The sequence below is a fragment of the Cebidichthys violaceus genome, unplaced genomic scaffold (assembly GCF_023349555.1).
Source record: "Cebidichthys violaceus isolate CVI_PGR_0920_01 unplaced genomic scaffold, fCebVio1.0.p SCAF_21, whole genome shotgun sequence".
In the NCBI taxonomy this organism is placed as follows: Eukaryota; Metazoa; Chordata; class Actinopteri; order Perciformes; family Stichaeidae; genus Cebidichthys; species Cebidichthys violaceus.
Window position 1 is genome coordinate 7,506,416 of NW_027176384.1, and position 72,089 is coordinate 7,578,504.

Sequence of the window (72,089 nt, forward strand, 5' to 3'; positions counted from 1 at the left end):
ATTCCTTGTGAGCCAGGGTGTGAACTGTGAGGCCGGTTTTTTTGGAGAGTCGTTCTAGTCTGCGTTTGCAAGTTTTCATGCGGTGGAGTTCCAAGGTGAACCAGGGAGCAGTGTGGGTGAAAGAGACAGTTCTGGTTTTGAGAGGGGCAAGCTGATCAAGGCAGGAGGATAGTGTGTTATTGTAGAGGTTGACCAGGTCTGAGGGGGAGGGGCTAAGGGAGGGGGTGAGTGTGAAGAATTTGTCAGTGAGACAGGCTGACAGGATTGAGGGGCAGACAGACTTGATATTGCGGAGAGTGATGGTGCGCATGAGTTTGGGTTCTGGGATGGGGATGTCGATCTCCATAATGATGGCTAGGTGGTCGGAGATGGTGAGGTCATAGCTGGAGAGGTGGTTGATGGTGATTCCAGTGGAACAGACCAGGTCCAGGATGTGACCGCGGTTGTGGGTGGGGAAGTCGATGTGTTGGGTGAGGTTGAAGCATTTAAGCATGTCCAGAAATTCTTTGGCTGTTTTACAGTTTGGAGTCGATGTGGATGTTGAAATCACCAAGCAACAGGATGGAAGGCGAGATGGAGCAGAGCTGGGTGAGGAATTCAGATAGGTCGGAGAGGAAGGCAGGATTGGGTTTGGGGGGGGCGGTAGATAATTGCAATGGCCAATTATCTACCAGATAGTTTGAATGTGAGCTGTTCAAATGAGGATGGACTTTCGATGTTAGTCAGGCTGGTTTTGATGTATTGGCAGTGAAGAGCAGCAGTTCCTCCACTGCGGCCATCAGGGCGTGGTTTGTCCAGGTAATGATATCCAGTGGGGGTGGTTAGGTTGAGTGCGTAGTAGTCCAGGTGTTTTTGCCAAGTTTCAGTGAGACAGAGGAAATCAAGGTTGTTGTCAGTGATGAATTCATTGATGATTGGGCTTTTGTTGCTTAGTGACCGGGTGTTGAACGGGGCAAGTTTCATGGAGTGTTTTGTGATTGGTTGTGAGGATTTGGGGAGGGTTCTGAGGTTGGCTGGATTCACGTGCTGTTTGGTATGATGACGTAGTGAGGGAGTGGTTGTACGCCGGGGCTGAGTCCACAGAGACGGGATGGATTTGACAGAAGTGGGGCTGTAGATGGTGAACTTGTGCTGGGAACCGATATGAACATCACTGAGACGGATGTAGCAGAGGTTGTTCTTGTTTATGGCTTTGTGAATGCGGTGTGAACAGGGCAGCCTCTCTGTCACAATAGTCTGGATGGGGAGAGCTGCAGCTGAAGGGGTTGATGACAGGGACGGCCAGTAGGGGGAGCAGTCACGGGAAACTGTGCTATGAGGTGGCAGCGTAGAAGAAGAGGAAGGGGCGTGTGTGTGGAAAGTAAATAGTCAGTCATGCAGACAGGATTGTACAGCATTCTGTAAATTGGCCGCTAGCAGGCGGCTACCCAGCTTGTTAAAATGAATACCATCATTCTTAAAAGAGGAAGAGCGGTCCCAAAACAGATTAAAATTGTCAATGAAGCTCACGTTGTTGGTCCTGCAGGCAGCCTGGAGCCAAGTGTGGAGGCTGAGGATTCTGCTGAACCGCTGTGATCCACGGCCGAGTGTTGGAGTTGGACCACTGATAAAAGCAGACAGTCCACAACTGTTTAAAAAGTGTAAAAGATTTTTAAAATCAATCTTTGTCAACTCAGACTGGTGGAGGGCTGTATCGTTGATTCCCACATGAACGATAATTCGCCGAATGGTAGACGGGAGGGTGTGCAGCAGGCCGGGCAGTTTCAGCAGGATGTCTTGACCCGTTGCTCCGGGGAAACAGTATGTGGCCGCGTTGAAGAAACGGGTATTCTTATGATTATGGAGTCCCCAATTATCAGTGTCGTCGGGGTGAAGAGGTTGAACAGCATCTTAAAGGGCACCAGTTAAAAATGATGTCATTTTATTTTGTTTGTGTTCACAGGATTCCTGTAGATTCAATATATAAATATAATAGTTACAGCTCTGGTTTTGAGAGAATTTATGTTGGAAATAGCCTCAGTTTGAACTCAAGTAGCAGCATGACTGATATGAGGATGTGAAAAACTAAGCATGTTTTATCATGACCGTGAAGGTGCTGAAGAATTCAAAATATACAGCTCATAACTGCCGGGTGCAATTAGCCGTAAAACATTTCAGTGGATAGTTTGGCAGTGTTGAATGTATGGAATGAGAGGAAGAGAGAAGCCAGAGGAGGGACTGTCTCCTTGCCTCTTCTCTGGAGATGTACGGAAGTAGCACTTCCTGACACAAGAAGTGGGATATTTAGGTTATTTACTCGAGAGGTCTGGGGAAGTGCCTGTCTGGAGTTTCTGTGTATACAGTATGTGTGTGTTCGGGGCGGTGGAGGGGTGGTGGTGCACTGGTGGTGGTATATCCTACTTTTAGAAAGTTTGTTTATCGTGGGGTGCCACTGAAAATCCTTGTCAGTGTTCTGCTGGTCTGTTAGAAACAGAGGGTCACACAGCAACAAGGCTCACTGTCTAACGTCCCTGTCCTCAATCCAGATGGACTCAAGATGTTGAGTACAAACACCACACACAATTTCTACTGCATTTACCTTTATCATATGTGTTCCCAGTAGAGGATATCATTAATCAATATGACTCAATATGCAAATTAGGCATTTTCTTATCATATGTGCTCATTTGCATACATTTCCTGAACAGAAATCTGAACATTGGATAAAGCCAGGTTTCATGTAGTTGACATATCAGAGTCAAAGGGTTTTTACAGAGAGAATTTTGGATATCTCTTTCTATCACCCCATAAAGAAAACCATAAAAAAATATATTTCCTCCATGTTTTTAGTAATACAATGTATAAATGAGTCTCTGAATGCTATGTGAACAAACCCCTCTGTAGAAACCTTCAAAATATAGAGAGGAATGTGTACAGTTTGGTTTTCTTGATCAGAGTCTGATCAGAGTCAGAGTTTAGTTAAATTACAGACATTTTGAAGACTCTACAGGTGAATAGGGTCAAAATAGAAAATTACACATATAACCCTGAAACCCAGTTGATTTTTTACATTAAGACAATATATTTTTGTATTACACATTTTCAGAAATGTTCTGTTTGAATATGCAAATGAGGCATTATCTAATGGTAACTTTTGGTGAATTTAGGAGAAATTAGACAAAATAGTGAACTAAAAATCTAAATGTGTATTTTGGATGTTTTCTTTTCACCAGTCTAATAGAAGACGTTATGGAAGTATAATAGCCCAAAATCTCAAAATTGACTGGTGCATGAAAAACTATGTTTTTGTCTTGGGTGTCCACAGTTGAATATTTTGACAAGTTTGTGATAGGTTGCCATGAACATATGTATTTTGATATTCATGGCCCCAAAGGCATCCTAGCGATCCCTGGAGGTTCTGGCAAACTGGCTGATATTTACAAAATAGGGCGCATTATTTTTTGTAGGTTCAGCTATGACTGCTTGATGAAACAAGCCTGACTAAAAGATGCACACTCTTTAGTATTTTAACCAAGTGCTTAAAGATTCTAAAAAGAGTACAATGATGTTACATGCTTTGCCTGCACACTGATGTCCATTGCATTAAAGTTGTATTGTCGTTTCCCGTCGTCCTGCATGAACATCTGCTCTTAAGCCCTAACGTATTTATGTACAACAAAGTTACCACGTCAGATTTCTTATTATGTGTATTTGGACATAAAATGTAATCTGATTCACTTCACTGTGGCATAAATGAGCCATTATCATGATTGCTATGAGCCATTATCCTGCTTGTAAAACCGGGTGGTAAACTTAAGAGAAGGGCGCGGCGTTACTAAGCTGCTCCACATCGCAATTCAAACCCACACATGCACACACACACCTGCTCCTCTTCATGGATCAATCGGGAGGAATTAGCACAAGGCTTTATGATGAGCTCTGGCACTAACAACGGGGGGTGGGGTGGTGGAGTGTGTGTGTGTGTGTGTGTGTGGGGGGGGGGGGGACGTGGCCTGTCAGCACACAGCGAGTCGGCCAGCTTTGATGTGTGGGAGGGAGCCCCCTTTTTTGTCTTGCTGAAATCCCATTAAGGTCAGAGATCCGGGGCTCCAAGGTGGTCACATACTCTGAGAAGAGAAGGAGAGAGATTCTATGGAGCGGAGGAGTGGGTCTGAAGAGATGGAAAGGGTGCAGCGTGGCATTAAAACCTGTGTTTTCCCCAGATTCAGTGAAGACAATGTGAAAGGCCAACATGGCAGCATGCTTTTGTTGTGTGAATACTACTGTATGGTGGCTTACTGTATTTCCCTGTTATACAAACACACACACACACACACACACACACACACACACACACACACACACACAGGAACTGGATAGATGTATACTGAAAAACTTTTTTTCCCCAAATCCATAGGGGAAAAAAATTGGAGGTGGCAATCCAATGGCCTTTGTGAATAAACTAAAGAGGTGGTCGGTCGTCCACCACTTACAGTTTCAACCTACAGTTGCTCACCGTACTGGCTTCGCCTCTAAAGTCCAGGGAAGGTAGGGACAGAATTGCCTCTTGTACTAACCAGATAGATATAAGTACCCATAGCTCTGTGCAGCTTACCAAGCAGGCAACCAATAATGTTGCAGTTCCTGCTAGTCCACCGGAGAGTGAACATTTCCCTATATCCTTTCTGGCTTCAGCGATTTCACCAATTTTTACACTGGGCCTTTCAAACGGAGAGAAACCTTCCAAAAAAGCGGCAAAGTCTCTCTGGAATTTGCAGGTTCTCCCTGGACAATGTCCCAAACACAAAACAAACTTATCATTGCTACCTTCCAATGACATTGGAACCCCACAACCCAATCGACCCTGCTTTCTCGCCATACTTGACTGCTCAGGCATACTGGACGAGCACCTTGAAATCCGCAGAGAACGTCAGCAACCCAGAAGCGATCTCACTCACACTCACCGTGACTTATTCACTTCACCAGAGGGATGCCACCTCTGACTGGAGGATTTGAACTGTCTTACACACTGTTAGCCGACTTTAAAGGTCCACTCTCAGCATGGGTCCCAACAAGGCCAGTTCATGAGTCCTGCAAGCGATGGACATTTTCATTGTCATTCTGTTGCTAGGGCAACAATTTTGGTCCAAGTCTACTCCCCTACTCCATTAACAAAGATTACAAGGCCCACTTTGAATGCTTACATTGTTAAGTTTGAAAAGGTATATACGCTGGAAAGAAGAGGCACGAAAAGGGCTGCTAGAAGCCACCAGAGACAGCGCTTGGGATGGTGAGAGTGCGCAGCTGTACTTTAAACCACAGAAAGAAAGATAGAAGAAGAAGGGAATAAGCAATCTAGGGAGGATTCTTGCAGACAAACACACAAACTATTCCTAGTAAGTAGCTTCAAGGCTGTAACACACTCTTTCTTTCAATACCATGATACGGATTGTCAGAGTGCACCCTGACTCCAGTGGAGATAAACAATCAGTTGTGCCACAGCTGCTTAGGTGTTTTATAGGTAAACCGTAGGGCGTGGTCTGTATCCAAACACCCTGACCACAGGAGGATCCTTTGTAACAAAGTGCAGAGATAGTCTTCTAAGGATAGAGAACTGAAGCTGACACATCATCTGTTATGATGTTGTTCCAGACAACACAGGTTTTTAACCCACTTTTTCAACCAAACACAGGATTCATCCACCCTGTAAAAAATTCAAAGAACAGAAATCAAAAACTCACTCACGTTTCTGTTATGGATGCCATACTTTTTTTATTGTGCTGGATAAAACGCAGTAAATATCTATACAGACTTTGTTTAGCAAGCAAGCAGAATTTGTAGTGAAAGGAAAGACAGTAATACTATGTGGATAGAGAAAGCAACAGCAGTTAGATACGGTAGAAGACATTTGAAATGATACAGAAGGAGCAAGGCAGAGGGAGAGACGGAAAATCTCAGCTACTACGAAACATTGCATCATTAGAAAATCTTTTTTCAAAGGTTACATGTCCAGTCTTACCAAATGGTGACTGAGAGGCAGAGAAAAACAATCTTATAAAATTCATCCCCCACAAAAATAAACTATATATATATAAAAAATTTAAATGTTCTCCATATGCTCTCGGACACCTGAAATTTTAACAGTAAGTTTGAAAATGAGGTAAAAGTAGGCCTTTCTGGAGGTAGCAACTTGTATTCGATTGTACTAGAACATGATATCATGAAGAGAAAACTTCATTAAGACTCCCAGAGCTGAAAGCTTGTCAACAGCTTCTACAATCACTCTGCCCAACAGCGAGGTAGCATCGCCTCCAGAGAACTTCAGCAGGTGGTTTGGATTCTACTGAACTCCACATCTCTGAAGGAAATGACTAACTTTAAAAAGCTCAAAGCCTGGAGCTTGATGAGCTCAGTTGTGTCACTTAGACTCCATTTACACCTGGTACTATCACGTGACGCACGTCTTTTTTCCTTTTCCAGATAGATGCAGATCACATGCTAATAGCAGGTCTACATGGGGTCCGTCTGGCTGATGGATGGTGTGGTGTTAAATGATGAAGCCTGCATTCATTCAGAGCTACTGATCATCCATCATCAACAGCTGCACACAGTTTATGGAGTATTCCTTAGGTAGCTCATTTAACAGCAGCTTGTGATTCTCTCTGTTTGGATTGGTTGAAGATTATTAGAAACAGCATTGCCTGCAAAGTGTCTGCATAAGTGTTGATGGCACTAGAAATATATTTAGTGACTTGTAATTACTGGTGTAGTTTTCCAAATCATACTGCCTTCTGACACTTAAAATACATTTTTTGGTAGTTAGCTATGTCTCATCTCTGTTCATCCAATTAAGTACGGAAGCCCTGAGAGGCAAGTGAGAAAGAAAAAAGTGATCCAAATTCAAATTCCGATCTAAATAATGTGCTATCCTGTGTTTAAGACTAAAGAACAGGTGGGGAAATGTTTCTGCAGATTGCTGTTTGGTGAGAGTTTACCACAACCTGTGCTAAGTGGCCACGGGTCCATTCTGGTGTTGCTGATGAAGGCAGGTTTGACAGGATCAACGTAGCTCCTCCTCTGAGGCTCTACCTCAGGCCCAGTTTAACATACCATGTAAACGTTTCAAAGGTTGCCATGGCGACAGGTGAAAAATGGTATAATCTATCATTAAGTAAAAAGCAATTCCATATACATCTGGTTTAACCATATCACAAGAAAAGAAAATCACATTTGTGTGAAGTACACAAAACAGCTAATCAAGTATATCGATCTACTAATTAAAAACATTAAAATATATTCATGAATACACTATACAAAATCCAAACATATCTGTTTCAAAACCTGAAGAATCCACATGTACTGAGATTGGAAGCTTGATCTGATACATTAAGTAAGGAGCTTCTGCAGTCCTGATATAGATCATATCATACATCAATGTGAAGAGACTGGAGGTAGGTATCTGTCAATCGATTAGTCCATTTTTAACGGTCTGTTTGAGGTACTGTACATTTATAGGTAGTACATAACTCAGGAAAAACAACTCTAACTATTCAAGCCAAAAAAACCCATTTGTAGTTATATCATGTAGTGCCGTAAAGACACTTGATCCTCATTAAACCATTGTGTAAATCAGAACAAAATAAATTCAAGTTAACAGTTTGTCAAACAGAAGTCCCAGTTTGCAGAGGATTCTATGTTCCGTTACAATGTTGAGATACAAATTAACATTAAGGTAAATAAGAAAAACAGTACGTAATATGCTAGCTGCTTTTGTGTTTGAAGTATTATAAACATAGGAGGCTTTTTCCAGGAATCTCTAAAGAAGATAATGTCAGGACAGTCAGTGCCAAGTGATGATGGAGACAAACTCTCAAGACTTCACTCCAATTCTAGGAAGAGATTTTGTACAGAAACAACCAAAGCTGAAACTAAAACTACGAAATAGAAGATGACTTTCAGTGCGAGTGTAACATTTGATGCACGGTCTAATTATGGACAAATGGATTTAGAAACTGCAAAAGTTGGACTTCAGGCTTTAGAGTTGTCTCCAATTAAAGGAAAAATTCAGATCTTTTTTTACCTGTGTCTTATTTCTAAAGTTTTGACCATCATGTCTGAAGGTTATGATGACATTTCAGTCACATTGCTAATATCTGCACAACTCTTCACAAAAGAGGTTGGAAACAAGTAAACACATTCTCAGATTAACCGGTAACTGTAGAAAACACAGACAAATGTTACAGGGTGGATAACTAATGGCCCCGCATCAATCTCACTATCAGTGAGAAAGTCTTACTGCCTTATGTAGGAATAAATCCCAACTGTATCATTTAAGTTTTTACCCATATCAAGCGAATTCTAAACAAACCTTTTTAAATGTTGCAAAAAATGAAATGCAAATTAGGCGCATTTCCATAAATTGGTTAAGTCATCTAACCGTCTACGGAAGAGAGGTCTTCAGGAATTAGTTTTAATTGGCCAAGTTTCAGTTGTGTCAGCTGGAATCAGCTATGTTCCATGCTGTCCGGAGACGAACACAGTATAAATATATATGTAAACAGCAGATCAGTCACGTGAGTTAAATGTTCGCTACGTCAGAATTCATTCGCCAAAGGCGTTTTCCATAATCCTTACAGCACATCAGCTATTTCTCGACGGAGGCAAAAAAACTCGATTTTTTTATGCGATACTTCAACATGCGCATAAAAATGTCTGCTGTGATTTTTGTACAGCTAATTCCAGAATCTACTTAGTGTGTGGTTTAACAACACACTGAGCAGTTTAAAACAATATTTCAGTTTGGTTATCCCTTTTAAAATGTTGTTCGGACAATGTGGTTACAGCTAAGAGCCACAACCTTTTTTAGGTAAATATTGTAATCTAATGTTATCTGTATGGATGAGTTTTAATAAACATTCTTCATGCCTGTGCACTCCTTGTAACCTTGTAAAAGCACTTGTAGACCCGTCATAACCAACAGGACAGATGGTCACAGCTGCAGTAAAGACTTTTCCTTTAATGTTGATGCACATGGCTCCTCATGTCTGACTTTTGCTTCTTTCTGGATTACGCAGTGTTTACTTGACTCAATCAAACAAAACAATCGCAGACAAATTGCTGTTCCCCCATGACAAGACAACAACCAACCGGCATGACCTCACTTTAATGTACAGTATAAAGTTCACCTTCTGAACGCACACTGCCTTGCCTTGCCTGGCATTGGTTTGTGTGTGCTGAGCAACAGCTTCCGTTAGCTGGTTGTGCTGAGTCAGAGGTAGTTTGAAATCATGAGAGGAGGTATTGCCTATCAGTGATTAGAAAGCGTTTGCATACCATCAGGTTTCGTCCGATGTCACGTTGCCACTAAATCCAGGTATCAAGTGATTCATGAGGTAATGTGTGGTTTGATCTTGTGGATTTTGTTCTTGAGGTCTATTCTCTTTGATGGTGTGAGGTCAATGATGGAATCAAGGTTTTAAAGCTATGTTGCGCAAAGAACAAACTGAATGAAACAATGTACACAAGTTTGCTAATGTAAATCTGAGCAAATGGTAGACAGTAGTTTGATGCAACGTTGAGCTGTTTGGTTGGAGCACCAACAAGATGTGGAGAGGTTCTATCGTTTTCTAGAGCAGTAGAAGAGGCAGTCCACCAACAGGGAGAGCAAAGCAGAGCTCTGATGGTCTGGTCTATCAACTCACACTGGCACCATCCTGGGTCAAGTCATCAAAACGAAAGCTTCAAAAGCATACTGGAGGCACTGCTGGACTAGACTTTCTACTCAACTAAATCAAAGAATTGCTTGGTATCTCGATCGCCTCTAGTTTTCAAAGCAAATGTTCTGCTGAATGAAAGAAAAGAAAAAGAAAATATTCAATAAGAATAATTGGTTAGCCTGGGAGTGTAGCAAACACAGGTATTTTGTCAACCTGGAGCAGGATCCAACGTAGAACCCAACCCTACATTGAATATATCATTTGAAGCTGCATTATGTGGATTTTAAAGCTGTCGTGTTTTCAAACTGCCAAAAGGAAGAGACTCCAAATTGATTGATTTAAGTTATAAAGATTATTAGTTAATTAAATGGTCTTTTCATTGACATTTAACAACCATCCTTTGATGTACTGCCCCATGCTCTGATATTGTGGTCTAATGCCTAGTAAGTGTCCAAACTTTGCATTGGGTGCTGCTTCTTCCCTGCGTATTTCTAGAGAGAACGGACACAGGAAGATGGTCTTTTTCATTTAAATGTAAAGATGATGTTTGGGGACTTGAGCAAGTTCTTTTTAAATGGCTTTAAGCCAACATGATGGATAAACCACTGCCCTGAGGAAAGATCACTGTGTCTCCCTGTGATTGGTGACCTAACAGTCTGGGTTGGTTTGTTCCTCTGTCCCAGTCTCTTTTCTGCATCGATGTCTGGAGAGTCATTTACCGTGACATGGTGTGTGAAAAACTGTGTGTATGTGCACCTCAGTACAATAGAGTAGTCTTCAGAATGATGCTCCCTCTGCTAAAGCTCTCACTCATGTGAAGATGATGATGCTCTGAGGACCCTGAATCAAAAACAGCCAAACATTTACTTACTCATTGTGTCTCGTTGAGGAGTGTAGGTGTGTTGTACAGGGCCGATGTTGTGTCTGTCTGTTGCCTGATTTGTTTGTTTTGACAGAATGTGTGGAGCTGAAGTCTGTGCTTGTTTGAATCTGTTCGGCCAATAAGAGCTAACACCAATACAGCTACTAAATGTTTCCTTAAAAATGTTAAAATGTATGAAAGGGAATCTAAAGGCTGAATGTTTTTGCTGGACATGTTTGCCCATTGAGTGACAGAGCAAAGGTGTAAAATTCTCTAACTGAAATTAAACCAAGTAAAATAGCATGTGGGAAAAAGACAAAAATAAGTGGTCAAGGCAGTCTTTTCCCTTTGAAAGACCTGACAGCTGAATGAGGTAGAGATTTCATGGTGTGGCAGCTTAGTCCTCCTCTGGGCTCTCTCCAGCCTCTTCTTCTTCCTCTTCTTCCTGTAGATAAAAACAAGATGGCCTGTGTCATTTAAACTCTTTCAACTCCTGTTGTAGAATGCAAGTTATATATGTATACAATATATATGTATGTCTGTGTCTCTGACACTGTGATGAGCAACACAGGGGCCCCACAAGGGACAGTCCTGTCACACTTCCTTTTCACCCTCTGCACATCGGAATTCAGAAACAACTCCAAGTCTGTAAAGGTCGTCTGTGCAAGCAGCTTATTACGACCCATATTTGCAGTACTTGTTGGAGCATAGTAGTTATGACAAGAGCAAAGAAGGAAGTAAGGTAACGTAGAATAAAGAGCGACAAAGTCTGCATAGGGAGGAGGTCGGACTGAATGGATGGGTAAAACAAACACTGTGTTTCACCCAGGAGCTGCTGTTCATGTCCCGTGTGAAACAAAAAGTCAACACGTTGAGTTAATGGAAGTTATTACGTAAATATCTTGTATATCTATGTGCATAACTAGTAACTACGTCACAAACTTGAGTATGACACAAAGAGTATGAACCCAAACCATGATCTTTTCCTAAACCTAACAGAGTTTTTGTTGCCTAAACAAAACCAATTCATAATGTTAGTTACATGTTTAAAACTATGACTGTGCAAATGTTTCACAACGTTTAAGTTGCCACAAGGAACTTTCATTTTGTGTTAATGTCGACAAAAGTGGTAGTGTTTCAGAGCACCAGAGTCCCTTCAGAAAACGTCTCATTTTACTGCATCAGGGTCTGACAGTCTGCCCCTCTCAGTCCTGGTTCTGTTTCTCCCGTGCCTCCCTTCCCTCCAGTGGGCCCAGCAATACAGCCTGGGTCTCCATCAGCGTGGTGTCGGTGTTGGCTCCCAGCGGGGAACCGAGGAGCAGTGAGGCCAACCTCTGCTCCTGGCCAGAGTAGGAGACTCTGCTGCCATGCAATGAGCTCTCTCTCTTCCTGCCGGAGCTTCCAACTTCAGATCGTAGGCGACACAGAAGACGGATCTGGGTCTGTACTTGTCAGACTGGTCTCTGCTGGAGGCCCCGCTCTAGTCTGAGCTGAAGGAGTTTCTGGTGAACCTGCATGATTTCATCTGCTCTCACCAGAATAACTACATAGAAATAGACAGTCTTCTTGCTGACTGTCTCATTTACTGATGAACTAGACTGTTTCATTACCAGTTAAAAGTTCCTCACTGTAACTTTAAATAGAATGTTCATATATGCAGTTTTTGCATGCAGTCATTGGCTATTAACCACCCATTCTGTCTTTTAGGTATGAGGACTCTTCTGCACATCCAGTTCCCTTTGGATGAGTTATCATATCTTGTTTCATACTAGAGTGGCTCGCACTTCAAGGTGAGGAGGACCACAACCAGAGCTGTTCAGTCACCTGTTAATATGGTTAATGAAGCAGCATGGCCACAAGGTGAATGCTTAATCTCCGACAGGAAACGCTCATGTGCATGATGAGACAGAGCCATCCCCGATGCAGAACCAACATACTGTTTTGACCCTGATTAACAAGTAAGTCAAGGCCACATTTCATTCAGTTAATGCTTACAAAATTCATGGTGGGATTAAATCACAAACTCACTTTGGCCTGTGGTCTGTCCAGATTTGTATTCCCTTCATTTATGGCCTCATGCAACTTTAACTACTTGTCCTAGTTTGACATGCTACATTTTTATTTTAGATAACTCAGAAAATGGTACTATACAGAATACATTGTGAGTGTCACTGCGACAAAACACGTTCCTCCTTCCTCCTCAGTTGAACTGGATTTCATTTTCCACATGGCTTCATTTTATTCAGGGAGGCTAACTGACACAATTTATAACCCTCTTCCTTTCCCAGGCCGTGGCGGTGCAGCTCCAACTCCATTCATTAGTGCTCACACATTTTGGGCTTTAAAGGCCCGCTAAATGCTACCATGTGTGACAAGGGCAAGTGAGCGCAGGAGAGAAAAAAGGTGGTGATGGTGGTAGCGTGGGTGGGGGACAAAAAATAAACTTTAATCCTATGGCTCCTCACCTCCACGCACGCCATTTCACACAATCATTCTACAGGGAAGAGGGTATTTTTGATTAAAGCCTGCTGTTTACCAAAGCTGGTGATGGTGTTTACGATCTTTCCAAGGCTTTTTATAAGGTTGATCACTACCTCCTCCTTGATAAACTCTATTCTATTGGTTTTAACTCAAAATGCTCTCCTTTGGTTTAGTTCTTACTTTTATAATAGGCATCAATGTGTAGTCTTTCAGATTTCTCAGTCTGAGTATTTAATTGTTGAAAAGGGTGTTCCACAAGACTCTTCCTTGGGTCCACTCCTTTTCTCTACATTCATTTTGACTTACCGCAAATATATTGTAATTGTCATGTTCATCTTTATGCTGATGACACTGTTATTTACACTTCTAACTCTGATATACTACGAATCCAGTATTCTTTACATTCCGAGTATAACTTTGTACAAAACTGGTATCATAACAACAAATTTGTGCCGAATGAAAAAGGTCCTGCAGCATTGTGTTTGCTATGCAACTAAGTCATTCATGTTCCTCCGATTTGCATATCACTTATGATGATGGGTCACCCCTTCAGAAAGTTGATTCATCCAAATATCTTAGACTTTGGATTGACACAGAACTTTCCTTTAAGCCACACATTGATATAATATTATAAAAAGAACACATGGTTGTCTGAGTTCACTTTATCACTCATTTAATTCTTTTACATTTCACATTAGAAAAATAATATTTTCTTATTGATTATGCTGACATTGTCTATCAGAACACCTCTGACACTTATCTTAAGCCCCTTAATGTTGTGTATAATTCTCTATGCAGGTTTGTTTTGAGGTGTCCATATAAAACTCACCATTTGTTCTTGTCAATCAATTAATTGGCAACAGCTTGAATCTAGAAGGCTATTTCACTGGGTTCAGTTAATCTTCAAATGTGTTTATTTTGATTGTCCTTCCTATTTGAAACCATATAGATTTGTATATCCACTCAGACATTTTTTTCTTTGTCCCTAGAATTTTCAAAGAAAACGGGCGCAGGTTATTTCAATACAAAGCTCCTTTCGATTGAAATAACCTCCCTCTTTCTCTGAGATCAATTATCTCCTTCCAATGCTTGGGGACCTCTTTATTTTCTCAACTTAAATCAACCTCTTTATGCTTTTAATTTGTGCATTCTTTCAGTCTAACTGAAGTCAGTTGCTCTTTATGTTGACGTGATTGGTTAATTCCTCACATGCCATTGATGATTCTGACCATCAACATTTAGGGGGTAGTCATAATACCCAATATAATGTTTTTTGGTGTGAGATCATCATTAGGAACTGGGACACCGTCTCTCCAACCGCATGATGGTTTGCTAACTGCCACTAAACAAACAGAAGAGGAAAAAATAAGTTTTAATTGTTAAAATGCAGTTTGGTGCAGACTTGGCCTATGCTTCAAGTTATAGCCTACCTCACTTCAGATTCTCCAATACCCCACTTCCATCACATACACTATTTGTTAGCCCTAGTTTGGCTGAGCCATCAATGAGGAGAGATATTCAGACTTTTGAACTTGTGTTTTTTAAGCAAAATAACTAGAAAAAACCTGGTTGGCAGCAGTAGCCAAACTTCAATAGGAAATTGTGCTGTGTGCATTTGCAAAACTAGATCTTTCTGTTGGGTCATGTATCCACCCCACCCTGAGCACTGGACTGAAAGGGGTCTGAGGTTTTGTACAGGCTGGTGTTGAGATAAAGCAGCCTATCAAAGTGGAAGAGCTAAATGACATTTTTATGGCTTGCAGCTCCCAGGGCCTCACAGCGCCTCCCAACTACCTCAGCCCTGTTCCCACACAGCCACAAATCAGAGCCGAGTTATGCATTCACACCAAGAAGTGGCCCGCACCAGTGAACAGACGGGAGGCTGGTGGATTCCTGGAGTGTGAGGGAATGCTGGGGGTGGGGGTCCTGTGTCATGTTGCACTCACTTATTACCATTCGGCTTTCATTCTCCCTCTGATGTAGGTGCTCACACCAGTAACACAAAACAGCATCTAATTATCTGCTACATATGAACAGTCCCACATGGAGGGACCACAGTTGACTTTGGAATGTATCTCCAAGACAATAACTCCCATCTCATGTCACCTCTTTTCTTGATAAAGTCACTCCTGTATTTACAGATGTGACTTTTGCCACAATTCTCATCTGGCCCAACCTTTCATGAGTAAAAACACTAGCATTAGTATAAGCTTCAGCTGCAGGCAGAGCTAATGTTGCAGTAGTCCAACTCCAAGGATGTAGACTGTGCGTATAAGCCTGCCATTTCAGATGAAATTCTCCTCCCCTTCCGCTATGTGTTACTGTTTTGCAAGGGCACCATAGCTCCTAGTCTGAGAGCTGCCCAAGGTGATTGTGATTGGTTTTAAGAAATACAAACAACTCAGAGCCTTGTTTTCCCTTCGTGCAGTTATGAGTTCAGCCAGACCTTCTCCCGAAGTGTGCAGATAGGTCTGGTTATGCAAGACTATAAGGATGTTCAAAGTCTTTGAGAAGCTTGACAAGAATCATCATTCCACCACTTAAACTGACGACCAAGCCAGTATACACAAGATACCCAAGATATGAGACCCATAAAAGGCAAAAAAAAGGAGCAACAAAATATGTTTGCCTGTCAAGGACGTCTTCTGGTCGAGTCAGTCGAGTCAGCTGTGACTCGACTGTCAGGACAAAAGTTGGAGGTAGTGTGTTGTTGTGATTAGCTAGGAAGGAGATTGGGATGGATGGATGGAGCACCAAATCTTGCAACTTTTACAAACCCTCCCACAGTGAGTTTTTTCACTATGTGGAATAGACTTCAACAAATGGCCTTGATTAGGGATGTCACGAGAACCAATGCTGTGGTAGCAAGTCGATTACCAAATTTCTGAAAACGTGACAGTTTTTCTGCATTACCGGAGGTACAGGTGTTGCAATTCTTCCGGGCCTGGCGGGGGCACATTTACTCTAGTCTGCCGTTACATGCCAATGGGGATGAAGAAGAATGCCTACCAGCGTGGAAAAACAACAACACGTTGAAGATGGCTACAAGTTCAGCTGCAGTGGCAGCTCCGCCTCAACTCGTTGAAAAGAAAAACAGTAAATTTTGTGTATGGAAGTACTTTGTGTTCAAGGTGGATCATCATGGATGATATTGAACCTTTCAGAATTACAACTCAATTTACCTTGACTTGAAGTATACAATAACACTATCCATACAAAGTAAAAATGTTAGAGTTGTGTGTTGGAATACAAAATAACATGTAGTCTAATTACAATTACACAGTCATTTGTCCTGCAAGTGTGTTGCATTTGTGTGAGTGTATTTGCACAATCCGTGATCTTACCTGAGCAAGCTTTTTCTGGACGACTTGCTGCGGCTGCAAGAGAGCAGAAGGGAGAGGTTAGTGTTGTTCCTCTACCAGATATCACTAACAAGAAGATAGATAGATGGATAGATGGATGGATGGATGGATGGATAGATAGATAATACTTTATTCATCCCGCAAAAGCGAAATTTGTTCGCTACAGCAGCAAAAAATATATTAAGCAATCAAAGTGAAAAAAAGTCAAAATATTAAGTATAAAAAATGCACAGTATATACAATAAAATAACAGAGTAGAACATATTAAGTAAAATAAAAATGCACAGTATATACAATGAAATACAATAGTATTAATTTAACTAACTAGATAAGCTAAACAGTAGTGCAAAGACAGTGTAGTGATGTTGTAGTCAAGTGAATGATGATTTGGCCAGAGGTGATTTATTATAAAGTCTTATTGCAGTGGGCAAGAGTGTTCTCCTGTATCTGTCCTTGTGACAGCGGAGCTGGATGAGTCTGTCCCTGCAGTAGGTGGTGGAGAGGGTGGTCTGGGTTATCCAATATGGATAATAATTTCTTCAGAGTCCTCCTCTCCACCACCTTTTCCAGATTGTCTTGTTTGCAGCCAATGATGGAGCCGGTCTTCTTAATCAGTTTATTAAGTCTGTTGGTGTCACCGACTCCAATGCTGCTCCCCCAGCAGACTACGGAGAAGTACAGTGCACTGGCCACAACAGACTGATAGAACATCTCCAACATCTTTCTGCACACATTGAAGGATCGGAGTTTCCTCAAGAAAAAGAGTCGACTCATCCCCTTCTTGTACACAGCGTTGATGTTGGCCTTCCAGTTCAGTCTGTTGTCGATGGAGAAACCCAGGAACTTGTACTCCTCCACCATGTCCACATCCTCTCCCAGAACTCTCAGCGGCTGTGGAGCCGTCGTCCTCCTCCTGAAGTCGATCACCATCTCTCTGGTCTTGGCCACGTTCAGAAGCAGGTGATTTCTACCGACCCACTCCACAAAGTCATCCACTACTGCCCTGTACTCCCCCTCCTGTCCGTCCGTTATACACCCGACCACTACAGAGAACTTCTGCAGATGGCATGACCCTGAGTTGTACTGGAAGTCAGTGGTGTACAAGGTGAACAGGAAGGGAGACAGAATAGTTCCCTGTGGGGCTCCAGTATCACTGACCACCATATCAGACAGCACACTGCCCAGTCGGACAAATTGTGGTCTGCCTGTGAGGTAGTCAGTGATCCAGGAGATGGTGGACGCGTTAACCCCCACCACCCGCAGCTTCTCAGTCATCAGCAGTGGTTGGATGGTGTTGAATGCACTGGAGAAATCAAAGAAAGTGATTCTCACAGAACCACCGGTTCCATCCAGGTGCGACTGAGCTTGTTGCAGCAGGTAGATGATGGCATCATCCACTCCCACATGAGGCTGGTATGCAAACTGCAGAGGGTCCAGTGAGGATCTCACCTGCGGTCGGAGGTGGGCCAAGACCAGCCAGAACAACAGTTCTCAGCTGTCATTCAATAAAAAATGTCATATGGTGGATCGGCAGAAACATAAGCCTGACCAAAATTCAACTGGAAGTAAAAGTGAGAAAACAGAACCAAACAAGGGTCCAAAACAATGTGCAGTGACTACATCTGCAGTGATTGGTTATTTGAGAGTCGAGTGAGATTGATGATTAACAGCGGCACAGTTATGTACAATGAATTCATCTCTGCACAGACCTACGTAGGACCTAGTCTTTCAGAACTAAGTGACCCAACCCGACCCGAGACACAAAGCTATATTTTTGCATATTTCCTTCATCACTGATTGTTAGCTCATCAAGCAAATGCAACAGAATGGCTGTGCCGAGTATTGTGTATCTACTTGCAACATATGACACATGCCACAGAGAGAGAGAGAAAGAGAGAGAGAGAGAGAGAGAGAGAGAGACACCTGTCTGCACTCCACTGCTTGAGAGAGTTCAAACCCTGCTTAGTTTCCCTGACCAATCAGGTACTTCAAATTGAAGCGGGCAGGACTGTTGGATTGTCAGACGCAGCCCCCAAATCTGTCCTCGTACCCAGACTGATTTGAACCTGCCTTTCGCCTGATCAGTAACAGGGTCATTAAAAAGTTTAATGATTGCAGGCAAAGAGCCAAACGGAAGCAGCAGCACACCACAGGGACATTTTGAGAGTCATGCTGGATGATGTATACAGTGGTTGCAGCTGCCTCTGACACTTCAAAATTATGACACTTTGGATAACCATCCTTATTTGGATGACAAAGCCACAAGTGAAACTTAAAACTGAGGTATTATCCACCAAAGTGTGTGTAAGATTTTGAATGGGACGTGTTTGTGCTTGCCCATGAAAAAAATAACGGAACCACTGTGGCATGCACTTCAAGACACGGCCTCGAATACAGCTCTCCTCCCACTTTGGCATAGCGGTGAGTCACCAAAAATCCAATGGAAACAGGTGAACACCCAGGACATACCAACACTGAGGTAGTTCGCAGCCACCCCTGATATCTCTGAGGCTTCTCCACCACATCTGTGTGCTTTTGTGTGTTAAAGGGACAGTTTGCCCCCAAATCAAAACTAAATATTTTTTCATTTTACCTATTTATCATTCGAGATAGTTTTGGTGTGAGCTGCTGACTGTTGGAGATATCGGCCGTAGAGATGTCTGCCTTCTCTCCAATATCATGGAACTGGATAACACTCTGCTTGTTGTGCTCAAAGCGCCAACAAAAATACATTTGAAAAACTCAGCAGCAATGTCTCTTTCCAGAAACCATGACCCAGTTAATCAAGATGATCCACAGACCTTGTTGTGAGCTTGAAGGAACTATTTTCTTTCTACCAAACTACACCCGCCAATCGTATCAACGTGCAGAAGGAGGTGAGCGTCTACTCACGGACAATTTGAAAATATTAAAGGCTCAGTGGTGCTAGATGAGCCACTGGTATCAATTAGCTATGAGACTCTCGTCCATGAGTAAATGCAAGTTTTCTTTTGTGCGGCGATAAGGTTGGCGGGTGTAGTTTGGAATCTTGAGTAACCGGGTCATGATTTCTGGAAAGAGACATTGCTGGTGAGTTGTTTTTTTTGTCGCTTTGAGCAGCAAAAGTCAAGTGCCATCTAGTTCCATCATATTGGAGAGAAGGTAGACATCTCTAAGAACTATATCTTCAACACTCTGCAACTCACACCAAAACTATATTGATAAACAGAACAATAGGTAACAGGTCAAACATGTATTTTTTATTTTGGGGTGAACTGTACCTTTGAGTTTCAGGGGTGATAGATTATTTTTTATATAAAGGTCTGTAAATGTAACGATGAATGGCTATACATTAAAATTTGTGTAAGCCCTTTAAATATGCGGAGCAACAAGTATATACAGCCTGGGTTTGTATTTGACTGAGGTTTCATGTTGGCCTTGAACAGCACACACACACACTGTGGGGTGAAGGAGGTCCTGATCGAGCTCACAACCACACAGGAAGTTGGTCTGGACTAGGTCTGAACAGCTGAGCACTTCATCAGCTCTGAGAACGTAAAAAGAAAATGCTGTTGCTTGTAAGCCCGGCCAGCTGCTGGTCCTAAGAAGAGAGCACCATGTCCCTAACCCCCCCCCCCCCCCCCACACACACACACACACACACACACACACACACACACAGACTCACAGACACACACACACACACACACACACACACACACACACACACACAATATCAGTCCAAACAGCTGGTGTTTTCTGTGCCAGCTCTGGCTGGAATGTCAGCAGGCTCAAACACAGTAATGGAGTCCATGTCAACACCGGATAGGTCCTGCATGAGGAATGCAAGCAGCAGTGGAGGAAGAATTTGGAGACTAGTGCACACAGAGAGGATGATGCAGACCCTCTGAACACCACCAGGCTTCAGAGTCGTTCCCCCCTCTGTTATTTGGCAGGTGGTTGCTTGACCTCTTCCCCTGAATTATATTTCTGATACTTCATAACAAAAGATTTTTCCAAAAGTTCTATTATTTTCCTGGCAGCAATGGATGACCATCTAATGTTAAGTCATTGTGAAATAAATAAGTAAAAGCGCTCGTACAAGAACCAAGACAATTGAGGAACCGTGGACATTGGGGACCCTTTCTTATATTTAGCCTGATGCATCTTCCCATGATGGAAAAAGTCTTGGAGTTTATTGGGTTATCCTTGATGTTTTTGTAGTTGTGTGTAATTTGATGTAACTTACAATAGCGCTTCATAAGTTTCACTGACCATGAAGACAAAGGATGAAGAGTCCTCTATGTTTACAGCCTGACAAATCAACTATCTTCTGGTAAACCAGCCCCTCTCCCTCTATAGCACAAAAGAGAAATGGCAGCATTGTCTTTCACAGGCTCTGGCAGCTCTTTGATGTTGCCTGGGCCGAACACTATGAATCACTAGTAGGCCCAGCCGTTCTGCCCTACGAAGGAGACAGCATACCTTTGAATGGTCGGAGCTGGACTGAAAATAGGACCCCATCTCAGCTGACACCCCATCTCTCCGTTGCTCAAAGAATGCGGCCCTCAAGGCTCTCAGCTATACAGCCACCCTGCAGCCTCCTTCCAGAAGTCTTTCTCTGATCATAGAGAGGAAAGCCTTCGCTCAGCAAAAAGCTCCACCTATCAGGAGAGGTGTGCCACTCACCTTGCTCTCTCTCCAGCACCAAAGTAGCTGTCCTCATGTCTTTCCAGTTGTCAAAAACTCTTACTGGTTCTCCAACTGGCCATAGTCAGATCATCACTTCCATTGAGTTCAAATAAAAGATAGATTTAAAAGATAGATTTGCACGAGTATGGAGCTAAATCCAGGTCAAAAGTTTTGATCATTTGAAAAAATAATTTGAACCTGAAAGTTCAAGTTATGGTCTTGAACATTGAAAAATACAGCAATGTAAATCAATCATAATTCTCGTGGTGCCCACGTTACCTGAAGGCAACATTTTTGAGGAAGGTCCTCAGCCTTCTGAGTGATGCTGTCACTCATGATGACACGCCCCTCTCAGTTGAAGCCACGCCTCCACGCTAGATCAGGGTCAAAAGTCTGAACTGAAAAAAACTATCTGAAAGTGAAAAAAAGATTTGAAACCGAAAAAAAAAAAAATTGAATCTGAAAATATAAAATCTGAAACTGAAAAATACAAGACCTCAAATATCAAAATATATATGAAAGTGAAAAATGAAAAAAATAAATGTATTAAAAAAAAACGATGAGACAGTTTGTCCTGAGGGTGGCGCTACAGGAAACACCATGGGGTCATTGAATGTGTTCAGCAAACCTAATGACAGTTTCTCTGTTAGACTGTGACTTCTGTGTGCAGAGCTGACAGAGTGTCCTAAAGAAATCATGCTCTGAGAGCACGGAGGTGCTTAATTAAAAGTTATTTTTATATCAACATCTTTAAGTCAAATTTGGCCTCATGTTGAGGCTAGAGAGAAGGTCAAAGGTCAGCAGAGACATTCATGAGCTCTTAAGACATTCACTGCAAATCTAAATCAATGGAAATCTGTTAATTAGATGTTGTGATACCTTGTAGAATCAAAACAATTGGTCCAGAGGTTTATTGGCAGATCATGAAGGCCAAAGGGTAAATGAAGCATAAATATTTACTCCAAGTTTCAAGGAAATCTGACAGTGGTTGTAGCCCAGATAAAGTCAGCAGATAAAAATATTAGCATTGTACGTTTCTGGAAACCACGAATATATTGAATGTGGATGTTTTTGCAGTCGGTCAAAGCAAGTGACGTGCAGAGCGACGTTTACATATCACGCGATTGTTACCGAAACAAACACATGTGAAACCAAAAGTAAAAGATCTCTTTTCTAACCCTAACCTAGTAGTTTTGTTGCATAGCGTGAAACTGATATATACATATTTTAGGTTAAATAACATTAAACGTATCCCATGTTTGCAGAAACGTACAATGCCATACATTTTTTTCTGGCAACTGGGTTAGTAGTTGATATCGTGCTCTGAGTTTTTATGTTAAAGTGAGTGAGCAAGGCCCAAACTTTTTGATTTTAATTAATAACCTATACCTCATTTTACCCTTGAATTAATTACATTTTTAATCTCAGCATAACTTGACCCTTCCCTTCTCTCTTTATCTGGCACACAGCTTCCTTTTGAACCAGTAGCCATATTGTCAAAGTTTTAACAGTGCAACAAGCTGATATCCCAGTGTCAAAGATGTCAGAAATGTTGGTTTTCAGCCAAAAGCCAAAGTTTATCCACACATCTCAGTTCAAAATAATCAAAACAAAACTTAATTGAATCAAAGCAATCCATTTAGCTTGTCCCTAAGATGTCAATTTTCACAGACCATCCTGTCTGCACCAATCAACGAAATGTGTCAACATGTAGTATATGTAATAGTAATTATTGTGTGCCTGAACGCATCCCATGTATACACAGATGTAGGACATAATTTACATTACACCACAAACAACACTTTCAAATTAATTACAGCTTTGGATTCTATTTTTCAAATGTTTGTTATTGAGCCTTCTCCTTCTATGTTTGAACATGTATCTGATATCTCTTTATCTGTGTACCTGAGTGTCCTGTATGTGTGTATATTAAGTGTATTGTGCTCCTGCTCTGCTGTCCTTGCAGTCTGAGTGTTAATTATCCCATAAGAAAGGTGCTTCTGCTGTTTGCTCTGGTTAACCGTTACAGGGCCTGCTAACCTTTGGACCTCCTTTGAAGCCAAACGGATAATTTGACCAACCTTCCCTCCACAAACACAAGTCTGCATGGATCAAAAGCTGTCACGAGATATACTTCGAGTGAAATGCTGTGTAGAGCACTTATGTAGATCAACATTTGACTTAACTGGCAGGTTTGCAACACACTTGGGAATTCTGACTGCTGAAGCAAACTGTGTGTCCGGGAAACTTTTTGGGATAAAAGTCAAAATATTATGGAGGCTATGCCACAAGAATAATTCATAATATTAATTTGAATTGAATTACTTTAAAGTAGTGGTTAGTTATGATCCAGTACTTAAAGTAGCATCAGACAAAGTTTTGCTTTAACTTATCTTTATGAACAAAATGTTGATTGCACAATGTAATTGTTATAGAATAATGGCACCATCTGTGTTTGGACTGGTTTCACTATGCAATTCTGTCTGCCACCAGCTACAATGCATGAATTTTTACTAATTTTTTCTGCCTTAATCAAACCACTGAGATCAGGGTTTCCACTGAAATTGGGATTCTTACGGTTGTTTCTTGCTTTGGATAGTAGCCATTGCTGCTCGTGGTAGCCATGTTGCTAATGCTAGCAACCAGAAAACAAGGAGAACCAGGAGCTACAATGGAGGGAGGACCAGCCAGAAACAAACATGTGCGTTTGTTGTTTCTGGCTGCTAGCATTAGCCATGTAAGCTGACACTAAAACTAGCAGTCAGAAACAAACGTCTATGATTCATTGTCCGTGAGATAATCTGAACAAAGAACACACTTTCTTGCAGTGGCCTCTCTAAAATGAGCAGCGGTTTAACTTAACCTACTATAGCGTATTCTATTAAATCCAACCAATCTTTGCAACAGCGGTGCAAACCGTAATACCATTTGGAAACACTAGGGGGGTTGTCTGTTGCCATTAATTAAATAATGCCACACATTAATAAACCAAGCCATCAAGTGATTCATCAAATATACATTTCAATGATGCTATTTAGATCTTAATATTGTTAAGGGGACCAATTATTACATGTACTGATGAACATTATCATTATTTATATAACTGTCCATCTATCAGTTCTATGATCTGACAATATGGTCCAGACTGAAATATCTCAACAATGATTGGATTTATTGCTATCACATTATGTGAAGACGTCAACCGGCTGGATTCTGGTCACCAGACGACGTTTCGTTAAGACCCTGCTGAGTGAAGCTGATGAGGAAGTGTCTTAAAACTTATTGTATTGTATTCTCTCTAGTGTCCATCAGCTCTTCCTCTAAAGATTATAGTATCGTATTGGAAAAGGTTAAGCGGGGGTTCTTTCAGTTGACTCAATCGCTGCTTAGCCCCAGAAAGCACACAGGAGACAACAATCCATGACAAAAGAAAAACGCCTTCAATCGACCAGTGCAAATTACACCTAGACACCTCTGCTGCCCAGTAGCTCTAGTCATCATTATCCTATGAATAAAAGCCATTTATTGTGATGCCGTATGAAGTGATGGAGATGACCACCCCCCCACCCAGAATTGCACCTATCAGGATCCAACTAAACCTGTCGATTAGGGGGAATTTGCCGAAAGGCCCTTTGTACAGGAGAAAAAAATATTTGTCGTTGCAAGGAATGTGGAAAATTCCTAGCAGACAAGCAGGCTTTTGTTGGTTGGGTTTTTTGGGGGGTGGTGCTCTGAAAGGAAAGAAAGGTCGCAGACAAATTGGATCGGTTCCATTTAGGAGCCTCTGCTGTTTGAAGTGAAATCCGTTCCCAGAGTGTTTCAAAGGGAAAGAGGGAGTAAAGTAGAAATGCAATACGTCTGCTTGGACTTCACAAATATTTTTTTGCTCCTTGTTCGGTGTATTGCATTTTGCTGCTTACAGAGGAAAAAGACATCTCAATTATGTTTTTTTGTTGTTGTATGTTATGTTTTGCAGTCTTTAGTGTCTTGTAACTATTGGATGCAAATGTGGCATGCATGCGTGGCCACTCTGAAACAGGAAGGACTCTGCATGGCACTCAGCTCTGTATCGTTTTAACAGAGCGTCACAGATGTTATGAATTAACCTGTCGGGCCTGGAACAGCTCACTTCCTGCCTCATAATGGTGGTAGAATAAATACTCTAATGACATAAATGTCTATATCTATTTGAGGAATTTGAAAGAACTGCATTGTGAAAAAGGAAGAGGGGGAAAAAATCTGAGCCATCGCTGCACAAACAGCCAGGACACCGCAGGACACCCGTGTAACTTCCTGTGCAAAACAAACAGTGAATGTGGGCTACGCTAAGTAAGTGCTCTCCTTCTCTGGCTGCACTACAAACATGCATCTTAAGGTTTGCTCCTTTTGTAACAATGTACCTGCAGAAGCTCTGCTAGTCTTTTTAAGATGCTTTTACTGATATTCTACCATTAAGGACTAAAATCAATGAACTTGATTTTCATGAACACTAACTGGGACAAACTGCCAATCAGTGTTTAGGAAAAAAATAAGGTATGACTGAGTCTGACATATGAGTGGGAAACAATAATGATGCCATAACATTCCAGCAGGGGACATCAACAAGCCAATTTATTTATTTTTTGTATATTTTCCAGCAAGAAAACGCAATGTATATTCAAGGTAGAAGCCAGTTTGTACAAAATATAAATGTTTATTTCCATTTCAGGAAACTTGAGGTTACATCATGTGTGCATGCAAATCTTCTCCTATAGCAAAGTGAAACAGGATTTCTGACAGGAAAGCTGTAGAATTGAATCACTTTTTTGTTGAAACGACAAATCATTAGAAGTAAAAGACAACTACGATATGGTATGATGTGATGAATGAGTGTCATCTACTAAACTTCTTTTTACAAACTGTGTAGCAGCTTGTTGCCGTGATATTTCAGCTGAGGACTCAGAGTGAAATGATTAAACCCTTCCAGCAGTAAAAAAAAAAAAGTGGGCGGGAGTTAGGAGAGGGAGGCATAGGTGACCTGTGGAAATCCGCTAAGGTCCCAGAGAACTCCTGATGTTTGTAGAGTCCTCGTCTGAACAAAAGGCCTCTAGTGGCTGGAATTCAGGCGTTCGGCGAGGCAGCAGCCGAGGCTGGAGGAAGGTGGGGGGTTGAGAATGTGGGGAATGAGGCAAAGCTGCTGCCCACCCCCAACTCCTTTTCAGTAGTGTCTCCGTGGTCTGAGGTCTCTCTTACTCTCGCACTCACAAACAGACTCGGGAAGGAGTACATTACAACAGAAGAGATCTAAAAATCACTAAATGCACCTCATGTACACACAAACAAAAAAAAGAGTCACTTCAAATGGAATTAACTGCAACGTTAAAACAAAGACTCTTGTCCTCTTCATACAAGAACAAATGAAGTTCACAATAGTGAAGGAGAAGGTCACCCAGAGAGCGCAGACCTCTTCCGAGGCCATGCTCTACCCTTCACCAAGTTTAGGTCCTGCTGACAAAGACAAAAACAGACCAGACCGAATACATAACTTCCTTGGTGGAGGTAATAAACAACAAAGCGTATTTATTAAAGGTTTTATATTTGCTCTTCTAAGCACTCTATATGTATAGAAATTGCCTGTGGGCAGTTCTATAGCACAAAAGAAGACAATGTGTTTTACATCACCTAGTGTTTGTTTAGAATTGACAGAGGAACAACTGGATGGTTATCATAAACAGCCAAAGCCACAAAGTCATGGATCTTAATCTCCTGCAAATTATATTCAAATGCATTTTGCAAACGCGAAACTGAGGGATCCAGAACTCCACCAGAAAGACTTCTTTTAACTCAACTTAAGCCTTTCCAGACGTGCACCTTGCTACGTAAATGTGATGGTGCTGTATATATCGCTCTCATGGCTGCAAAAGCCTTCAAGTCCTTTTAGTAGAAAAGACACGAGGGCACTCTTAAAAGTTGGGACATTGCAACATTTCTGATCAAGTCTGAACTGAATGCCGGCAGCAAAGATGATGCTCGGGTGACCTTCTCCTTCACCTTCTCCACTTTGTTAACAGCACTGTAATAATTATTTTTTAAAGGCTATTGTTGGTATTTTGAAGGTGATTTAAAAAGAAGATACAGAGTTTGCTGCCCTGATTTTCTCAGGCCACTCCTTCAAAGTCCAGAAGTCCTAACAGCTCTAGAGGTTGGAGTAACAAGAAGAGAAGAATCGGAGGATCTCAGGGATGCAAGGGGGAACATAATGTACTAAAAGGTCACATATATAACAAGGCGTCTAGTGTCTGTATTTGAGACTCCAGACTTTCCACTAACTCCAATGTGAACCCACTCATTAATAGACGATTTTAGGGAATCGTTCATCACTACAAAACACATCCAGGTCTGATAGTGCAACGTTTTTATGTCAATAATCTGATTAATAAATGTAGGCCTATTCTTTGATGTTGTTGTTTATGAATGATCTTTTTGTTTCATTTCCACATTTTCTCATCAATGCATCGATTTCTACTGTGAGATTGACCGTTGAATATGGCTCCTTATATTGAATTGTCAAATAGTCCACTATTTGGGGTCACCGCTAAACTTAACTCATGTAACGTGCTTTAAGAACAGGTCGGGTGCGAATGGAGATGAAATATGAAACTCTGAGCTGAGTTTTGAAGGACCTGTAAACAGGATAGAGATTTCCTTTGCAAATGCCAGAGGGTTAGGGTTAAAATAGTTAATGTGATGAAGACGTGATGAAGGTGTGATGGAGGCGTGAGTAACAGTTTCATGTTTTTGATGGACAGAAACAGTCTCATATTTGACCTGTTTCTCAGATTAAGAAAACAGGATTCATCTAAGCTAAGGCTGGTGTTAAAGATGACATGGTCCAACCATGTAGGGTCACAGAGGGAGACAGCAGTACACTATGAGAATACAACATTTGCACTGTCTGGACCTATGAGCTCTGTCTTATTGCAAGGACATTCTGAGACATCCACTTATAAATGTTGTGAAGGCGGTTTTCTAAGACCGATCAATTACCACCTCAAATCAAATCATAAAGAAAACCGGATTATAAGGACTCCATTTCCCTCACTTTGTCATTATTACAGCAAGTGTCAACACTTCCTTCACTCTTTCTTTCTCTCCATCTCTCTCTCCCTCTCTCTCACACACACACACACACACACACACACACACACACACACACAGGAAAGTTACTGAGAAGTATCTAGAATGGACATGTTTATTCCTCTTAGTCTGTCATTTCTCAATTTTAAAGTTAATTCTCAATTTAGGAATTATTTTCCAAAACATGCTTATGTCCCTTGTCTATGCAGCATAAAGTTTGTTTCCCCATGATGTGTGTGTATGTGTGTGTGTGTGTGTGTGTGTGTGTGTGTGTGTGTGGTGTGTTTTGTTTTCAGCACTTTTCTCATGTATCACACTGGGCTCCTGACGTGATAACGTAGATCTCGAAGCTCCAGCTTGTAAAATTCTGCCTCTGTTTTTTCCACCTCAGAAATGATCATGTTCATACCTGCTTCAGAGATGTTATCTCATTTTCCAAATCATTAAAAAAGTGAGCAAATTTTTTTTTATTTTACTAAATATGAAATATCTACAAGCACACAGTTCTGTGTTTGATCTACTGGAATCTGGCCAGGTAGGCCAATGTAGACAGCTGAGCTTTCTCAGTCAGCTCGGGTAGTATACCAGCAGACCCAGTGAAAACTATATACTATCAGCTTCTGTATTTAAGAGGTAAATATGTCACCACCTACAGGAAGTCATAGTTCATCTGCAGAATATTCAAACAAGGACAAATGTTGGGACTTCACCATGTGGTTGGAACAAAGGGAGTTGGGCCTACATGGTAGTCAACAGCCTGATTTGGGTTAAAATCACACCAAACCCCATGAGACGTTAAATCTCACCTATGCGTGATTTTTGGTTCAAACCACAGGGGGCTCCCTGTGCTACGGCCATGACATCACTAAGACTATAAAAAGCAGCGTTACCTGAGCTCTGAGCCATCCCACGCGATTCTCATGTAAGGGGTTCTGTATGTATTAGTTCTACATTCGCTGGTCGAACAATTGACTGTTTTGGATTCGAAGGAGAAGCGGATAACTTGCCCCGTACTCTGCCATCTTTAATCTGCAGAAGGAAGAAGAACATTCTTCAGATGAAGAGACGGACAACTTCTCTTCCCAGTCAAGTCGACATTTGCTGGTCGTAAGGAAGAATTCCCGCTGCCATACAAAGGATTTATCGCCACGCAGCTTGGAGCTCCAGATCTCGAATTTAATGAAGAAATTCGAAGAACCACATCAACCGCTACAAAGTCATCTCAGAGTAAGAGGCTTGTGTCAGGGCAGAGATAGGTCATAGTGTGTTTGTTACCTTGCTTTCTTCTAAGTTTACTGTAATGTTAACGTGTTATTGTGTATGTTTACAAACCACCAAGTTCCATTAGTGCTGTAAAGAAACTACTGTTGTATTACATGCTGCTGTAATAGTGTTATGTTTAGATCAGTCACCGCGAGTAAGGTTGGGAACAGAAACTACAAGTTATTTTTGTAGTTTTGCGTAGCGTGATCACGTACAAAACCTCCGCCATTTTTGGTAGTCCTATCTCTGTTCCGCCATTTTTATAGTTTTCTTGCTTCTCCCCCTACACACACCCACACACAGACACAGACATACACATACATACACACACACACACACACACATACTCTCTCACTACAAATTGTTTGCTGATTTTAGATAGTAGGCTCGTAATTGCATAGTAGTTGTTGTTAGGTTTAGATTATGTTTAGATCAGGGGTCACCAACCTTTTTGAAACTGAGAGCTACTTCAAGGGTACTGAGTAGTAAGAAGGGCTACTTGTTTGATACAAACTTTCTGAATAACAAAGTTATCGTCTGTTGTCATCGACACCAGCTTTTCGAATGGTACCTTTTTCTCCACGAAGAAACTAGTAAAAAGTCTCATCTATAGCCGAGGGGGTGATCCAACCCTCCAAGGTGCGCGAGCGTCTTTGGGCGCCCACGTTCAAACCTCTAGTCTGGGCCTTTTCAGTCAGATTGCATTGCCTCGCCTCTGCCCCCGCCACCCACGAGTTGTTGCCCCGCGGCCTGTTCCGAGGACTGACGGACCTGACGACGGGGTGCGCTGGCAGCGCGCCTCCGGCGCCAATGGGAAGCGCCCTGCCATTCAGAACCTGAAAACCTAGTGCGGTGCAGCAACCTCGTCCTGGCTGTCCGCCGTGCGCCTCCGGGTACCCAATTTGCTTATGACAAGACATATTGTCATTTTAAAATCTACAATAATGCAAGCGTTTTTGATTAAAAAAGAATAGCAACTAAAAATTTTAGACTGAGCTCCATGGTGACTAGTGCTATTTTTAGATCATGCCTTGCGGGCGTCTCACGTGTTCCCTGCGGGCGACCAGGTGCCCACGGGCACCGTGTTGGCTACCTCTGGTTTAGATATTATTTGACTTGATCAATACTATTGGAATTCAATAAACTCTGTTGTACTTTAAAGAGAAGCTATCTGTGATTACTTTGTGCATGTGTATTGTGATAATAGCTTGATATGTGGCCTGTGCTCGAATTCAAACCTTTCACTCTGAATGTGGAATAGTACTTTGACTATTGACATTTTGAGTGCACACCAATTTTGAGACTTCATTTATAGTTTAGTTATTGGTACCTGATTTTAGAGTGGTGTCCTGTTATTATTAATATGTGTTAATAATCTTTTTGATATTCATAATTTCATTAATGTCAATAATTTAGTTTTCATACTTGCTGATAACCAAACACGCTCCTGCCAGATCCAACACAAAAAATACCTAAAATTAAGTGATGGGCATGAATATCAAGTGGAAGTCTAATGCTGTGTTCACAACAAATGAGAAGCTGTTTGGTATCTACAAGGAGGGTCTTACCAACAACGTTTCTTTCCGTCATCCACAATGGAAGAAATACCCACTTTTGCTGAGTTATCAACTCAAAATACTCATTAAGTTGCAATAAACGGATCAAAAGGATGCCTAAATAACTGCATAATAATGTTGATTTGTAAAAAGTCTGAATTCATGCTTTGTCAGGTCTGTCTGCAAGATGACGAGCAAACTACTTTTAAAATGCTTGTTTTCTGAATGGAGTTTGGATTAATGAGGGCTAGGCTAAGATAACGTTAAGCTGCTCCATCAACACTCAAACTCTCATCTTAATTAGGCAAAAATATGGAGGCTACATTATTGATTATACACATACATTTATACACAATGAGTTTCGTCCGGGTTCTGATTCAACAACTACAAGAGAATCTCAATGTTCACTGGCTTTCGCAACACAGTGTCACACAAATTTCTCACTCAAATATTTGGACTCTTATTCGCTTCGGCTGGCGCTAAATTTTGTGTTTGTTGCTAAAATTCGTTTTGTGTGAACACGTAAGGGCACTGTTACATATGCCCGAATGCAGGCAAGTGACCACCGCCTTCCCGAGGCGGTATTTGTGGTGAATGTGGGAAGTGCCAATCAAAGTCAAACACAACCATGTCTATGCTATTGGTTGAGGCCGCGAACTGATGGTGAATCGTGCCAGAGGCAGGGGTCAAGAATGAGTTTTTTCTTGTTAGTCTTGTTTGTGCCCCACAACCCTGATTCAGCCCCTGACTCACTCTGGAGACCAACTCTCCCGGAGAATCTGTTGCCCAGAGAGCCTGGAGGCCAAGTTCCATATTTTCTCTGTGAGGCTTGCCAACGCTATAAAAAGTGTTTCAATGTCTGACATTGATCACAATAGTGCAATTACCCCTACCTTTACACATGCAGACATTCAAAGGAAAGAAGTGATCACATGCTGCTAATTTCTGAGGACTTTCCAGGCCTTCCTCGTCACTTTTTCAAAGCCGCTGGGCAAACTCCAAATTGTGCTGCTCATCACCTCTGCCAGACTTTCTTACTTCTCTTCTCCCCCGAGCTCTGATTTCATTGCTTGGCACCTGCCTTCAGCGTCTGACCCGAGGCCAAGAGCAGCAAAGTCTTGTGTGAGATGGGAGTAGACCTCTCTCTTTCACACTAGATTAACTCCCCTAAACACACACCCATGCCACAGCACTTGTGTTCCCTTGGCCATTCACTTAGTCATTTCCGCACATTTAATGCAGAGGGCATTAGTCTCACAGTAGACTCCATTTAACACCAATACGAGTGCAGAAAGGGGAGATGGGTATGAGTGTGTCCTGGGTGTTGGTTACGTCGGATGTGACTGCAGAGAATCACAAAGAGGCAGCTGTATGGAAGGCAGCAGGACAGGCAGCGAAATGGTTTGGCTTCCGAACCCTCATTGAGGGGAACTGGCTGACCAGTGGAAAGGGAAGCAATGCATAAATAGAGAACGGTGATGCAGAATAATATGTTCCCCTCTTTCCTGTCCTTTCTATACAAATACAAATGGTGCAATTCCTGCTCTGTATTGTTAAAGCATTACTAGACTAATCATCTTTGTTCCACTTGATTGAAGCCTCATTTGTTCTTGTATTACAAGGATTATCTCCAGACTCCTCAGCACTGTTTTTGACAGCAACGTTGTAAAGGAAGTACACATTCTATTGAATTAGCATTCAAGACAAAAGGATATCATTATGTATAATAAAATATAGTCTGGCAGCAGACTAGTCTGCAGAATTCCTGTTAGAAGCACCCCCTCTAAGTCTGTAGATGACTCTTATTAATGTCTCACAACTTGTGTTACCTGTGCGTCAAAATGGTAAATGGACTAGTCTTCTGACCACTCAAAGCTCATTAACACCCATTAACACCCATTCACCCATTAACACCCATTCACAACATTCATTCATACACTGATGACAGGGGCTAGCTACCATGCAAGGTGCTGCATGCACATCAGGACTATCTAACATTTACAACCATTCACACACCACCGGAAAAGCCTGCGGGAGCAATTTGGGGTTAAGTGTCTTGCCCAAGGACACATCAACATGGCCTAGCGGAGTCGCCAATCCTCTGATTGATAGACGACCCTGCTCTACCACTGAGCCACAGTTGCCCCTAAAATGGCAGGTCTGACACAAAACCTCACCAAGATCTGGCGTTTGGATACTTTGAGGAGGATCAATGAAATTCCAATCACCTATCAAAAAGAGCCACGGGCAGACATTTTTTTATATATATGAATATATATATGTGTGTGTGTGCGTGTGTGTGCTTTGGGTGAACTGATCTTTGCCATTGGCTCAGATTCAAGGTAAGAACTTGTTTGTTTATTGGGAGGAAATTCTTATCCTTCATACACACAAATGCTTATGTCACACTGACCTCCATGACACACCTTTTGAACAAACTCAACAGCGCAACTACACAAGAGCAGCCTGTTCAAAACACACAAGTCGCCAGGTCCTAGTCCCCTACCAAAAAGCCATTACTTCAATGAGATGGCACTATATAAATGCAACTTTTGTTTTTACTATTTTACTTGTTATTACCATGGCAACAATAGGGCCTTTCATATAGGCAGTCAAGTGTTAGGGATGCCAAAGCTTTACATACAATCCAATGGACAGTCGCCATTTGGCAGCAGAAAAGGGGAACTGTGCACAACTGATGAATGCAATCTATTGGAGAGCAGAGCTTCCCCCTTCAAGCTTTTACTAGCAGAGGAAGCTGTTCAGCTTGGCAGAGGTCTGCCTATCCATCCCGGCACCTGCACACAGAAGACAGGACCTGCGGCCATACGGTGGAAGAGCAAGAATGCATACCGATGAGGGACTGACCTTGGATCAGCCGGGTCTGACTAACCCTAGCAGTTCCTGCCAGTTGCATGGTGGTGGTACAGAGGGGTAAGCAGTGCATGACGCTGAATAACGCAAATACAAACCCCAGTCACAGAGGCACTCCACCAGCTGACCTAAAGGTTGTTATCTCTATAAACAGATAGCTGCAAATGAATGCAGAATCTGTTGGCAACAGGACATGATTTTGGCATTGGAAGCGTTCTGATTTCCGTTTGCACTCCATTTGGAGTCTGAGTAGTGTAGTAGATTCGGGCCAATATTCAATCCCTTCAATCTCTGAACCCATCTGCTATCACAGATTTTGAATTCATCACTTAACAGATATCTGTATATGAATGCATCTAGACATCATCTCTCAACTGAACTTTTTCGAATACTCTCAGATTGATCAGTCCATTATATAGACACTCACTTATCCCTCAGCATGCACAGTGGATTCTCCCATCTCATGTTCAGCCAACACTACTGCACTGTCTGAGCCAAAGGATGACATGCTTTCATGTAACTTTTGATTATAGAACTGAAGTGAATATATTTCATATTTTTTATATTTCAGTTAACCAGCAGAGAGTAAATTGAAGCAAATTACACAGTTTATAACTTGTCAACACCTTCTGCTAGTTTTGGTTAGCTATAGCATTTACTATGTGGGATGTAGCTCAATTGAGCATGCTAATGCTAATTGAGGAGTTTTAATTCATCCAGAAAGACACACTATCTACAATACACAACTGACTAGTTTGCGATGTGGCCCGTCTGTAGTTCTGCCAGAAGGGTTGACGTAAAGTAATGGATGCCACTGCATGGGTGGATGCTGGTGTGTGTACCTGGGACATGCAGGCCCCAGTAGGCAGCACAACAAAGAGGAACCTGCAGTAAACCTTAACTGTTTTATCAGTTCAGTCCAAGGGTTCAGAAGCTGCACACAGCTGGGAGCTGATTAGATGGTTAACAGAACACTGTTCTGATATTAATTATTTTCGATATTACGGCAGTTCACTGCAGTGTTTTTCCACATTTTAACATGTTTACCACAAGCAACATTATTTTACCATGAAGTTGTGTTTTCCAGATGACGATTGCTCTCTAGTGATTCGCAGCTCCCTATGAGATCCAACTTGCCGAGACTTAGGCTACATCCACATTACTCCGTTTTCGTTTGGAAACGCATGTGTTTTGCTACGTTTACACTGAGCGTCCACACTACGCCGGCGTTTTCGAGCACCGTAAACGGAGGAGTTTAGAAACGATCCCGAAGCCGGATAACTTTGAAAACTCCGGGTAGCGTATTCGTCTGGAAGGACGGAAACGCATAAGTTTGGAAACGATGACGTAGACACCCGCTATCGACAACCAGGTTAATTTAACGCGGACAACTGATTACAGGCATTGCTGACCTTGTTGTCTTTACTAGCAGCTGTTGTCCAGTTAAAGTCTGCATGTCTGCGGAGGAAACAGCTGTTTTTGTAGCGATCAGTGAGCGGTGTGAGAGAGAGAGAGATCAGTGAGCGGAGAGAGAGGGAGAGAGAGAGATCAGTGAACGGAGAGAGAGAGAGAGAAACCCGCAGCGCTGTAACTAACGTTAAGTCTGAAAAATAAAACGTATTAAACTTTCCACAAACTGTATCTGTTTGAGTTTATAGAGGAAGATTTTAGAGAAGATCTTAAGTATCAAACACATACTTACGATCGTTAAAGACTACTTTACTACTCTGGTTGCTTAGTTACAAAATACAACAATCTACTTCCTGTTTACATTGGCGCATGTCCAGTGTACGTGAAGAGTCACGTGATATTCGTTTTCAGGCGTGTAGTCTGGACGGAGATCATTTCGGAAATGATGGCTGAAACGCTGTGTGGACGGAGATCGTTTTTGTTTGAAAACTCCGTTTCCAAACGAAAACGGAGTAGTATGGATGTAGCCTTATAGTTTGCTTTCAGACTTTAAGCCATCACAGTAAACATCATGTCTGTTGTTAATGCTGCAAACCCCCGAAGCAGGGATTCAGATCAGAAACAGTCCTTTACGTTAAAACAACGCTGCATCCAGTCAGAAAAACAGTAACTAATTGATGCATTTAAAGGATCTGGCCTTCATTCGTTCATTGAGCCTTTACACATGCACTACATTCTGGAACATTTTTGTGTTGCGCCTTTTCACACATGCCATGGCAATGAATAGATGGGGCAAGGGACAGTCCAGCAGATGGCGGTAATGGCGGGCAAGAAACTGTTTTTTAGTTATCCAATCACTTTCAAAACCATTGCCGTGAATTTTTAAAACGTAAACAAAATTCTGTTTCAAAGTTTTGTGATTGGTCCGCTTGCTCCACGTGAATGCGCCGTTAATCAACACAGACGTACCAGCATTTTTCCTGAAATGTTACGAGGTCTTTCAGATTTCCCTGAATATTGATCCCTGCTCCCTCTCACACATGACCCCATTCAGGAAATAAAGGACAGGCTAGATGTATTATTGAGAATGACCAAGCAAAGAAGTGGGACTAATGTCATGTGAAATAGGATGGACTTTAGACAAGAGAAAGACTTGTCTGAGGTAAGGCTCTTCCAGGCACTGACGTAGTGCTTAATGCCAAGTGGGATATATCACAACTTTCAGAAAAATTGCAAAAGGCAAAACAAGCACCCTAATATAAATACACTTTGAATACTTAAAAAATGAGTGATGTTTAAATATTGATGTTACAGTTAGAACCAGACCCACACAACGCTGCATGTGACTCTGCTACACGTGTTGGTACAGGATGCCACTGACAGCTTGTCCAATCAGCCATCCCTCCAAAGCCACACCCCCAATTATTTTATGGTGAACGTAAGCAACGAAACATGGCTATTGTTAGTACTCACAGACTGATTCGTCAATTGCCGTCATGATGTTATGAGAATGTCAACAAAAATCTAAAATATCTTTGAATAAAATTACCAACCCTACCTTTAATTACTCAAAATATAAGGTGACTAAAAATGGCAACCATTATTTAGATAGATACTGAAATGTAAGTCGCTTTGGATAAAAGCGTCTGCTAAATGACCGTAATGTAATGTAATGTATTTCAGTTTCAGCAACCAAAAAGCTGATGGCTGGTGTCCAGCCTGCAACTACTTTTAAAAGTTAGTGTAGTACTGGTAAAGCATGACGGAATTCATATTTGGCCTAGAAGTGTGTTTCACCTTTTTTGTCTGGTCTTAGTAGCCTCAAACATGCCCATGAAATGCTACTGTGAGTCACCCCAAAGACACAAGACTTGACATAAAGCCTGCAGAGTTGTCATGGCAGCTGAGGGATAAAGACTGAGGATTCAGTGTAAATGCATGTGAACCAAGCAGTTCATTTACTTGCTGTAGCTTTTGAAGCCATCGCATAGAGTCTTCTTCATCGGGGAATACACTAGATATGCTTACAGTTGATTCTTAGAATACACCATTCCTTCCAGGAAATGAAAATAAATATAAAATCCACACTTTATGACTCCGTTCTTGTAGGCTCTTACTTCTTATTTTTTTCCCCTTTCACACATAAAAACGCAGGAGAAAGTTCCCTGCATCTCTCCTCGCCCTTCCAGGTGTCACTTCTAACTGCCGACTGCTTTTCCCCGCACTATCAATCAGGCCTGTTACTTTGGAGCTGATAAACACTGAGGCCTTCAAGCTGTCACTGGAATTATTTAAGTATTCCTGCGACCAGCAGTGAAGAGTAAACATTTTCTCGGACTGATAACACTAACATTATGGAGATATGCCTGAACACTAACACACACTCACACACACACACACACACACACACACACACACTAGCAATAACCAGGAGAGAAACCTCTGAATGTATTCAGGCCACATAATGAAAGTTAATATCGAGAGATGACCACAATGTAGTGAAACAGTCCATCTAAATACAAATTAAAACCATGCAATATACCAGCTAACCTACACAAAATGCCTTTGAATGAAAAGAAACAAATATTTTTGGACTTTTACCTCCTGCCACAAATATATTTCATCAACTGGCACAACTCCTCATGTTGTGTGTTGTGTACAATGTGTATTCCACTATCCAGCGTGCCAGACACATGCTCAGACCTCAAGAAAACCACTCACTCACCCATTTCCTGGGTCGCCCCCTGGGTCTTTTCTCCCCGGTTGCCTCAGCTTTCTGTGAAGACATATATTAAAGAGAAATACATTAATCAGTCTTCATCCTGACCATCACTTCACGACATGAACATTTGACGGAAAACACCTGATCAGCCAAGACGTTCACTCTGCCACACGTTTTAAGGTATTAGGGGGCCACACCAGTTAAGCAGGTCACAGCTGAAGCAGTGGCTCTGTAAACTGTGATAGATTAGTTTAGAACAGACAGTTTAACCTGAGGGTTTGTTCTCAACCTGTCTGACTAGATATATTTTGAAAAGAATATGCCTACATTCATTCATCAGAGCACTCACATAAGAGCGTAGCACTATCAGAGATAGAAATATTTTGAATTAAAATCAGCTGGGGGAGTTTGCGTCTTGCGTCTCTGTCCCGTTGAGTGTCCCTTCACTTCCCTATTGTTTCCCTTCTGTCTGTAGGTTGCTGCAATGGAGAGAAAATGGAAGAGCAGCACATATAGAAATAAATCAAGTTAAGTAAATACACACTAAAGCGCCAAATGTGGATTAAACCACCGCTTAAAATAGTCCCGAAAAAACACACTATTTCTTTCTGTTTAACTCATGTTTGCTAAAAACTGCTGTTTTGGGAAATTAATTAAAATGGAACAACATATTTGTGAGCTGAGAGGAGAACATTTTCAATTGTATCCACATCAGCATGCACATGGCCTGAGTTAGAAATGTGCCAAGTATGCGTGTTTACAGAGCATTCTCTTACTGTGAAATGAAAACCTGGAATGTCCCTGTGTGTTCGGCTTGAGGGGAGGGAATTACCTTTTCTTACTAAGATGATGTTTGTGGGAGAGATTATACCCTGCAGACCGTCCAATGCAGTCAAAAAGCCAAGCTCTGCAGTCACCCACAATTACCAAGAGCAGACCTGAGTCAATAATTCATCGGATTTATCCTGGCTCTGGTTAGCAGCGAGTCAGGTGAGATCTTAGTCAAACTGCTGACCTGCGATTAATTTAGCAGACAATGACCAGCAAGTATCGGTGGTGGTGTAGTGGGCATGTGTGTGGCTTTCTGCAGCTATTTGGTTCAGTAAACACCAGCTCCTCTGTCATCCTGACACCGAGCACACGCCACCCAGTTTGGTCACATTGCAGGGGGAGTGTTTTAACTCGTCACCTGCTGGATCCCAGATTCAAAAAAGTCCTCTTAGACCATGTCTCTGTCTTGGCCATCCACTCAAAGTAGTGGCTAATACTATGGTGTGCACAGAAAAACAACAGTTGTTAAATGTACTTTCTCATTGCTGAAACATTTAGAAGCCATCTTTCTTTTGCCTGCAACCAGTGTTGGGTTTTTATTAAATACAATTATTAGTATTGAGTACCACCGATTCCACGAACAGGTAGTAGCTCGATTAATACGACTTTCTGGAGTCCGCTTGAAGGACTCGTTCAACACATATGCAGCAGATCGGCGTCTACAGGAAGGACAAGTCACACGGACCCTCGCAAACACGGAAAGTATAATTCCGGCTTAAGGCATTAAGATTTGATATTGATCCAGGATATGTAAGGTTGATGGGGAAGTTGAGAAAAGTGACAATCCTCCAGAAAAGATGCAGCATGTATAAAGTGACATTGGGGTTGTTGGAAGGCCCATTTTTATTTATTTTAAGGCATTTGCGTAGATGAAAAACGTACGATTTAAGTCCATATTGGCTTGTTGTGAGCAAAGCTCAGATTTATTGTTAGAAGTAAATCTTGCTTTCCATTATATACAAGAAAAAGAAAAAGTTTTCCTCTCTGTATTGTACTACCGGGTTATTAATGGGAGGTCGGGCAGTTCAACTCTCATCAAACCTTTAGATGCAATATATCACTCAACCTTAAGGTTCATCACCCCCCCCCCCCCCCCCCCCCCTCTCAGCCCTGCTGTCTTGTAATGTTGGTAGCCATTGTACACGCTTACAGACACGGCTCACCCTGCAGGTGCCAAAAATGAATTCAGAGTTAGGGAGATCTGATTTTGTTACTGTGCTCCACATACTTATGCATATGCTTCAATAAAAACTTTAAGTTAAACTTATTTATAACGCAGAGATAATTCCAAGGTTTAATTGCTAATCTTACTAGCATTGCTTTTAACTAGATTTGTTTTATTGTTGTTTTATTTGATATAACCATGTATTCTTCTTTTATTGCTGATTGATTTTAGTTGTGTATTGCATGTGTACCTTGGCATCAATGAAAATGAGTATTCTCCCTCAATGTGTTTTCCGAGGTTTAAAAAAAAAAAAATGAATCTATGAATATAATATAAATAATCGCAGTGCCTTAATATTGCATAACGTGTTTTAAATCTATATTAAGAACCAACGCAATGATGATGCCTTGTGATGTTCTAATGCTCTGCTTAATGCTTGTGTCTATCATGACGTATCACATTGCAGGACAGCCAATCTCTGTACCGTAATCCCAGTTCTCTGTTTGGGATGCTGCATTTTTAATGTGGAGAATTAATTGTCTGAAAGACAACACCCTGTTCAATTAATCATCCGTGAGTTTCACATAGCAGCAGCCCTGAAAACCCAGCGATCAGCAGGATCGCCTTCCACAGCCATTACAAATCACCATCACAGAAAAAAAGATGAATGTGACCATTTTCATGAACACGTGCTAACAAGACTGCCAGTCTACAGGCATGCTCCGTGAGGCTGTACGCAAACGCAAAGCGGTGCTCTGAGTGGAATGCTAAAGCGTTGCTGTTTAGCATGCTACCATTTGCTGATTAATTGTAGTTAACACAAACCACAGCTGAGGATGGTGAGGGTGATGGGGATGTCATTACTTTTGCAAGGATTTAGTCATAAAACAAAGGATTTGGCAAAAGAAATGTTTTAATTTGATCACATTTCAATAGGTGAGACATTTCACTCAAAAATACAAATGTTGACCTGCGAACTGCATGCTGGGTACAGCTAGCTCTCCAACACTAGAAACAATATGAACTGTTGCGCTACCAAATGGCATGCTGGGTACAGCTCGCTGAGCGTGACTCGCTACTAATATTAACTGTTAAATGCCAAGCCTGCCCTGAACAGATAGCTCTCCATCGTTTGCTACAATATTAACTGTTATAAGCCAAACAGCATGCTTGCTCTTAGTTGCTAGCTACAATATTAAGTGTTACACGCTAAACGGCATACTGGGTACAGCTCATCATCTGTCAGTGCTTTCCGTCACAAAAAATATTTTAGTTTTCTGATCCACTTCCTTTATAGTCAAGGCTGTAGTCTGCTTAAAACACAGTGTTTGTTGAATTGTTTGAATGTCACAAAACCTGCTTTCTTACAGCAAAATCTATGTGGCCACGTGTGTGCAGGTGTGAAAATAGACGAGGTTTGAACTTGGTAGAGCTTTCCCCCCCCCCCCCCCCAACTTCTGTATGAACCTAAACTTTTTGTGTGTGCAAAATGTCTGCAAGGAGAGGTTGTCCGAAAGCCTAAACCGTTATTCCCATTCGGACGATTCATCACGTCGAGACCGCTACGACACCGCAGGCTTTTTGTCCCGCCTTCGAGTGTGGCCATAGAGAATAGGTCAGACACCCGGATGTGGGACCCTTTTTGTGTGAAGCACGCTGAAGCATTCAAACACTTTGTTCATCCATCCATCCACCTCTGCACCTTAATGGAAGTAATGACACAACTGTAATTATTCACAAAGCTTTGTCAGGAGGTTATTTTTAGTGTTCAAACAAAAGACCACTCCTCGCCTCAGATTCAAAGACCTCCTTTATTTGTATTCAACCCTAACCTGACATTTTCTGTAAATAATGCCTTATTTGTCAGAATAGTGTGAAAAGGTCCGTATTTTGTTTAAATAGTGGAGTTGAGGTTTGCAGTACAATTGTTTCTACTCACAAGCTGCCATGATATCTGTCAGAGATTGCAGAGGTGATTGATGTGGGGAGGGGAAGTGAACTTTTGAAAGAGCATAAGTTAAAGGTGTGGGCCGACCCCGGGACTCTTTCATCTGGAAAGATTGATATCTTCACTGTTTATCATAGCAGTACCAGATGAGACGAGACCGGATTACGGCGAGAGCAGAGTGGTTCACCGTTCAAAGTGCTGGGAATGTTTACAGTGGTTCATGGTGGCAAGGGAGCACTAAGGCCGCTGTCATCGTGAGCCTAACACAGCTTCATCTAACTAATGGGTGAAGACATGGGGGACTCGCCCAGCCTCGCTGGGATTAACAGCGTCGCAGCCTTAAAAAGGTGAGGTGGGAAAGTTGCTGTAAAGTTCTGAATCTTTTCCCCGGGATTGTCTTTTCTTCTCGACTTTAATATTTTTCTGATTTGTCACTCATATCTCTCGCCTGCGCAGTCTGTGAGAGTGCTGGTGAGTTATGGCCGCGTGTTTCCCATCATCACAGATGCACAAACAGGTTCCTGTGGTTTCATATGAGTTCGCAGTTGCAGGTGGGTTTCTATACTTGGGAGGTCTTGTTGAGGTACAGCGCTCTTTAGGACGGGAACATGCTGGCAGCGGACAAGCATAAGTGTCAATATGAGACATTTCTGTGTTTAATGATACATAACCCATACACCCTCTGCATACATCCACAAACACATGTATACTCTATGTGACTCGCAGATGTGGGATCGAGTCAGTGTGACTTGGACTCGCGTCGACTCGAGTCATTGTTTTGATGACTTGCAACTTGACTTAATAAATAAATGAACTGCGATTTGGAAGTTAAAGACTTGCGACTTGACTCGAGACATGGTGACCCGGATGACTCGTCTGTGTTCATCTTGTGTTTTCAGTTTAAATATTACATATCAAATGTTAAAAATGCTGAAAGAGAATGTAAAATGACAAAGAGAGAAAGCTACATTACGATTTGAGACAAATCGTAATGTAGCCACATATTGATTATGTGACGTAAGTCGGTGAAGGGGAAGTGACGTGTGTCGTTCAGGTGCCGAGGCTCCTCACCTTCTGCGCCGCCTTGGAGGGGCCCTTGTTCTTACTTCCTTTGGGGCGGCCCCTCGGTCGCTTGGGGACAGGCTCTCCGCTGGGCTCCTGAAAGGTAAGGGGGGAGGGGGGGTGGACATGACATGGGTGTCCAGGGACAGGAAACAAAAAGCTTTTAACCTCCTCCCCATTTGGTCATTGCTTTATGGTTCAAGACCAAAAGAGGGACAAAGGTTGTGTGTGTGTGTGTGTGTGTGTGTGTGTGTGTGTGTGTGTGTGTGTGTGTGTGTGTGTGTGTGTGTGTGTGTGTCTAAGTACCATAGGGGGAATAAATGAGAGGGAACTATTATTCAGTCTGGTTTTCCATTTTTAAATGTCACACAATCTTTAACTTTGACTCTCCAAAACAACCAGCTGTCTGAACGTGTCCGGTGTCTCTCACCCACAGTCACACTGCAGCCGCGTCCGTGGACGTGATTTCGGTGTGAAATTTGGAATAAGACTGTGACTCACCAGTGAATCTCATCCATAAACACATTCACAGAAAGTCATTGACAGAGACATTCAGAGCATTCGTGCCCGCACTTTTCTTTTCACTCATGTTGTCAATTAAAGATCATCGACCAGAGCCAAACTGTAAACAGGCGCATTCCTGGTCGTGTGTATGGAGCCTGTTCAGCATACATGAAGTCCCAAACAGCAGTGTATTTGGGGAAACATAGTTGTTAATGGCGTTCCTTATAAATAGAATATTCAGGCTACTAAACACAAGAAGCTACGGAGGGTTGCATGCGCTGGAACAATCAATTACAAAACCAGCTCACTTTAAGACCGAATATAGTTCCATAAGACAGACTGCTAAACTTAACCTCAGTAAGTCACCGCTAAAGTTTTACCTCAACTCTCCGACCAAAGCAAACGTCTAAAGGCGGAACAATGTGCAGATGGACTACAGTCTGGATCTCATTCTTTCGCCTGTCCGCGGAGCGCCCTCAGTGAACAGCGAGACACGAGCTTACTTTTTGGGGCTTCCTCGGTCTCCCCGGCCTCCTCTTCTGGGGCTCCGTGGCCCCCGTAGTGGGCTCCTGAGAGCCGGAGCTCTCCCCGGCCTCGTCCCCGCGTCCGCTCATGGTTCCCGCTACTGCTGCTCCGTTCCTCCCGGTGAACAGAAAAAAAGGGCAAGAAATAAAAGTGAGATACTTTCAATCCCTCACTTTCACGGGTCTGCCGTCCACTTGTAGGACCCGGCGGCTATGAAGCCGATAAAATGAGCCGGTGAGCAGCTTTGAAGGCTTTTGATTCAGTGAGCAGAAGGAGACGGAACACCGGGGGACGACGGAGCCCGAGACGCCGAGCGGCTCTGACTCAAACTCGGCTAGAAGGCACCGCGGCACCGGGGGCAGGAACCACGCTGCAGCGAGGCGTGACAGCTCGGCACGGATCGTCTGAGAAGTGTGGGCATAACAAGCGCATCCACAGCCCACTCCAAAAAAAAAAAAAAAAAAAAACAGGACCCACTCAATGAGGATGGGTTTAAATACAAAAAATGGAAAAAAAGGAAAAAAGGAAAGAAATCACCTCTCCCGTGGGTGGATAATACGGGTGGAGGGGGGGGGGGGGGGTCTGGATGGTAGCCAGAGAAAACAGAGGAAGACGGAATCCTGGCGGCGGGCCAGACATGGCGGGCCGCATTTATGAATTAAATTCACATTTTCACACGTTTCAATGGAATCCGCTGCTGCCGTACACTGAACAGCCATTCAGAGTCCACTCCTGTGGAACATGAAGGAGGGACATGTATCGGCTCCACGCTGCGGTGTTAAGCTGCTGCTCATCGAGGACTTTTTAAACAGTTTGCAGCCTTTTGACATGAACAACTTAATACAAGTGAACTACACATTCATTAAGCCTGGTTGTAGGTGTAGTACATGACGGTCAGATGTCTAGTGTTAGGGAATGTTAGACACATTTTAATGTGTAAAAAATGTCTTGGTGATAAGTGCATTTTCATTTCAATTTCCAGGTGTTTTTTCTAAAGCTCGTTGCGTTTTTCTACAGTCTTTTTCTTTAAATCTGTGGCTGTTTGAATAAAACGTTGTCCACACACACTACTATTATTTTGAACACAGTGTAGATGTGCGCAGATGTGAGGAGTTTTAAAAGTAAAACCAATTCTGACATGTGAATATGTGCAGGCTTTATGGAGAATTATTCTCCTTCAATACAAAACAATGCTCGGTATGCACATGTAGAATTCTTTCACTTGGTGCGGCCATAAAAAGAAAAGAAAGAGAAAGTGTGTGGCTTTGAAGCACTCCGCCGTGGACTTGGAGTGAGATCAATTACACAAGAACAACAGACACAAAGAATAAAGTGCCTTACGTGGAGGACCTTTCCCACGGTCCTGTGGCCTCTCTCCACGAGCAGCTCAGTGAGAATCAGTCACATTCTGAGCTTTGAACAGGAATATCATCAGAATGCACCTGATTGTACGACGCATTTATTTTCACAACTGCAGAACTCCCCCTCTCCACAGAAACAGGGGGTTTATTGAGAGAATGTGTGGTTAACTCAGAGCTGGTATTCACTTCATTCATAAAAAAAACAGCCCTGAGACCCCCCAAAGAAGGGGTTTGTGTGCTGTACAGACCCCTCCCCTTCAGACAGAGCGGCGTCGGCATCAAACCAATACAATCAATGGCTGCACAGATCCATTACCCAGGGCTGGTTTCAGCACACGGCTGAGCTGGGCACGCAGCTCCGTTTAAGCACAATGAAACCAGGAAATCACTGTGTTACTGCAATGGGATGGAAAGCGGAATGTGTATGTGTGTGTGTGTGTGTGTGTGTGTGTGTGTGTGTGTGTGTGTGTGTGTGTGTGTGTGTGTGTGTGTGGCAGAGGGAATATTGATTTGAGCAGCAGTAGACACATAGAGGAGCGTCCCTGTTCTGCTTCAAGCCGGTGACCTTTCACCTTCCTTGGCTCGAGTGCCCTTCTGGACCAGATAAATGTATAATAAGTAACATTTTTAAAGATGTTGTTGACAATATTTTTGTAGTGATTATTGTTGGAAATATCACCACCTCGTGATGCCATCCTCCTCCTTGTTGACAGTGAGATGAGTGGAACTCTTTTTTTCCTTCTATGTTGTCACAGTTCATTCTTGATTGTGAAAACAGTAGTTTGACTAACGATCCATTGGTTTCTCCCTGAGCTTTCAGCTACATCTCATGGCCTTCATTAACATTGGTGTCTGTTCAGTTGTCACAGTTGTCGTTCATTATCTGTTTAAACACAAACGCTTCATGACAGAAACAGCTCAAATATCTGCTTACACTTGCAGCATGTGTCGTAAACCATTTATTAATTCTTCACACTGCTTATGAATTCTAAATGGAAGGATTAGAATAAAATGTTATCCCGGCACTAAATATATTATTACAGGTATGTATTGTGTACATATATAATTCTGTAGAGCCAGTTATGTTTTGTTTGAATATTTGCATTTATGTATAATCTAAAATGTGTATTAAGATGAAGCAATGTTTTGACTGCTTTTATAATAATATGTATCCTTACACTGTATCGACCCCACAAACTGTTTATGACTGATTTTCTGTTTTTCTTTTCTGTTGCACCAGAGATATTGGAGCTCATCATTCCTGACACTGTAATGGCTCTTGTCTTGACATATAACTAAATATATTATATATATTGACATATTTTTCTGTATGAAACTTCTTAGCTGGTTAGCAGCCGGCTAACAGCTGAATCATTTAGACTGAAATATGTTGTACACATTTTTATCTCTAATAGGTATCTCTGTGTTTTTATAAACTTTTATAAGCGACAGTGTTAAAGAGGTACATGACCAACCTGATTACAATACAGACACACATTCCTCTCTGAAAGCTAATAGCGCTAACATCAATGTTAACATTTAGTTTTTCATTCCGCCTCAAAGACTTACGAGAGTTACTGGTTACGATGAACTTTGAGTTTTTTAGGATACGTCTGATAATATGAAATAATGTATTTCTTAAATTATCATCAAATCCTATTAAAAGACCCGAAAGAACAATAAATGTACCTACTAATTAGTAAAATGTGTGTGTCAAAGCCTGATACATCTTCTTTCTCTGTGCCATAGAGCTCCATTGTTGTTTAAATATGGTAAGAGCACATCAATGAGCCACACCGTTGCACTGGGTGACATGTTCCCTCATCACCATGGACACACACATTGTAGTTTATTTTAACTGCCACAGATAGTCAGAGCACCAAACGTGGATTATTCCGCCGCTGAAAATAGTCCCAAACTAATTTACTGTTTACACTGTTTTGGGAAATACTGAGCTTTTTTAAAAGTTAAAGCTATGCATTCACAGGTCGTTTTTAGAGATTCACTTTCAGTGAGAACCAATGAGCGAGCGCCATAGACAAGTGGGACAGTAGTGAGAGACGGACTGAGACGTCGCTGATGTTCGTCTTTTCATGAGATTTGCTGGCTTTAAAAAATGAAGAACGCCAGACTCATCCTTTCATTTTAGATTCACATGTTCTAATGCAGCTTTGTTTTGAGATCAACAGCTTGGACAATGTGGTGAATTGACATCATGTTTTTGTAAATTCAAATACAGATTAAATTTCCTCTTTGAGAGCATATAGTAACTGCATTTAAAAACACATTCTTGGGTCCTCCTCTTTTTTTTCTTCATTTTGGCAAAGCAGGAGGAGGAATAGTCCACAGCGCACTAAAATATTTGAGTTTCACCGCAGCCTCTCTGCCACCCAAAGTCAGTTTTAACTGTTTCCCCTCCACATACGTTCTTCCTGAGTTCCATCAAAGCAGCAGCACATATGTCATGCATTTACGGTGAGAGGGCCGTCTGCCAAACACTTCAGACTGCTTAAGGATTTCTATTTCTATCTGCTCTCGGATTACATTATTTTCCAATAGGTTTCCAGGACATTGCACCACAACGGTGTCCTTAAAGCAATTAAATACAACAGACACAGTCTCTCTCTCTCTCTCTCTCTCTCTCTCTCTCTCTCTCTCTCTCTCTCTCTCTCTCTCTCTCTCTCTCTCTCTCGCTCTCTCTCTTTCTCTCTGTCTCCTCGTGCTCACTTTTTCCTGGATGAAGTTTAGCTCCTGCAAGGAGGTTAGTGTGGTGAGAGACCAGAGGTGTCTCCCTGCTCACCCGCACTGTCAGATAGGAAATTAACAAATTAAATATAGAAGCTGGGGGATCAAATAAGCCGTCCACATTTCAAGCTGTCTGACACCAAGGGAGTGTGTTTGAGGGTACGTGTGTCAGAGGCGACCTAACGCCTAAGATCTGATATCAGCGGCAGGGACAGCCATCATCAATATTCCTGCTTGTCCGTGGAGCTGTGTGTGTGCGTGTGCGTGTGTGTGTCAGTGCTAAATGGAGTGCCATCAAGATCGGAATGTGGCTATTTTTCCAATGGCATATACCGTTTCCTGAAGGCATGTACCGATCAGTGGTATATGCCGTTGAATCAGAGTGGTATGCCGTTTATATCAGTGGTATATGCCGTTTATATATATATATATAGATATATATATATATATATATATATATATATATATATATATATATATATATATATATATATAGATATAGATATATATATAGACTAACATTGGCCATAATATCAGTTTCAGGGTACATCAGCAAATACAAAATCAATTTATTGTCACTTCAAAAGCCTTGCATATATCCCAACAAGAAAATGGACGAGATAAAATAGATACAGTCCTTTATTTAAGATGCTGTGTTGCCCTACTTTGTCAATAAAGTCAGAAAAATGTTATTTATTTATTTATAATTATTAATTTATTTAATCATTCCGATTCTGATCCTGCAGTCGGTTGGATCTTCTTTTGTTATTCCTTATTGCAATATTTCTTTCCTCATATTCTAGACAATTGTTTTCTTCACAGTCCATTGCACATTTTTATATTTTATACACATTAATTAGTATAGAAGAGGGGGGATTGGGATGTAGCTATTATTGCAAGACTTGCTGGATTGAAGTAAAATTCTTTGGGGTCAGTCTTATCCCAGATTTTCACGTGATCTCTGATTGTAAAGGCTAATTTGTCCAGCAAATTGGATCTTTCAGATATCTCACAGGTGTTTACTGTCTGCCCTTACTTTCCTCCTTGCTTTATCAAGGACACGCTACTTCCTGCTTTGGCACTGAACGTTGGTATTGGACATAAATTGTGAGTTGCAGAATCTTAGGATTTTGAGCTGCAATAGCTCACGGCGTCTACACCCACTTTATCCTGTGCTGGAGTCTTTTCCCATGCATACACTGGTCTAGAGGTGAGACGGGTGTGTCACAGGGCTCACACACACAACTGTTCAATCAGATACTACCAGCAATTTCTAGTCTCCAATTCATCAATATGAATCTGCACGTACTGGCTTGGTTTGACTCTGTTTGAAACAGTTTGACACAGTTTGACTCTGTTTCACTCTCTTTCACTCAGTTTGACTCGTTTTGACTCGGTTGACTTGGTGTGTCAACCCAGAATGGCAGGGATCTGCATCTCCATTATTACAGGGCTACCCTTTTGAAGATGTGTGTAACCATGGCTGTGAGGTGGAGAAGGGAATCGTCACGGATTGGCTGCGGTCCATGAGACTTCGTCGCAACCTGCTAGGAGGCGGGTGGGGCTTGCGGCCCTATTCTGGAGATGTTCCATCTCGGGCGTGTCTCAGCACAACTCAGCGCTAAAACTGCTAATGGAAGTGCAGCATGGTTTGACTCGACGTGACAAAAAGGGCCGGATGAAAAGCCCACAAGACAACAGAATGAAGAATATCAAGTGGAATCCGTCTTATTCTCTTTTTTTTTATTCGGTCTGGACTTGGAAACTGAAGTCTTACAGTTTTGTCTTTATGTCTCATCTTGTTTAAAGCTATGGTTGGTAATCTTTTTTAGAAACCTTTTTGTTATGGTTATTGCCATTCTCTTTACGCACCTAACAGCAATCAATGAATCAAATGCTCTGACAAAAAAAGGAAAAAATACAGTATCTGAGGCTGTCCAAGGACTGTAGAAATTAAATAATTTGACAGGCGAGCAGCCAGTCTAACTATCTACCTGTTTACTTACCTACTTATCTACCTCGCTGAATGTCCACCTACCTGCATGTTCACCTACCTACCTGTCTATCTACCTACCTGTCTACCTACCTACCTGCCAACCTACCTGCATGCCCACCTAACTTCCTGCCTATCCACCTACCTGTCCACCTACCTACCCGTCTACCAACCTCCCTCTCTACCTACCTCCATGTCCACCTACCTGCATTTCTACCTACCTACCTGACTACCTACCTGCATGTCCACCTACTTGCATGTCCACCTACCTGTTTGTCCACCTACCTGTCTGCCAACCTACCTGCACTTCCATCCACCTACCTGCATGTCAACCTACTTTTATGTCCACCTGCCTGCCAACCTACCTCCATGTCCACCTACCTGCCCGTCTACTTACCTGCATGTTCACCTACCTGCCTGTACGTATTCTGCCTGTGCACTTTTTTCTCGTCACCAGAGTATTCTACAAGCTACTAGCTTTACATCTGTGAGTACTAACAATAGTTATGTTCGTTGTTTACATTCATAATGATCATTTTGGGGGCGTGGCTTTGGAGGGAGGCCTGAAAGTGTTGCTGACTTTGCAACTTTCTCGCCAGATTTGCAGACTTTTGAAACTAGTGCTGCTAGCTACTTTCTTTGGAAAAGAGTTTGCTAGCTTTAAGTTACAATCCAAGAAGACAAATGTTGAGGAACTCCTCAATAACGCAACATTTTTCAATTTAAATAGTATTATTTAAAGGTCTCACTATTGCTAAACTTCAAGGAGGTCTGTCAGAAGAAGGCCAAACTGGTGTGACCCCATCCTGTGGACACACCCCCCGATCTTTCTTCAAACTGAACATGCCTCTTTGTCCTATTTACATGGCGTCTCCAATTAGAATTCATTACTTGTCTTGCATTGAAGTCCCATTGCTTCCATGTAATTCTAATTTGGCCTCATATAACCAGGCTGCTGTCTGGTGGCACAGAGCTGACCCGACTTAATTGCACTGTGAGCTTTGACCAGAAGTCTTCGCATTCTGACCTCTGCTGGGTGCTGTATGAAGCCTGGGCTTTGATTGAAGCTGAAACAGTAAAGCTCAGTTTTACTAAGTCTGGGGTAAGTAAGTCGGACCTGTACACCAACATGATGATGTTTTGAACCTCACGGTGGTGATTCTCCTCGACCCAGCAGTCCAGTCTGTCACAAAGTGGTGTGTTTACTTCCTGTGGGAGATAGAGAGGAAGCTGATAGCAAAAGGAAAAAAAGAAAGGAAAAAAAAACAGCGACCTTCAAAGCAGCGCAGTTGACTCCAATAGATTTGCAGTGGAATCCAGCCGCCACACCCACAGAGGTCAGAGGTCACATTGCAAATGTAGAAGTCTCTCCCAAGGGTTCTTTGGCGTCACTCTGAAGAGATTACTGCTAGAAGGTGCATTCTGCAGAGATGTCATCATATTTAGATTATAAACAGAGATTTACCAAAACACTTTTACTGTGAGATTTAATAACTTTATGTTGCTGTGATGCTGATGTGTTGGCATGTACAAACATGGCTATTGACCAGTTGTAAAGATTGAACAGGACTTGGTATTTGTTTCCTTCCTTCCTTAGTTCCAAGATACTCAGCCATCTCTTATAAGGCCCACTCTATACAGCAGGGACACTGCCGGTAGGGAGAAGGCTCCATCTGCTGGTCCAAAGGCCCCCAGAGCATCTCAAAGTTCCTCCATACCATCAATTCTCTACAAATCATGAATTTCCACAATATAACTTACAATATACATGAAGTGTTTTATCCTTCTTTGGTTTTTGATGCATTTTGTTGATCATTTTTAATGTTTATATTCCTCTATACCTGTTACTGGGCATTGTGTGGGTTTCGATGTAAAGCAAACTGAGTTTATTTGTAATGAAACATGCGCTATAACTACATTTGCCTTGCCTTACTAAAAACAGTGTATAGTATTAGGGTTTATGAAACTGGGACAATTCCCATTGCATGGGTTAATAGTTCTGATTTGAAGAGTCAAAACTGACTTTTGTTCTTGGTTAGAGCCCCTTTGCGCCTGATACCAACGCACACTTTAATTTCTGTATGAGACGCACCGGGCTTTCAACTAACTCCAATGACAACCTCTAAACCCACCGAGTCATTATTAGAGGAGAAAGTCCACATAGGGTAGGTTTGTTTCATCAAACACAGGACTTTCACACAGGAGACCGCTGTTCGACATTGACTTATTTTATCATAGTTTTGTTTGGTAACTTCCACAGCCTTCTTAACGGCAGTTACCTAACAAGCATACTTATTTCATGCATTTTTGTTACATAAGTAAACTAGGTAGACCTATGTTTAAAGTTTACTTTGGTAAAGACTGTGTGCACATAACAAGCAGAAACGTTTCCAGCAAACAATTTATTTTTAAAGAACACGAGTGGAAACTGTCCGTCCCTGACACGTCCAAATGTGACTCTAGAGAAGGTACCTCGAGCGTCATAGTTTGAACTGTAAGACCAGTGTTGGTATTTGCTGAGTTGGGTGTGAGAACGTGTTGTGGCAACAGATTACAAAAGGATTGTAGTTGACAACCTTCCAGAGTTCCAGTCTGAATTGTGTTTTCTTCTTTCAAATTTCCAGTTTGGTTCCTTGTTTGTTTTTGAGGTTGAGAATGGAAGTGTCTACAGTCTGTCTGTGATGGAGCTGCAGTGGGCTGGAGACCCATCCAGGGTGTTTGCAGCATGCACTCCAGCCCACCCACCTTGAAAAGTAATGACTGCGTGGACAAAAAGAATCAGTGAAGCTGCAGGAAATAAACGTTTATATAATAGACCCACAGAGACATTACAGACTTTATTTGTATATGTAGTCTTTTAAGTGACTGGCTTGTACAAGCTAGATGTGTCAAACCAAACAACTCTCCAGACTTCTTTCTTTCATGCACCAGCAACAACATTTATCACACTTCAGAACAAGCTGCTATTATCTTTCTCCTCTCTGATTTGTTTCATTAAAAGTCTACATCCAGAAAGCTCTCAAGGAAACTTTGAAAACCCCAAACTGATTCATGCGTCCGACCCTTTTTTTCAATATTTTGCTCTTTAGGAGGCCTGAAGCAGGAAGAAGCTGTTGCATACTCTATGGGGCAGACACACAGAAGTGACAGCAGGAGCTGCTGGTAGAGTTGGTCGGAAGAAATTCCACTTCAAAGCCAGCAGGCTAGGTGTCTTTCTCTTCACACGCTCCAGGCGTGTCTCAACCAGCGGATGTTTAAATTTTCACTAATCCACATTAAGAGTGTTCAGGTCATTGGTATCAACTTCTCCTCCATTCTTGCACACAAACACACACACACACACACACACACACACACACACACACGCACACACACACACACACACACACACACACAGATATGTGTATATATACTATACTCTTGAGAACACTTACTAACCACATTCATTCCTCTAACCTTAACCGTAACCATCAGCTCTAACCTCAAGCCTTATTATAAACATACCGCTGCACACAGAGAGGATGTAGTTCTTCTTTTTAATGCTGCACACAACACACTATATATGTCACACATAACTCATACATGATAGTGATAAAATATGAAAAAGTCACATGGTTTCGACCCAGAAATGTAACAAAGTCCTTTAACCTCAAAACTGGGCAGTCGCCATTGCCTTCTACAATGATGTGAGAGTTTTCTGGTCAGGGTTTGTTAAGTCAGGTAAATGTACTTAGGTAAAGTTAGTGGCCATAGTTGTGCCTAACCATCCACCCTGACTTCTTCCCTAAGATGCTTTGAAGCATTATAACAAGATAAGATTTTAGCACTGAAGGGTCTATCCATTTGATCCAGAAATAAATAGATTAGAGTATGAAAGAAGGATGAGGGTGAGCATCTCTCTGACTGGATTTGTTACATTTACAGTCAATATGTTCTGAAAGAGATCCACGGTTTTTGGTTCAATCACATTAAAAAAACATATGTATATAGTGGTATCTTTCCATGTAAATAGTTTTGGTTTTATTTGTCCCAATAAAAACAGGACATTTTAAAGGGACATTCCACTAATGTCTCCCTGTCAAAGTCAATTCATTGATTCTTACAGGGTTCTTAGAGACAGTTGTATAATGTCTGAGTGAATAATCCAGATGATGTTTAGTTTAGGGTTGGAGACAGCAAAAATGGGGAGTAGGATGCAGGTGTTTAAAGGCAGGCTATGCTTGAAACTAACGTGTTCATACAAACTGTGTCCAACCAACGACTGCCAAAGGCAAAAGTGTTTGTACCTGTTCTGAGTGGCAGGTTGAGAAGTATCTCTTTAGTGTTGACACAACGATTCGTACAAATAGAGACACAGACCCACACCTTTGGACAGTCTTTCCTCTACAAGTACATGAAGCCTTAGCAGAAATTCAGTCAGGAAGACTCTCTTTACACTCCTTTTAAATCATAACTCTCTCTCCCTGTGATTGCCTTTATCAGCTGATTGGGGGCATTCACTTTAAAGTAACCAACCAGATTCTGCATGGTTTCCTTAAGCCAATCACATCGTTGCTGTCAAACTTTAAAAAGTGTTCTCCTCTCTGCTGCTGTCAGTTGTCATTGCAGCTCTAATCGGATGCGACCCTCCTCCACCCAGTCACCTCCAGTCAGCATCACAGTCACACTCCTCATCGTCATCATCATCATCACCACCAGTGTCTGGACTCTGGGGGATTCTGCCTTATCTGACTTCAGCATCACTACCCCTCTATTACCCTACTTCAGGATGGAGTCCAATCGCCAAAGACTTTGCACTGTTCAATTTTTATGCATGTGTTATAAATTATTGTTAAATTCTAATGAAGTCTCTCCTGATTGAAATCATGGTGTTGCCCTCAGGTATTGACATTTAAGGTAGCAGAAGTTCACTGCTGTTTGACAATGAGCACAAATTTGAAGGCTCCAGGAGATACCATGTGGTAATTAGTGTAGGGGTGTTAGCATACTTGAAACTCCTATTCAGGCTTTCTATGACTTTATTGTAATGTGTAACTTATATTGAGCTCATGCAGATGATTGACAATAGGATAGGAGAGATGTATTTTAATGCATTTGTTGTGTTTGGGTCATTTTGTTCTCCGGTGAGGGTCAGAGTTCCCTCTACTGCGGTGGGGGGGTTGAGGTCTTTGTCGGTGGCAGGCCTATATAAGGCCGCCAGGACCACATGCTGCCCGTGGTTCACCATATGTTACATTTGTGTTCATTGTGGGTGAAATAAACACCTGGTTGGTCTGCAACTTGTCTCTGTCCTAATCTCTGTTTCGGGCCTCCTGCTTTTAAAGTCCAGCCGGCTACACAGCAATCCTAGCGACTTCATCGGGAGCATACTGACAATAATCATGTTGCATTATAAGAGATGTAGGATCCAGTGTTTTTGAGCTTGGCCCATTCTAGGGACTAGATAGCAATATTTTCTATTCATTATAATGGCCAGGAGATCATGTATTTGGTTGTGTGTGAGCTTTGTGTCTGTCCACGGCAAACTCGCATTCTGCTGGATCCATCATGCTAATGTTTGTTGTGCTCATTGATGACTGTATCCTCAAGGACTTCTCGTGGTTGCAGTGATTGACATTTTTTTAAAACATGTTCTATTGACAACATATTTTATTTACTGTTCATTCACAACTCTTAAACCAGTCGGTAGGGACTGCAAGCGATCAGCAACTGCTTAAGTTGTAGTTTGTATTCATTCAACATTATAGAACAATATAGACCATTCCAGAGATCTGCCCACTACTGAGTGCACTTTTAGTATTAATTATTTCTTCAATAGCGCATTGGAGAAATAAGGACTGACCAAAATGTTGTGCAAATGTTGCAGTGCCCAAAGATTTCCAACAGGTTTTGGTTTTTCGATATATAAAGACCTCAATTGGCAAGAGGAAGCCAGTTTGTTTCCTTACAGTGGTTGTGAGGAACTTCTTCCAATCATTTAGCAACAGCAATTCCATCTATTTCCTGTGTAACTCTTTGCCAAAGACATAAAGCCAGTAAATTAATTGAGGTATGGGGTGTACAAAATCACTGGTGTTATTTTGCCAAGGTCCACAGTGGCAGCATGCAGTAAACCACAGGCTCCTGAGTGTTTCCTCGAAGGTTTGTTTTTACAAGAGGAAATATTTCCAGAAAGGCTGAGATGTTCCTCTCACGCTCGCACACAAGTGCTCTCACAGTTTATCATAAACCCACATTCTAAGTGTCAGATAAAGGCTCAGTTTAGCCTCCAAAGAAGCCTGCTCGTTCCTCCACCAAGCCTCGCTCACTGAGCGGCACACGGAGGCTGTCCCTCTACCGTTGAATTGTCCACAAGAGCCTGAAGGCTTTGCACATTCCTGACCAGCCCAAAACCGTCAAACCTGCCCTGTCCGCCTGACAGAGAAAAGTACACCTCCACTCAACCAGACCCCAAAAACAGTTTATTTGTCCAGGGCAAAATGACGAATTTGTTATTTTCCTTATGCCAAACATCGTTCACCATGTAACACAAATTACTTTACAAATTTACGACATCTTTCAGAGCTTTAGAAAACAGTTTGTTCTTCTGATGAAATATGAATAAATAAAAATAAATATACATCTGCACTGAAATCCTGTCATTCACACTCATTGCAGACTTTTTAACCAAACAACCACAGCTTTTTAAATACCAGTGGTCGTAGTCAACAAACATCTTAGGAAGAAAAACTTAGTGTGTCAGTCCTACCTTCAGGATTCCAAACTGTTTGGTCTCAGAGTCATTCACAAAGTATTTTAGCACCAAGCGGTCCTCAGTCAAAGCAGCCTTGCCTCCAAAAAATGAAGTTCCCATACAACCAAACTGCAATGTCAATTATGTTTTTAGGAAAACGTATTTTCACCCAGATTACATTTGGTTTTTTTCGTATCACAAATACATTTCAAACCATAGTCCTTGTACGCAGGGAGGATAGACGAGTCAAACAAACACAGGACTTTCACCCAGGAGACCACCGTTTGTGTCCCGTGTGAAACCAGAAGTCAATGTTGATCAATCTCCATGAATTGTACACTAAAAAGAAAAGACGTAGAAACAGTTGTGCCGAATGGCCCCCCCAGGAGGGTGGAGTGAAAAGCCGGCCACCATTGAGAAGAGTAGATGCAGTATCATTTAAATATGGGCATAATAGCGGACATTCACAGACAGTCTCTCCTGGAAAGCACAGCAAAATAACATAGTGGTGCACTTGGTTGTTCACGTGGACAGTGACAGAAACAGAGAGCTTGAGAGAGAAGTTTAAAACCTGCCTCCTTCCTCTCCTCCACTGACTGCATTGGACTGGCAAAAAAAGTACTTATTCTCAGACCTTAAGTCTTGATAACATTTTACTAAGGCACCTACCAGATAAGCTGCTGACATCCAAACATTTAATTTCTCTGTTGTACTCAACAACCAGTCCTTTTAACAATGTATCAAGCACAGACGGGCTAGGCTTCATACTATGAAGCAGAGTAACTGAGCCAAGCTTTTCTACCCGCCATTGAGTCGATAAGACTCTGACTCTGTTTATAAAGTAAATCTTGAGCCAGTTACTTGGTGAAAGGTTGCGGCAGACTGGTTTCCATAGCTCTGTGGATGGTGGGACTTGGGGGGGGGGATAAGGATGGCTGTGGTGAATGTGAGGAATGCGAGAGCAGACTTCTCAGAGTCAATAAGGTCGCTACCCAAACAACACTAACACTCGCTGATCCAGACTGACGTTATCAATGCGCTGCTCAGAGTCGGAGGGAGAACAGCCTGTGTTATCAGTGTGTTTTTTTCTTCTTCTTCTGTTAGTAGTGCTAGGAAAGATTGGGGAGGGAGAGAAAGCTGTAGTAACACACAGTGGTCATAAAAACAGCAGAAGCAGCAGTATTGAGGAAGCAATAACAGTAGTGTCTTCTTAAATCTTTAAGTTTAATTTTGTGACATCATCCCAAGTTTGGAGTGAGACGTTGTCCAGTTTGCAACTTACACCTGGTGATGTGGAAACTTCCAGTAAACATACACTAATAGTAGACTTCACTCTAGTGAAGTAGGAGACATTTTCTATATGTTTTTTCACAACTATGAAGGATTTTCCACCAGAGCAAAATGCTGGAGCAGGTGGAACATGGCAAGTGCATGGTAACATTTTCTAGAGGGTCACTGCAGTGTGTGGCTAATTATGTGAAGCATGCTGTGGTGCCACAGGTGGCAACCTCCTGTTCTGCTGAGTGAAGTCAATGAGGAAGTGTCTTAAAACTTGCATTCTCTCTAGTGTCCATCAGGGGGCGACTCCTGTGGTTGTATAGAAGTCTATGAGAAAATGACTCTACTTCTCTCTTGATTTATTACCTCAGTAAACATTGTAAACATGAGTTTATGGACTCAATCTCTTGTTTCAAGTCTTCTTCAATACTGCATGATGTTTATGTGGTGGCATCAGCTATCTTTTATGGAGTGGTCTGCTGGGGCGGCAGCATCTCGACAGCTGACAGGAACAGACTAAACAAACTCATCAAGAAGGCCAGCAGTGTGCTGGGGTGTCCACTGGATACAGTGGAGGTGGTGGGAGACAGAAGGATGATGGCTAAGCTATCATCCCTGATGGACAACACCTCCCACCCCATGCGGGACACCCTGGCAGCTCTGTGCAGCTCCTTCAACACCCCCGGTGTGAAGGAGAGGTACCGCAGGTCCTTTCTTGCTGCTGCTGTCAGGCTGCACAACTAGCTGTGCTCCCAGTAGACCACACAACACTAACAATCTGTGCAATATAAATACACTGTGCAATAAAAAAAAAAAAAAATACTGTCTGTATATATAATACTTTTATTTTTATTTATATTTAGTAATTGTGGATTTTTGTACTTTTTACTTAGTTGATATTCTTTACTGTTTATTACTTATTTATAATACTTACTGCTCTTGTTTTTTACAATGTACCTTGTTTGCACTGTCCACTTTGCTGCTGTGATCCTGTAAATTTCCCCACTGCGGGACTAATAAAGGATTATCTCATCTTATCTTATTTAGTAAATTATGGTCCATTTAGAGTCAAACAGACCATAAAGCAGGGTATGCTTTAGGGCGGGGCTACTGTGATTGACAGGTAGCTGCCGCTACCAGAGCCATATATGGCGTCTCTACGTCACTCCTCCGTATTCCAAATATGGTCACTTCTGTTTTTATCGGTTGCAATAAAAAAAACATGGCGAAGGCAGTAATCCAAGATGGCGACGGCGAAATCGCTGAACTCGAGGCTTCATGACATCAGTCCACAAACCAATGGGTGACGTCACGATGACTACGTCCACTTCTTATATACAGTCTGTGGTTGTGAAGTGTGAAAAAAACATGTCTTCTCCCTATAGCACAGTAGACATGTAACATGATATGATATAGTGTCTGCTTCACAATGTGACAACTCTACGGTGAAGGTTTGGTGTACTTCTTATAATGGTTTGGTTTTAAGGTTAGGGCAGCTTTGGTGGAGTTTAAGGAACGGTCATGAAAAAGTGATGACAGTCGGTTGGAAACAGCAAACAAACAGCAGTCTCCCTTGTTAAAGCCTGATGTCTTGTTGACACATCCATCTACCAGGACCTCCTCGTCCTCTGTGAGTCACCTGACGTCCTCCTTTACCCCTGTCATACGTACAACAGCTGCTAGAGGGCCCTGTTACAGGAATGTAAACATACTCATCGGCCACTTTATCAGGTACACCGCTTAGTCCGCTTGTTAATGCAAAATGTTTAATCAGCCAATCAGACCAAGCATCAGAATGGGTAAGAAAGGTGATTTAAGTGACTTTGAACGTTGCATGGTTGTTGGTGCCAGACGGGCTCAGAAACTGCTGATCTACTGGGATTTTCGAGGGTTTACAGGTTCATCCCTTTATGACCACATTGTACCCATCTTCTAATGGCCACTTCCACGACGTATCCTCATCCTGCATTGTACGTCGAAAGTCTGCTACAAGTGTCAATTTCAGCTTGTTACATGCATATGCTCTTTATTGAATAAACTTCCGTCGTCACAGGAAGCTCAGTTAGGTTTAGGCAACAAAACAAAGTTATAGCTAGGTGTAGGAAGAGATCGTGGTTTGGGTTAAAGGGACAGTGTGTAAGATTTAGTGGCATCTAGTGGTTTGTGTCAGGTTGCAACCAACTAGCACTCAGCTCACCCCTTCCTTTCCAAGTGTGTCGAAGTACTGTGGCCTTCAGGTAGGGAGTGTTATCATTCGGATTTTAGTACAACTAGCAGCTACTTTTATCAATGCTCTGCTTTTCCACATGACTAAAATGAATTCAGAACAGATTTAGAAGTTATTTATAATTTAGATATAGCTAAATATTGTTTCTAGAGCAGCAACAGTTATGTTTACAACTGCAAAGTCACTATATAAAATCTCACTGGAAACAAGTATAAAATGTTAATAAAATAAATAACATTTATTTGAACATTTGAGTGAAGTTTATGAAGAATGAAGAACACAGACATAAGTCAGTATCTGTCATTCCTCGTATCCTCTGCCCTCCTGTCCTCTGTCCTTGTGTCTGTCTGCTTTGTCTCAGCCAACAGAGAAGTTTAAAAAAAAAAGGCTTTTGGCCGATCTTTAATGCTGTGCTTGTGTAAACGGCGGCGGTTGTGGCCGAAAGATTTTATTATTGCAGTAACAGAAACGAGCGTAGTTGCCGTCAACTCATGCATCCTTCACTTCACCTGATTCACTTCACCACAGCGGCCTCTCTGCTCGCGCTTCATGTGTGTGTGTGTGTGTGTGTGTGTCTTTGTGTCTATGTTTGTGTGTGTGTGTGTGTGTAGTTGGAGGAGCTCAAAACATTAAAAAGTACTAATAAAAAGCACCAGTAACGCGTGCAATGCTATCGTGTCAAGATGAACCAAAATCTCTGAGTAATGTTTCCAGCGCCGTGTTGAATTGTAGGCCATGAAGAATGAAGGCAGTTCTGAGGGCAGAAGGAGGGCCAACCTGGGACTAGTTAGGTGCATAAAGTGGCCGCTGAGGTATGTCGTTATGGGGTACTTGCTGAAACAACCAATGCTGTTGTTCTTCTTGTGAGAACAGTCTCAAAATTAGTCTTTTTCGAATGAAATTCCCTCTTAGTGTTTGCACAGACACTGTTTTTCAGTCTTTGAAGGAATTCAGAGTTACTTTGGAAGGTACAAATTAGATTTCAGATGGGTGAAGCCACATATAATGCAATTTTGCAAAGAACAAGAAGTGTGAATTTTTATTTGGCAGTTATCTTATATGATCATTAAATGAGTTGTTACGTTTGGATGCAAAGGTCTTTCTTTAAGACCAAGGATCTGTATGATCTGTACAATCTGGACCTGTGAAGTTACATATTGCCCACTAATGCATACGCCTCTCTCACTCCCCTTTGAATCATAACACTTCCTCACTTTCCCACAGTCCTCATGACTGAGAGCAGAGCCTAATGGTCTGAGGACTTGCTGCTGTCCTTCCATTTCTATAAATAACTCATGGGTGGCCTGATATCTCCTCTCTTCCCGATGGCTGCTCGATCTAGTCTTTTCCTCCAGAGGGAAGTTTGGAGGAAAGGGATTTGAGGACAGATGCCCCGGTAGATCTGGTCAGTGTTAGAGCATTGCCTTGTCTTTGTAAAGACAAACTGTCATTCAGTCCCAGATTCTCAGAAGTCAACCGTGGGCACAAAGAGGACGCTCCAGAGCCCAGAGGTTCATAATTGATCCCAGAGCTGCTTCTTCCGCTAAGTGCACCTCCTAATTCCCACCCCCTGCTCCCATTTCCACCCCTCAAAGCTTCTTAATTAATCAAGAGTAACATGAGTAGGTAACGTATTCCAAACATCCTTGGCTTTAAGAATAACTTGCCTCTCACTTCTCCTTCCCTAAATATGTTTCCACTCTGCCCCCACCCCAATTGTCATCAGTGCTACAATTTCCTCTGACAGACAAACCCCTCCTTTGTGTCTCCTGTTTCTGCTTCCACAGAGGAGGACGCTATCTACAACCTGTACCCCAACACCATCCTGCTTTACATGGCACCGGTATGTTTCCATGTGCCTGAAATAACCATGCTAAACCATGCTGTGAGATTAAAGCTCATCATGTGCAGGCGTGAATAGGACAGGGCGTGTTGCAGGTCCGCTGGTCTGTGTTCTCAGGTCAGACCCACTGGCTCGACACCTTTCAGACACCGGTGACGCGGGTTGCATGCGTGTTAACCCATTCAAACAGCTGTCAGCCTGCTACTGAATGTTAGCTTAGACGCTGGTCTGCAGTATAGTTCCATATGCTTCACTGGTGAACCTGAGAATTACACTGAATTACAACCAATAAGTACCAAAACCCTAACCAGACGTGACTCTTTTTCTTCGCTTGCCTTTTCCATGATAGTCTCGTCACACAACTGCTACGCCTCTTCAGTAGTGTTTTTTGAGCCTTACTATGGCAAACAGGCTGTATGTTAACCCATTCAGACCACACTGTATTCAGACTAGTTCTCAATATGTGGATTTCAGATATATTTAAACAAATAGATATAATCGATGGTGCGAGCATGATAAATCAAACTTCCAACATTGTCTATACAGACTACTGTGCAGGTATTTCCCTACACAGGTGCAGTCAGCTGTTCATTGTGGTGCAGCTTGTAACAAAACAGCGAGGCAATGCCGAGCATTGGCTGTGGCCCGGTGAGTCACGGTCATGTGTACAGTCTAATTAGTTTTCAATGCTTTTCACGTGCAATGCAGGAAATTGTCTTTTTCACTCTGTCACAATGATGAGCAGTGTTCCATCTGCATTTTGTGTAAGTCAGATCGGAGCTGCAGGAATCATGCTGCAGCCTCCCTCACTCGTCTCATCTGTAAATAGATCATTTCCTCCCGATACCCTCCTCTTGTTTGTGTGACCTCAGGATGGTGATGACACGTTGTAAAACGTTGGGCCCTCCCTCCCCCCACTCTCCCAGCTTTATACTGCCACTCTGCAGTCTAAACACACCTCACTTCTAAATATCCCTTATTGCGTCCAGAACATAAACGCTCTCATAGCTCAGGCTTAGCCACCAGGTTTTCCCACGCTGAGCTGATGTCACACTCCTGCATGCCACCCACACACTCCAGACCTCCAACCTCTGTGGACTTCCAGTGTTTAGAGAGACACCTTGTGACCTGAAGGCTTCTAGTCTGAAATCCAATAATAGCTGGAAAATGACAATCAAACACTCTAAAACATCCACTGTCAGCCTTAAAGGTGCAATGTGTAGGATCTGACCAGAATTCTATTTTAAAACACTGTCAACCAAAAGTGAAGACATTACAGTGTTGATGTCACGTCAAAGACGTCTATCTTTTGAGATATCTAGGAGAGCAGGAGAGCAGATCTAGGAGAGCAGAAGGAGAGTGGGCAACAGCTCCGGCACAGATGCACCTTCACTTGGCAGTTCACGTAAACCCCAGCACCGGGGTGTGGTCCAGACTGCTGGGTCAGCAAACTCTGTTGCTGCCATTATGTCGGACCCAAAACTGCCTCTGACCAGCAGCCCGCTGTGACCCCGGCCCTGGGGTTTGCAGTGGCTGAATTCAGGGATTTCTACACGGACGGCTATCTGAGCCACACCGCATGCTCTCCTCCTGGCAGCGGTCTCCTATCAAAACGTACACGGACCGTACAGGGCCCGGTTAGTGGCACAGTAAACACACAGATGTTTACTGTGCGGATGTAGCCGGTGTAGGGAGCAGATTGCCGCATTGCATTCACACGGAATCAGGTAGACGGACTTCTAGACGCCAAACACTCCGATGGAATGACAGGACTGCAAACAAAACAAGCTTAATAATATGTCGCCATGGTGATGTAAAAGAATATTATCAAATGGAATCATTTTGTGTCTATTATTCTAGTAATGCATGTTGCTTTCTACTATTCGATTGCATCTTGTGTTACATATTTTTTCCACAGGACAGGGCTTTGATTTTACCCACATCAAAGCTTTATATTTCTCTTGTTTATTGTATATTCTATGTATGCATGTATGATGGGAAGCAATGTGTAACCGGATTCCATGTATGCGCACGCATACATGGCCAATAAAGCGGATTCTGATTAATAGATGTAGTAGTAGACCCTCGTGGTATCACAAGATCACACGAAAATCCATCTCGTCAGGTTTCAAGTAATGCCTTTGTGTCAGAACCACACTGCTACGGACCAATAAGCGTCCTGCGAGGAGCTACTGGCAGTTATGGGTGTGGCTTAGGCAAAACTGAGAGGCGACATTTGGATCAAAACAATGGCAGCTCCTAAAGAGGAACAAGGAAGCATGGAACAAGAAAGTCAGAATGTTTGCTAGATATTTTATTCATCCAGTAACTGTTTAGATGCAAACTGTGAACACAAACTGAAAAAAATATAAATTTCTTACTGCAAAGAACTAAAGGAACAAAGTGACCTAAAGACCACAGTACTTTATTTGTCGGCCATAAGATGCCATCTGTCACAGGACTTGCTAAGGCAACCTCTCAGTATCAAATATCACTTCAAAAATATACTGTAATAAAATATTTTTAGTTAGAATGTAAAAAGCTCTACGTTTTATATATGCGTTTGTCTATTACTACACAGCATTTCATCCATGTTTAAATTAGCAGACCAAATGCTACTACCCAGACGTAGAAAACCAAAGGGAATTAAGGGGAAAAAGTAGTTCCCTTTAAGGCAATCAGCCGATACAGTGTGTTTTGCAGCTTCGACTGTGACTGTTTTGGTAGCGTGCACTTTTCCCTTGTGATAGATTATACATCAGCGTATTCTCACTGGTCTGAGCACCTTCCTTCCTTGACCAATAGCCTCCTCTATCTTTACAGAACCAAAACTACTTTATTCATGAGAACTCTCCCTACACAGGCACAGTTGTTGGTCTGCTGCGGTTCACGAGTGTCTTTCAGAGCTCCGTCTTCCCGTCGCCGGCAGCTCCGCCCTCGGCCGTGGAGCCGGGGGAGGCCCCGTCTTTGGGCTGGAAAGCCAAGGAGGCCGAGTTGATGCAGTAGCGTCTTCCTGTAGGTCTTGGTCCATCATCAAACAGGTGTCCCAGGTGAGCGCCGCACTGAAACACAACGGGAAAGATTGATTTGCAGCTTTTTTGGAATTTGAGTTGTACATGTTCTACAGCAGGGGTCACTAATAGGCGGACCGCGGTCCGGATCCAGACCCAGATGCCATTGTATCTGGAGCCTGGACCTACAGTACAACCGATAGATCATTGAGAATTATTACATTTTGACAGAGCGCTGCTACTTTTCCAGACTTTACGGCACTTCGGCGGCCCAGGAAACACACCGACCAATCACATGTGGTGTAAATCACATCACGTGATGCTGCTCAGCCAATCAAATATTTGTATTCCAACAAGTTTCCACATAATTTCCAATAACACACACGTGTGTAACAGACAGTTTAAAACCAGTGTGTCTCATGTGTTCAGTTTAAAACCAGTGTGTCTCATGTGTTCAGTTTTAAACCAGTGTGTCTCATGTGTTCAGTTTAAAACCAGTGTGTCTCATGTGTTCAGTTTTAAACCTGTGTGTCTCATGTGTTCAGTTCAAAACCAGTGTGTCTCATGTGTTCAGTTTAAAACCAGTGTGTCTCATGTGTTCAGTTTTAAACCTGTGTGTCTCATGTGTTCAGTTCAAAACCAGTGTGTCTCATGTGTTCAGTTTAAAACCAGTATGTCTCATGTGTTCAGTTTAAAACCAGTATGTCTCATGTGTTCAGTTTAAAACCAGTATGTCTCATGTGTTCAGTTTAAAACCAGTGTGTCTCATGTGTTCAGTTTTAAACCAGTGTGTCTCATGTGTTCAGAGATCATGGCGATTATTAAAAGCAGTAATGTGAAGCGTCACTACGAGACAAAGCTCAACTCTTTTTAGTAAATGTATCCACTCACATCTGAAATGAAGTCACAGATAATAAACAGTCTAAGAGTCCAATATGATCAGAATCCTAACACATGAATTCACTGACCAACATTGACGTTAACAGAGAGAATAGAGCTGAAACAAGTGGTTTAATAACCACACATAGAGTCTGTAAATAACCCCATGGAAGGTTTGTTGTTTTGGGTTGATTGTTTTTGTATTTGTCTTGTTGCCTAGATGATACTGTGTTGTTGGAAGAGTGTATAGACGTTTTGTGCTACTTTTTCTGTAATGGATGAATCAGACTTTTATTTTGAGGTACCTTTATTTTGAAAAGGTTAAAAGGAAGCGCATACTGGTATAATGTGGGATTGTGAGCTTCACGGTATGGCTACAGATCTTGTTACGCGGATGTACGTCGATACCGCTAAAAGTATTATAGTTTAATGGACCCGTATGAGGCCAAAGCTCTTACGGTGGTGACTGAAAGAAAACAATAAAGGAGAAATTTCACCAGCAGTAAGTTTCACGCCTTTTCATATACGGGGATCCGTTATAGAGTCCCTGCACACAAATTTCTTTATTAAAGAGCCACATTTTTCAAAGGCTTTCTATTATGAAATCTGTTCTTTAATCCAGTCCTTATTTTACTTAAAACGAGAGAAGAACATTTATTTATTATTAGATTATATATTATTTATAATTCATCCAGTTCAATTTGAAAACTGACAATAAATATTGTTGAGATATTATTAAATTGAACTTTCTTTATTTGATCTGACCGTCAGTTGTTGACTACATACAGATGTTAATACAACTGTTGGCTACTTCAATATAATATGGGACTAAATCACAGAACAAGTTAGACATTACTGTGATGTTCTGGACCTTTAATGAGGAAATTATCTCTAACTGGACCTCATGTCCATTTGTGATCCTGTTAGTTGATTGCCTTTGCTTTTATATTATATACATACATAGTGACAAAAAAAATCAATGAAACGTAGGCTTTAAAACGTTATGAGCTGTGACATCACTTATCACTAGGGCTGGGTATTGGAACTCTAAGAAATAAAACCAGTCAAAGAAGAGCTGCAATCACTCCTTTTTGTGACCACATCTAGAAAAAAATCAATATCTGTATGGTTTTGCACACAGCCAATCACTGCAAGCCTTCGATTTAATGGGACGTGTGATTAGTCCCCTACCACAGAAGATACAACCCACACAGCCGGGATGCGATATAATGAATCCTACTATAACGAAGGCATGACCCGCCCTACTCTGCCGCAGATATTCTTACCCTTACCCTAAACAAATCTCACTCCTTGAACCTAAACCTCACCAATCCAACTGATGAAGGCAAGTACAAGCCAGTCAGAGGCAGGGTAGGGCGGGTCATGGCTTCACTATAGCACAATTCTTAGTACAGCAGCAGGGGTCTCGCTGCATGAGGGCTGTGCAGTGCGGTGGCGATTAGCCAGTGGAACACACACACAGCTTCCATTCACATAATAAGTATTGAATGAAGTATCGGTATCATTTTAAGGGTACTGGTATCTTTTTTTTAAACGATACCCAGAACTACTCGTCACCAAGGTTTTGTATTTGAGTACGACAGTATCAGGAATATGCACTTGCATATGTTTGATTGGCCGATACAAAGCGTTCCTCAAAGACAATGTTTTGTGGCCAAAGCTGAGCCAGATTCAGGTTTCGGCAGTTGAAATCTATGGGGTCAAATGTGTGTTGTAATGGGCAAGAATTGTCTTCTGACAGGAAGCTCAGCTATTTTATAAAAGTGGATTATAGCACTGGGCACAGGAGGGCAGACTTTGGGGGGAGCAGCCACCCTCTGGGTTTGATGGGCTGTGACACCTGTCAGTCAACACACTATCAAATATGATACCCTGTAAGCCTCTCAAAACTGCCTCTAATGACACACAAGACAGTTTTCCCATTTTCCCTTTTGAAATTATAAGGATTTTTATTTGGGCCCGAGCACTGATGAAGTCGGGCAAAGACCCTATTGAAATCCAAAGAATTATTATTATTATTTCTCTCCTTAAATCACATTTTTAAGGGCTTTATCATGCTCAAGAACTCCCCAATTTGGCAGGCTTATCATGACTGCGTGAAAATTTGAGATTTTATGGGTCCCATCCTCCTGGTATGACAAAATGGCTCACTAACGCCACCTACTGCTTGACGGGCACACGACATGTCCGATTGACTTGAAATTTGACACATTCAGTTGTATTTGCTGTACAATCCATTTCATAAATACACTACATGTATTATAATTATTTTTCCCATTAGCTTATTTTCTCATTGCACAGCTACTGTCTTCCTCATTTGCTCTGCTTCCAGCCTGCAGCGCTGCTTCCAGTGCTGCTTGTTTTAATTAGAGCTTTTATCCAATCAGATTCAGCCTCTATGTCTCTAAGTAAGAAGAGAGGCCAGAGGTCTGCTGGATAGCCGTTGCAGATTAAAGTATATGCAGACGATATTGTTGATTGTCATAGTCTTCAACCAATCAGATCTTTAGTTTGACATGTTGGGCGTATTCTTTGACGTGTCAGAGTATTCTAGGTGGCCTACAAGTACGTCATCATTAACGTGCGGTGTGATTGGTCAGTGGGCTAGCCTGACTGTTGTGAAGCAGAAAGCTAGCTATCAGAAGTTAGTAGTAGTAGTAAGAGTTCAAATTGAAAGATATGTAAGAAGTTATGACATTTTTAGTGTTTTGCTTGGTGTATATATTTTTTTTTTTTTACCTAGCTTTGTTTTTTTAACACTCGATGGCTGAAGGAGGAGGAGAAACGGATTTGGTGGCAAAGTTACTGACAATGCTTTTCTAGAGAAGGACAGTTCAAGAAAAGTTGGACATCGTAAGAAAGGGTCGGCCAACCCCACAACTAGCAGCCCTGACCCAGACAGGAAAAGGATTTGTACGAACGGTATTTCTGGCTGACAGCGTCGGAAAAGCGTTGCACATTTTATGGCTAAGAATGCGTTTTATTTGCAACTGAGCGTTTTGGTGTTTGGAGCTACGCTACGCTAACCTGGGGTGGCTAAGCAAGGCAGCATTGTAGATATATAATAAATATGTATTGTAGGCACATGTATCACATATAGATTTAAAAATAAGTCTCTTGAGACTATGCTCTAAACCGTACTGGAAGTCGGCTATTTTTCTTTGTGTGAATTTTTCCTTCATTTTTGACCATTTCTAGGCGCTATACTTTAACAAACTCTTCCTAAGGAATTGTTCAGATCCACTTCATATTTGGTCAGTACAATCTAAAGACCTTTGTGATTAAAACTGATCAAAAGCTTTACGTTTGATTGAATGGTGTAGTAGTCGCGTGGCGGCCATTTTACGTGACTCCCCATGAAACAGCAAGCTGATGCATCTCCACTGGACTTGTTCAAATCTGTTCCAAACTTGCCGTACTTGATAACAGTCATTGCCTGAGGATGTCTACAAGCCAATTTCCACTCAAAGTCGTAGCGCCACCTACTGGCAACAGGAAGTCAGCGTTATGTGACAGACGGAAATCCGATTTACATGACATTGACATGATGTGGTCTGCACTTGATGTAGAGCAACATAATGCATGTTTGTGTGTGTTCTCTAGCGCCACATAGTGGATAAAGGAACTGGTGGAATATTTGCACTACACAATTTCCAGCATCGCAGAGTCCAGCGGGAAAAATATGTTGTAACTCCGGGACGCGTTGTCTGATGGTCAAAGACATTCGCAGCCGCGTTGGCCGGGGTCCCGCTAGTACTCCCGAGACGCGGTAAGGTGCGAGGGCCCGTACATCACTGCTTGCAGCTTTAATTCTATTTATTTTTTTCAAATTATTATTATTATTTTTTTCGGTCTGTGAAACGCTGCGGGAAAGCCGCCGTGCATTTGATTGGACTGTGAGGTCCCAGGTGTCAGGGTGTAATTGGGTGTTTGTAGTGTACCTGGCTGCAGGTGGTCTCCACTCTGTGTATCCCATGGGAGAAATCATCCGTCACGGTGACGGACTCGTCCTTCACAAGGTCAAAGAAGGACGGCCAACCTGAACACATGACGGCATCGTGTTAGGAAGATGGACAACTACTGGAACGATTGCCATGAAATTTGGTAAAGAGTTTGAGGGCATGATCAAACATACAGCTCTGAAGGTTTAGAGCATAAACGATTGCACAGCGTCACAAAATACTCCATTACTCGATCACCTGATATGAAACTACTGGAGCAGCAAGAAACACGGCTGAACATGAATGAAGAGGATCCAACACACATAATTGTGATCCGCTCATGGAGCTGCTACTGATTGAGTCAGAAACCAATAATTTGAGGTCAATGATTAGCAAATATCAGTATTCATATACATTCACAACATAATTTTAGGCTTAAGAGATTCGACATGCTCGGCAATGTCGAATCCCCATGCCAGCCCCATGCTGTAAAGACAGCAGAGAAAACTGGAAAACGTGTTTCAGAGAGGTTCAACTTACCCGATCCAGAGTCAAATTTAGTGTTCGAGCTATAAAAGGACAAACAAATTACAATAAGACGTTCGTTCATTTCATTGTTCAAAAAACAAACAAAAAAAGTATTATCTTTCTCACATTGCTTTTATATTGCAGTGGATTATTATGGCTCCCAACGTCTGACAACAAAATTCAGATTTTTAATTCAAGATGGCCACCCACACACACACACACACACACACACACACACACACACACACACACACACACACACACACACACACACACACACACACACACACACACACACAAACACACACACACACACACACACACAGGGGTTATCTTACCTGAACAGCAGGGCCCCACAGACGACACACGTGTAGGTCCCCTCATCTTTATGATGTGTGAACCCTCCAGTGAAGGCACTGTGGAAAATGTTTGTAAAATTGAATGGCTAAAGATGATGAACAAATGACAAATTGTTATGTTTGCAACATCGTTCTGTCAGGGAACAACAACAAATATTTTCTATATTATATATTTGTCTTTGACTGTGTGGAAATCTAATATCAACATGTCACTTAAGGCATTTAAGTGTGTTATTTGCTTGTAACATTGGACGTAAAATGACAACATTGAACGAAACATGACAACATTGAACGTAACACGACAACATTGAACGTAACATGACAACATTGGACGTAAAATGACAACATTGAACGTAACGCAACATTGAATTAATACAACTTTTAGGTTAAATGTAACTTAATATAAAAGTGCTTATGCTTAGCAGGTGGTTGCTACCTACCTCTCAGTTCCTCTCTCCTGGGTAACATGGTACTGCATTGGTGTGAGGCGTTTCTTCAGCTCCTCCTTAGGGAAGCTCACCGGCCACGTCTTTTTAGTCCTACATGCACCTGAGGGGGAGAATCAGAGGGGACAAAAAATATTAACTATGCAGGTCTTCTGATGGAACCAGAAAAAAAAAAAAAAAAAGAAAAAAAAAAAAAAAAAAAAAAGAGTCATCACTACACTTTCACTTAATTCTAGCCATTCTTCTACAAAAACTGTAAAACCTTCCTTCGACTCAACATCATGCTTAAACATAAAGTAGAATATAAAAGCAGGTGAGCCAAAATAAATGAGCTTAGTGTATAATAATGGTAATGAAAAATAAACAGAGCTTTAATTAGATTTAAAGACGGTAGCCCAGAAGCAGTTCTTTTTGTCTGAGAATATTGGACAGAAGACGAAAAAACACTCTCTCTCTCTCTCTCTCTCTCTCTCTCTCTCTCTCTCTCTCTCTCTCCTCTCTCTCTCTCTCTCTCTCTCTCTCTCTCCTCTCTCTCCTCTCTCTCTCTCTCTCTCTCTCTCTCTCTATATATATATAACTGAACTGTGGGAGAGATATTAAAGATGTTTCCCTGAGGTGTGTGTGTGTGTGTGTGTCACTGCCAGCTGTTCAGCATAAACATGATAGTGGTGAGCTGT

The 72,089-nt window shown here is 42.0% G+C and overlaps 2 protein-coding genes across 4 annotated transcripts in view; both read right to left on the reverse strand.

The window, feature by feature from the left end:
* Positions 1-5,745: 5,745 nt before the first annotated feature.
* On the reverse strand, positions 5,746-44,506 carry hmga2 (high mobility group AT-hook 2). Of its 2 annotated transcripts, XM_068717135.1 has the most exons (5): positions 44,026-44,506; positions 43,028-43,114; positions 38,016-38,066; positions 16,383-16,415; positions 5,746-11,002 (listed from the first exon to the last, which is right to left on the reverse strand). In XM_068717135.1, the coding sequence occupies exons 1-5, from the start codon at positions 44,134-44,136 to the stop codon at positions 10,955-10,957; spliced, it is 330 nt and encodes a 109-aa protein (XP_068573236.1). In that variant the 5' UTR covers positions 44,137-44,506; the 3' UTR covers positions 5,746-10,954. The 2 variants fall into 2 exon arrangements, with proteins under 2 accessions (XP_068573236.1, XP_068573235.1); XM_068717134.1 differs by lacking the exons at positions 5,746-11,002; positions 16,383-16,415; positions 38,016-38,066 and adding an exon at positions 41,869-42,567.
* A 20,020-nt stretch (positions 44,507-64,526) lies between these two features.
* The window catches only part of msrb3 (methionine sulfoxide reductase B3), a 16,882-nt gene continuing 9,319 nt past the window's right edge, over positions 64,527-72,089 (reverse strand). For both annotated transcript variants that reach the window (XM_068717129.1, XM_068717130.1), the window contains exons 3-7: positions 71,407-71,515; positions 70,946-71,023; positions 70,620-70,648; positions 70,080-70,177; positions 64,527-65,289 (exon numbers count right to left, since the gene is read on the reverse strand). In XM_068717129.1, coding sequence (XP_068573230.1) covers positions 65,128-65,289; positions 70,080-70,177; positions 70,620-70,648; positions 70,946-71,023; positions 71,407-71,515 — 476 coding nt within the window. In that variant the 3' untranslated portion in view covers positions 64,527-65,127. The remainder of the gene's footprint in view (positions 65,290-70,079; positions 70,178-70,619; positions 70,649-70,945; positions 71,024-71,406; positions 71,516-72,089) is intronic.

Excerpts from the sequence above, each read along its gene's own strand:
- hmga2 (XM_068717134.1), bottom strand. The coding sequence starts at position 44,136 with ATGAGCGGACGCGGGGACGAGGCCGGGGAGAGCTCCGGCTCTCAGGAG. Across the intron at positions 43,115-44,025 it reads GACCGAGGAAGCCCCAAAAA|GAGCCCAGCGGAGAGCCTGT; the intron begins GTAAGCTCGTGT and ends CTTACCTTTCAG. Across the intron at positions 42,568-43,027 it reads CCTCCAAGGCGGCGCAGAAG|CATGTTCCCGTCCTAAAGAG; the intron begins GTGAGGAGCCTC and ends GTCCGCTGCCAG.